This window comes from Cavia porcellus, unplaced genomic scaffold, assembly GCF_034190915.1.
Source record: "Cavia porcellus strain 051 isolate PalLab524CR breed Dunkin Hartley unplaced genomic scaffold, mCavPor4.1 scaffold_29, whole genome shotgun sequence".
Lineage (NCBI taxonomy): Eukaryota > Metazoa > Chordata > Mammalia > Rodentia > Caviidae > Cavia > Cavia porcellus.
Genome location: NW_026947512.1, coordinates 25,542,817 through 25,614,905, shown reverse-complemented (window position 1 = coordinate 25,614,905; position 72,089 = coordinate 25,542,817). Strand labels below are relative to the sequence as shown.

At 35.6% G+C, this 72,089-nt stretch overlaps 1 protein-coding gene across 1 annotated transcript; it reads right to left on the bottom strand.

Annotated features, from left to right (window-relative positions):
- Positions 1-50,415: 50,415 nt before the first annotated feature.
- Positions 50,416-67,031, bottom strand: Atp6v1g3 (ATPase H+ transporting V1 subunit G3). Its single transcript, XM_003474852.4, has 3 exons — positions 66,837-67,031; positions 54,917-55,017; positions 50,416-51,202 (listed from the first exon to the last, which is right to left on the bottom strand). Exons 1-3 carry the CDS (start codon positions 66,916-66,918, stop codon positions 51,029-51,031), a joined length of 357 nt encoding a protein of 118 aa, XP_003474900.2. The 5' UTR covers positions 66,919-67,031; the 3' UTR covers positions 50,416-51,028.
- Positions 67,032-72,089: the final 5,058 nt, after the last annotated feature.

The following is a 72,089-nucleotide window of genomic DNA, read 5'->3' as shown; positions in this document are numbered from 1 at the left end:
TTTCTGTGTCTTTGAGACATATTTCCATCAGACTTTGAGCACTTTTTACTAGCAAAATAAAACATTCCAGGCTCATCTGTCTCTTTTGTTACACCAACCCTGGAATTAGGTATTTCTATAGATAGTCATGAAGGAGCCAGGTGCTTAGAAGTCAAAATTTGGCTAATGAACATATTCTTCGCTACTAAGACACTCTATTCCCATTGCCATCTAAATACGTGCAGGTGTATACACACACGCATATGTATATGCATATATAATTATCTATATTTCTGCATCTGCTCACATATACTAGAAAAGAAATGAACTCATCAATAGTCTCAATTTCAGTGCAATACCAGTGTTCAATTCTATGTTTTTATTGCTTTTATATTTGTAACTCCTTCTCAAACCTTATCATCATTAATAGATTTACTCATTCACCAAACCTCTGGATGTAACCAGTCTCCCGCTTCTGGCACTCATCCTTGCCTGAATACCCTTCTCCTTCCACTCAGATCGAATTATCTTGTCTGGAGTCCTTGTGTGTGGCTTCACACGCTCTCACCACAGATGCTTTCACTCTGCTCCTGTGTTTACTCAGGGCTGGTGTGTGCTTTGCACGTGTTTCTCTGACTCCACGCACATGGTTGTGTTCCTTGATCTCTTGGTTGTTGGACTAAATTGTTTGGGAAGGAAAGAGAAAGGGTAGGAAAGAAGAAAGGACATCAAAGAGGGGTTGGAGGAAAAGAAAGCAAGAGAGAAATTTAGATATTAGTTTAAAACTGAAAGACATTAATTTCTAGAATTTCCATTTAACAGTAAATGATTCAAGTTTATGTGGAAGAGTTCTATAATTGTAATATATATATATGTATATATGTTTTATCATCATTGATAATCTTTCCAACCATTTTAGAATATATTTCTGAACAATTATATTAAGTAGTTAGGATCCATGCCATTTAAACAACTGTCATGAAGTCAAAATCAATTGTATGAATTGCACCGTTTACATATTATTTATTAAATTATATTTTTAGAAGACAAAATATTAGTTTTTGAAGCATCTATAAAATATTGCTACTTCTAAAGCAAAACTCATTTGACTTAGCATTTAATAAGTGACAATAAGATAAAAAATAAGATCGTGCAAAGAAAGCATATGAATTAGTTCATAAAACTTTTGTTTCAAATAAATGGATGTGCGTGCCTATTTGAAACTATCTACTGGATTGCAATACATTGCTGATAGTTCATTTCTAAAATAATTAAAAGCAACTGAGACAAAGTATAATAAAAATTTTTGTGAATATTAGATAAAAGAAACATCCCACTAGATACATAAGTAAACAAATACTACGTAGGTAGATGAATTTAATATCACAAATGTACTGAGAGCTACATTCAAGCACGGTTTGACTTCTTCTCTCAGTATTAATGAACTCACACTGAACACCGAGAAGGAGGAATTGCTGGAGAGGAATGCTCTTTTCCCCAAGATCCTGCCTTGTGGGCACACTGTGGCTTTGCCCTTGGGTTAGTGATGCTGCTTTTTGCCAGTGCAAGCTGCAGTATGAACAAGAAAGCAATTCTGGGGAGAGGGACAATATGAAAAACATCATTGGGGTGGGTGGCTTGGGGGGCACATATGCGAGGGAGTATACACGGTGCCTCCAAGGACGTGCCACGGTCACACAGCCACAATTAATAATTTATAACTCTCAAACCGTACATGCCAGGCTCTGTGCTGAATGCTTTACTCAATTTCATTTATTCTGTACACTTGTGTGAGGTTAGTACTGTAAAATGAAGAAGGGATAGCGGAGAACTGAACTTACCTAAGATACTGTGTCCTTTGGTACAGGCCATAAAATGCTAGAGCCGAGGCTGGTGCCCTGCTTCAACTGTTGGTGCTCCATAAATAATCATCTTTAATTTAAAAAGTCACTGATTTATGGGTGCCCTAAGTACTCCCTCATATCTTTGTCCTTGATAAGAAACAAGTAAACTGAACCGAAGTTCAGAAGATCTGGATTTGGATGACTTTCCCATTTCCACCAGGTGTTACAGCGTCAGGATGCTGCAGTCACACAGAATACGATACGCAGAGGACACGCTCTGCAGTCCTTTCTCTGCCACTGTTGGTGTTTGGCAGTGAGAGTTCTGGGCCTTCGTCTCCCCACCGGGAGACAGGTGGATTTAGTTTCCTCTTGTTCACATTCAAAAAGTATAATGAATGGACTATGCTAGCTGATGACAAACAAGGAATGAAGCTCACTGCCCTCACAATTCCCCTTTTTTCCATCAAGTTCTTTCCATCCTTTACACCTAAAAGAGCCCATCTGTGTATGATAATGACAGTAGTTTGATTTGTAAAGACCATTTTGTAATAATTTTAGATTCATGGCAAAATCAAGAGGAAGCGACAGAAATTTGCCATACACTGCCCCCTGTACCCTTTCTCCTTATTAAGATCCTCCAGTAGAAGGTCCATTTGTTACAAGTAATCAACTGCTTGACACGTTGTTTATTGGGCAAGCCATTGATATTGTGCATTCTATGGATCTGGAAAAATCCGGAATGGCGAGGATCCATCTTCATAGTACAGCACAGCGCGCAGTTTCACCACCTTAAATTCTGTGCTTTGCCCGTTCCCCCTCTCTCCTCTAACTCCTGACAACCACTGATATTTCCAAAGTCTTCATAGTTGGCTCTCTAGAATATTATAGAGTTGGAATCACACAGTACATACACCACATTTTCCAGTTCATTTCTTTCTTTCAGGAATGTATTTTTAAAGCTTCTCTATGTCTTTTCATTTATTATAGCTCATTTTGGGGGGTGGGTGTTATTGTGTGGATCAATCACAGTTGATTTACCTATTTGCCTTTTGAATAATACCTTAGGTATTTCCAACTTTTGGAAATTGCAAGTAATAAATATCTTTGTCGAAGATTTTCTGCAGATATACATTTTCACCTTTTTAAAATGGCTATGAACAAGACTTCAATTGTAAAGTAAGAGTATGTTCAGTTTTATAAGAAACTACCAAACTGTCTTTCAGTGCCACACTGGCGGATGGAGGAGGAGGAGGAAGAGGAGGAGGGGAAGGAGAGGAGGAGGGGGGAGGGGAGGGGGGAGGAGGAGGGGGAGATACCATTTTGCATAGCCACTAACAATGAATGGGAGATTATATTTTAACAAGGCTTTGGAAGATATACTATGAATTCTCATGGTATCTTTTCAGTCACTTCACCAAATCAAAAAGTTAGGTACGCAATTCACAGAGTATTATATGTGTCTATTCCTCACCTTTATCCATTAGAAGACTGATAATGGGTCTTTTTCCTCAGTCATCCTATAATCACATCAGCTATCCCATATGGATATGTAACACAGCACTTGCAATGTGTATTTATTTTTTATAGCCAGCAATTTCATTTTTCTTCCTTCCTTCTTTACTTCCTTAGTTTCTCCCATCTTTTCTTGCTTCTTTTTTAGAAGATAGGTAGAGGCAGTTAATGTTATTACATTTATAAATAGTTTAAAAAACATATTGGTTTTATTAAAAATGACAATGTATAACTCAGATTTTTAAATTATTTTATTTTGGGATTGCCTTCCATTTACAGAAAAATTGTAAAAGTTATATAACCTTCATTTGGTTTCTCCTATTAACAATATATATTAGTTTGGTGTACTTGTCACAATTAAAGAAGCAATATTGCTACATGCTTAAGTTAATTCAATATTTGTTTCATTTCCTTTGTTTTCACTTAATGTGGCATTTTTTAAAAAAAATTTCAGGCTCTCAGCCAGTAAGTACATCTTATATCATTTAGCTGTCTTTTTCTTTAAGCTCTTGGCTCTGATAGATTTTTTTTTTTTTTTTTAAGGCAAAGTCTTACTATATAGTTCAGCCTGGCCTTGAACTCATTTTGTAGTCCTCAAACTCATGATAATCCTTTTGCCTCAGCTGGTCAAGTACAATGCTAGGATTATAGATATGTACCATGACATCCAACTCAACAGTTTGCTTTTGAAGACTGCTATACTTCTGAGGAAGACTGGTCTTTTGCATTTTTGTACCTTAATTAGGATCAGTCTGATATGGTTAGAGTGAAGTTACAGGTTTGGGAAAGAAGGCAGCGGCCATGGAGCTCCCTCTCCATGACTCGGCTCTGCTGATGCTGGCTTTGATCACCCTGCTGTGGTGGCTTTGCCTCTGCTCCACCTGAGGGAAAGTATCTAGATAAAACATCTGAGATTCTTCAAAAAAGATTTGTTTAATCTGTTTATTATTTTTAAATTTTTTATTCAATTGCTTGCATCAGTAAGGACTCATGGGTCTTTTATACTTTGGATTTCACAAAGTTTTTAGATTATAGAAAACTCTTTTGATTTTATTTAGACCTTAGCAACTCAGCTCCTCCTTCTGAACACCAAATACCGGAAACACTTCTGTGTTCTCAAGCACTAGTGTAACTGTATCTCCAATTGCTATGGTTTCCTTACCTGTAGCTCTGGTCCAAATTTTAGCTAAATTTGCCTTAGACTTGAGATCTGCTACATGTAATTGCCTGGAAGTTAAACTCTTTTCTCATTATCTGAAATTTGTTTGCATGTTTACCTTTGTAATGATTTTGTGAAGTCATTGTAACTATGGGTATTTTTTTTTTTTCACTTCTCTCCCCTTCCATATCTAGCATCCGGCCTGGCATGAAGTACATTCTTAGCAATATAGTTGGTTGGAGGAATAAGGGGTGCGCCTTTGTTAGTTAGAAGAACTGCTTTTAGAAGCGCAATTGAGCCCTTCCTATAGAATGTGACATTGCGGATCTGCTGTTAATAGGGTATACTTTGTAAGTTTTATCTTCTTCTAATGATGTGTTTGTTCTGATCACCTACACATCCATAGGCAGGAAGCTTTTAGATCAGGAATTTGTGACATGCCTGGCCAGAGCTAAAGACAAGCTCCCTCTTCCCTCTGTGAGGAGAACTTATCCCCCCAGGCAGGGATAGAAACCAGGGTGACCTCAGCCTCGTTAGTAGCCTCCCCTACCAACTGAACTAACTAGCCCAGCCACAAAGGAGGCGGGAAAGAAATCGAACACCTCACAACCACACTTTATCTATCCTATAAAGTATACCCCGCGTTGACGCATAGAAACTGGGGCGACTATTTTGACTGCCAAGTAGTCAAGCAAATATTTGAGTCAGTCAAAAACCAGTGAGTAAGCCAACAAAACTGCCTGACTTCTCTTTTTTCTCCGACTAGACTTCCAGGGCTGATTTGATGGGTTTGTGTTTGCAGAAACAGTCACATTTTGCTTGCCAAAAGAGGATGCTTTTTTTCAACTGCTGAAACTTAATGAAATAACTGCTACATCATACAAATTCACTTCTTTAAGAATATGTGTCAGACTATCAAATCAGTCAAGAAAAATTTTCATCTTTTTTTCTCTTTGAAATTATGCACCGGCCAGTTTTGTTCCAAACAAAGTGAATTCATAGTGCCATCTAGCGTTCAAGAGGGGATTATTAGAGCGGACATGCAGACGTTTTAAACCAGGTATTGGCTAAAAAAGCAGTGTCTGGGTTGCTGGTTGATTTATGCTCATATTTCTTTTGCGGGAAGTAGGAGGGATTATTATTCATAGTCAATTCAGAATCTATATGTTGTCAAACTTTCCACTGTGAGAATTACAGCAGAATTTATGAAGAATGTCTAAAACATAACCAGACATATGTTCCTTTATTTTTAGAGTTATAAGAAGGAAACAAATTTACAAATAAAACCAACTATGAACACGATCCATTAAAAAACACAACTTGAGACAAATCAATTGTCTTTTCACCAATATAGGAGGAAGTAGAACACACAAACAGATGTTACTGTACTCCATTTACTTCAAGACTATTTGGAAATAAGACATGATGCAAAAACCTTCAGTAAGGAGAAAAGGCAAGCCACAGATAGCAGAATAACTTTGTTCCCACTTTATTTTTTAAATTAGTTTTTGTTTGTACTTTAAATAAATATTTACTACATAGGTTCTGCCTTCAGAACCTATTTTGTATAAATTACATTGATATTTTCAATTAGCAAGGAAAGAAATCAAGTTAAGACATTTTTGATTTGGAAATATGTCTGAACAAGGCATAGAATTTCATGTTTGTAATTTTTGGAATGCATACATAATAACATTTTCTAATTTTTCTGAACACTAAAAGGTTAAAAGCCTTTACATATGTTCTTTTATCTCCCAGTGACACTACCAGAGTATCACGAGTCCTGCTTTACAGTGAGTAGCAGAACTGGCATTGAAAATCTGCCTGAAACTGTCCACAACAGACACTGGATTAGTTTCTGTGTCTTAGTAGAGGTTTTTTTTTTTTTTGTTTTGTCTTTTTCCTTTTTATCGGTACCGGGGATCAAACTCACGACTGCCTGCTTGCAAGGCGGGCACTTATGCCGCTGAGCTAAATCCCCAGACCCCTTAGTAGGGTTTTGAGAGTTTGAATGTGAGACAGTGAGAGACAGGGACAGGAAGTAAGTGAAAGTGGGGAAAAAATGAAGGCAACTGAACAGAGAGCCAGATCTGCTCAGACTGAGTCTCGGAGAGGCAGCCTGGTTAAGCGTTTTAAGGAAGTTTTTTCAAAGGAGCTCTATAACCCATAAAGTTATATACTTCTCTAAAGGATGCAGAAATAACTATCACAATTGGTAATGCAACTTTAAGAAATATCCCTAAGCAGAATATTAATATTTGTTATCAAATCCTAAGTAAAAATTGCTGAAGAGCTGATAAAAATTCAAAATGGAGATTCTTTACCACATTGAGTATTTTCTTATTATTTACAGCTAGTCACAATTCGATTTCTCTTCTTCGCTTATGCATTCTGATTTATTTTAGATGATTCACTTTTTTGGTTTTAATTTAACAGACACAAAGCTGTATTTTATAAATCATTGCAAACATACCACTGATTTTTAAATGGGTAAAATTTTAGTTTAAGAAGAACTTTGTTTTAATTATTGTAGGTCAGTTGTTCAGTAAGTTACTTTCTTATTACAAATGTTTTAATAGCTGTTTCTACTTACTCTTTATTGCTTATCCCAGGAAAAACTCTTTTGCCATTGTAGTATTATGTCACTTTGGACAGAAAAAACATGCTTCGATCTTAAAATATTTATGATTTAGTCTACTTGCATTATCAACTTATCATGACTTATTGGTGAGCAATCACAGTGCCTCTTGGCTAAAACCGAGATGCCAAAAGTGGTAAGGTTCATGCTGACAGCTACTGTTAGCTACTTCATACTCCTTGCCCTTGGCAAAGAACTTAGCCAGAGAACAATAAAACATATTGTTGTAAAACAGTAAAATATACCCAGTTTGCCAGTTTGCATATTTCTATGCAGCTCCCCGTCACACAGGTAGCTATGGGCAGAGCTTGCAGCCTTGCCAGACTTGCAGGCTTTGAACAAAAGTGTTTTCTTCCAAGCCATTCCACAAGGTGGGTTCCTGTGGGTATTTTGAAGAAGACTGGGAAAGTAGTTGTTTTGTTTTCTATTAATAACAAATCAAGTGTTAATTTACCCTACCTAAAGCCTAAGCAAAGGAAAAGAGCCTTTGGGGATCATCTTTGAAGCAAGCTGGTAGCCAGAAGAAAACATTTGCACAGTGGTCAGAAGAACATATTTGTTTGGCTGGGTTGACATTTTATCATGCAACCTTCATTTGACTTAGCTGTTACATCTAGTGGCGCAAAGTTAAGTCTGTCCACGCCCCGGTGGCCTCCTTCCTGGAGTCTCGGTTGATCCCCCAGCACAGCATAAACTTCCATTTACAGTAAATGCCCAGAATACCTTGGCTGTGCTGGCAGAAAAAGCTAGGTGGTGCCAAGTGAGCTGCAACCACAAAAAATTAGACAAAAAACTTACAGTTCTGAACAGGCTCATAAAGTACAGTAATCATTTTTTTGTGTTCCTGGAACAAAAACATGAGTTACTTTAATGTTTTTTGTTTTGTTTTTATGACTTCTGTTTTGTCTAGACTTTCATGGGCCATTTACCAAAAAAGTCTTCCTTGGTGCTGAACATTTTAAAACTGTATTATGTTTATATCATTCTGGCTTCTGTGAGTAGATTTTGGAAATCCATTCTTCTCCGCATTAGCTACAGTTAGGATGGGGTCTTGCAAACAGGATCTGCTAGACAGTGGTTTGTGGAATGAAGAAATTTATAAAACACACTAGCAATATAATTAACTAGTGAAGATAGTGAAGATAGCAATATAATTAACTAAAGATAGTGAAGGTGTGAAGGATGTTATCCTTCTGAAACCACTGAGTACTTTTAGAAGTGGTACAGCATAATCCAATACGGAATTTGTGTAAGCATCAATATGAGCACTTAAACATGTTTCATGCCTGTATGGGTCAGGTCATCTGTTTTTCCTTAATTACACTTCAGTTCGTCTATAAACCATCAGAAATGACCAATTCTATTTTTACAAAAGTTATTTTTATTGTTTCCTTTATTAAGGAAGGAAAATTGAATTTAAAAGTAGACAATTTTGAAAGGAAATGAAAATTAACCTCGGTTCAGGTCTAACCATGATTAATTTAATTTTATGTGTGCTTGTATTGCCTATAAAAATTAACCATGCAATGACTAAACCAAATTGAAATGAGTTAATGCACAGAATGCTTTAAATCTCAGATGCTGTAGGTGTAAGAAACACTTGAGGGCACAAAACAGGAGAGAGGCCCAGTGTTTTATCCTTTTTCTCTGTTTTTCTTCTGTTTACAGTGAGGAATTTATGGAGGAAGCATTAATCCAGCAGTTATTCTCTTCCTGTCAAAATTCATGATAAGCTAAGCCCCTACCTGTGAGCCAGATGGAGTGTGGACCGGGAAGAACCAGGAAGGAAACTAAAGCCCTGCCTGTGCGTCAGCCGGTGTGTGGGCTGGGGAGAGACCAACACCCTGACCCTGCCGGGGAGCAACCAGTTGATGCAGAGGAACTGTATGGCTGAATTGACTTTGCAAGGCTAAAGCCAGTAGTCTGAGCAACTATTTAGAGGACAATATGCAATATAGTAACCATTGTAGATTTCATTTCCTTTAAAATTAAATAAAAAATAAAGACGTGATCAGATAGACAAAAGACAAAAAAAAGATTCATGACAACATAAAATCCTGCTTGAATGAATTGTGTGTAAGAAGATAATTCCTAGAGCATGTTTGGAAGGATGAGTTCTCTTCTTAGTTTCTAAAATTTGCATAAATATGTGTAGTAGTAAGTAGAAAGATAAAAGACAAAAGCTATGGAAATAGTATAAAGAATACTGCCAGTTACAGACTGAAACACTGATGCTGCTCCATAGTTGTCACAGTCAGGTGGACAAAGAAAGTAGTTAGGATGAAACAGTGCTGTCCAGCATATAGCACAGACCAGCAGGCTCATGTGTGCACAGCCACCTGCAGTAAAAGAGGAACTAGGTAAGACCAAGACCAACACGTTTTTCTAAACTACATCTGGGTAAGGGTTTTACCTCATTGAGGAAACGCTGGCATCCCACAATGGTTTTACGATGTAGTTATATCTGAACAGTTACTCAAAACACAGTTATGGTTCAGCTGGCATTTGTTATGGATTAGAGTTTGTGTCTTCTACAGTTCATAGGTTGAAATCCTAACTCTAGACGGGATGGCATCTGAAGGTGAGGCCTTTGGGAGATACTTGGAGTTTGATTAGGCCATGATTCTGAGACCCTCATGATTAAGCATTATGTCCTGAAGGATATTACACTAAGTGAATAAAGCAAAATAGAAAAGCCAGATACTGTGTGATTTCACTCACATGTGGAACCTCTGAAACATGATCAGAGATACACAGAGGATATATCTGTGCTATGTGCTAGAAGAGAGGTAGGGATGAGAAAAGCTGAGATGTTGGGCAAAGTGTACAGAAATGGTTCAGTTAGACTGGAGGACTAAGTATTAGCAATCTATTGCACTTCTATTGACCACAGTCATAATGTGTGGTACACCACTGCTGAAAAAATAGATCGCAAATACTCTCATCAACCTCAAAGAGTTGGGAAGGTGATGACTATGTTTTTTAGCTGGACAAAACCTCTATGCACTGTATACAGATATCAACATATCACACCGCATCCCCAAATATATACAATTATTTTTCTATCTAAAACAAATGAAGAAGAAATTAGAAGAAACTCACACAGAGGAGAAAACAGGGCTCTCTCTGCTATCTATGTCCGTGTACAGGTTCAGTGTTTTTTTCCTTTTGAGACGGGTCTCACTGTGTAGCCCAGGATGGCTTTCAGCTTCAAACTTGCAGCAGTGCTCCTGCCTCTGCCTCAGTCCTGCTCCCTCTCCACCAGTGCTGCCGTGACAGGCATGCTCCACCATACCCAGCAACAAGGTTAGAAGAAAAGACCCATCTGCCAGCCAGGAAGCCAGTCCTCACCAGACACCAGACTTTCAAGTGCTTTCTGCTTAAACTACTGAGTTTATGGTACTTTAATATAATTATCTTCATTGAGTAGGACCACCACTAACATATACTCAGTCCATGCCATTAACAGCCATTCTATGATATGAACGAGGTTGTTCTATATTAAACTGCTATAAAAATTTCAAATTTAATAAGCAACAACTAACATGTAGGTATACTGTTAAGAAAAGAGGTTGATTCCATAGGATCCCAGCTCACAGTGGGAAACCCCCAGTACCCGTGGGTGGTTCCTCTGGGGTGTGTTCTTGACTGTCTCCCTCACCCACGTCAGACGCAGCCCTGACTTCCTCTTTTCCTCTCTTCTTTATCCTTGCATTGTTTCATCTTTTATTTGTTACAATTTGATGAACATTATTACCATTTGAAACCTCTGCTGCTGTCTGACATCAGTGCTACACCTAATTCCCCTTCTCACATGCCTCACAGTATATCATGCTTTTTGCTTTCTGGGGAAGAGTCTTTTCTTTGTGTTAGTGGCCCTGTCAGGCATTTTCTTCTCAATATTTCTTCTACAGACCTTTAACCCTTCAGTGAAGAGGAAGGAATAGAAACATGAGTGTTAACACACGAGTTCAAATGTTAACTTTTCCTTTTCCGAGCTGTGAGACGGTCCCACAGGTTTTTTATCTGTGAGTGGGGATGTTACTGCCTACCCTATGGCCAAGTTTTGAAATTCAACTGGAAAGTAGGTTATATGACATTGTTACACTGGTACCAAATAGAAAGTTCTGAGAACCAGAGTTAGTTCCTCTTTTTGTCAAAGTGCCCCACCCACAATAATTTGTTGATTCTCTGGCCAAGCTACTTAGATAAGTCACATATATTATTAATTATCAAAACCTAGTAAGTGATAAGAAAGGAAAATAAAACAAGACTAAGATTTGTTAACCTTATTAGACAAATAAAGAAAAGCTTATTGTAGCCCAAGTTTCTGATAAAAGAGTTAATGCATTGTTAATCCTGGTACATGAAAGATTTACCTTGGCTGTAAAAAAGAGTTTGGGCCAAATACAGAGATTCAAGAGAACATTAGTGAGTTATTAACGCTGTAGAGGAGGATCGTAGTCTCTTCCCCAAACTCTTTTTGAGTTGGATAGGAGGTATGAAGAGGATATTTTGAAAATATGTTATCATCACCTTTCTACAGATTGTATTAGACATATTACTATCTTTTTCTTTTTTCATATCTCTGCCTAAAATATTGTTGATTTTCAAAGAGTAGGTGTTGATAGACATTACTACCTTTTACAAAGGCATATTTATCTACTGTATAATCTCCCTACTGTAAGAAGTGGTAAGAGTACATAAGAGTTTATGGTAATCATAATTCCCCATTACTTTGCTTTGAAGCCTTATAATGTTTGCATTCATTAGTTGGAATGGTTTTATCCTGGTATGTTTGGTTTTATTTTCTGTCATAACTTGAACAGCTATTTTGAAGAAAATAAGACATTATAATAACCAGTGCTAATTTAATATCATCTTACTCTGATGTAATACTATGCTTTTGTTCTTCTGTTTCCATTGGTTCTATCATATTGTATCTTACTGGATTTTATTATGTGTGATAGTATAAACAAATTTTCTATGGAAAATGAGGTAATATAGTAGCCATTGTTTATTCTCTGTTATTTGGTTCTGAATGCCCTGTAATACTTTCATTCTCTTGAATGGTTTTATACTATTTTGTTGTGGCTGATACTATTGTGTATGAAGTTATGCTCAACTATTTCAAAGAAAGAGACATTATGGTAGTTACTGTTAATTATGGGTTGTCTTATGGTGAAATACTGTGTTGCTTACATTGTTCTGATCTGATCTGCTTTGTTATATCCTCTTTTGTCTTAATCTCTTTAAAATAAAAAAAAACAAAGGCATATTTATCAATAGTCTTCTTTAGAAGTCCCCTTTGTATGTGGTAGTATTAATTTATTTTTCACCAATAATCTTTCATCAATAATCCTCACAATCACCATCTAGCAATCTATCCATTCAAAGAAAGAAACGTGTACTAGAAGGCATTTAGACTAGAGATTTACACCTGGAGGTTGAGTTTTAAAAACAAACACCACAGCCAGAAACAGATGAGACCATAGTCAAAGACCACATGATACTATGTAAAATCTGTGATGTAGTAAGTGCAACACACATCACTAACACTAGACAAGGTGACTGGGAAGACATAAGAGAAACCATGATTTTGTGGATTTCTGAGAATTGGAAGTGTCTTATGGTTTATGCCAACCTGGTCTGATTTTCCAAGGTTACAAAAAGAGTCTCAGGCTGGATCTGGAAGAATCTACCTACAGAGAGTGTAGCACTTCACTTCCTATGGGGTTATGGGTAAACCCCAGCCCACAGTGGTGGGGATAAATGTAGGCTCTTAATCACCACGTAGAGTTCCCTGTGCCCATGGTTTTAAGAATCACTGATATCACAGGGATGTAAAAATTGGCATTGGGCAGAATCCAAGTTTAGGGAAAGCAAATGACCCCATGCTTTCATCAAAAAGGCTTGACAAACTGGGAGATGAACCAGGCCCACTTTGGGATCACGAATAAGGGCTGGTGCAGGAGGACTCCTTCTGGCTGCTGAGGGGCTAACAGGAGTGTGCTCAGTTTTGATGATTTTCCTCTCTGTGTATTGCCAGTGTCTTGACACTATGTACTAGAATTCAGGTGCTAGGGATCAGGGTTGCAGACATAAAAGGCAGTTGTAGTTCATGGCTGGATTTGGGACAAAAATAAATTTGATCTCTGCCCACGTTTTTACCAACACCTCACTCTTCCTTCCTTGCCTACTGTTTTTTCTTGTCTACCAGCCACACCCATTCTATTTCTGTCACTGAGTGGAAGCCTTCCTTACCTTAACCCCATAATCCTGCACTTGCTCCTCCACCTCTTACTTGCTCAGTCTCTCAGGCTGTTGGGGCCAACTCTTCCTGAAGAGACTGCTTTCTGCCTAAAGGAGCACCTCCCCACCTCTCACTAACCTTTTTCTCTTCAATATTGTCCATGGTTTCTTATCATTAGCTGAAATCACCGTGCATATTCATTCAGGTGCCCCAACTAGAACACAAGAGTCAGGATACTGGGATGGATGCATTTACATCCATGCCCCAAGCAATGGGAGTGGTTCTTCACCAGCTCAGGCAGAGTAGGGGCTCAAAAAATTTTTTTTGAGTACCGGGAATCAAACTCACGACTGCCTGCTTGCAAGGCAGGTGCTTATGCTGCTGAGCTAAATCCTCAGCCCCCGGGGGCTCAAAATTTTTATAAGAGAATAAATGAAGGTGAACCTCGCCTTGTCACTGTGGCTATAGTGGGGGCAAGGAATATGAAGACTCACAGACAATGTAGGTAATCTTTGGACAAAAATATTACTGATATTAGAGAAAAACAAAGAAATGCACTATCTTTCTCTAAGGGATTTTAGAGAATAAAAGAAATTCTCAGTTACTAACATGTAAATGAGTAAAAATATCCCCAGTTATATGAACAGCAGGAAAAAGATCCTAAGTGTGTAGAGGGTAGGCATAAGTGACATTTAAAATTCACCTGCATGAATTTTGGCATGCATTTTTAAATTATAGATGAGACATTCAAGTACTCAGAACATATTAGACAGTTCAGGTTCATCCACCCTCTGACCAGGCTGGGTTAAATGCTCTTCATCTGTTTTATGACCCCAGAAATATTTTATGGCGATACCTTCTACATGAATTCACAATGCTTACTTTTCAAGCTCTGTGTTCCCTGTATACTCAGCTCGGTTTCTCACAGGTTTTGGTTTCCTAGAGTCAAATACAGAGCCTAAACCAAGTAGATAACCAGCAAGGGTTTTGACTGTTTCTTTTTGCAGTAGAAAGAGGATGCTCTATGGATGAGAATGTGGCAGTTGTAAATAATAACACTGATGTGGTTCCTGTTCTCATAAACTCATGGCATTTGTATAAGCACAGGCTAAATCGGTCAACATCTGCAATAGTACAATGTGGATAAAGATACAATTCATCTGCAATAGTTGTATGCCAAGAAATAGTGTGGTAAAGAAGGGGGAAGCAGGTCAGAAGAAGGATCTTTGATTAGAGAAGTGAGTGTCATGCTGGGTGCTATATTTCTAACTGATTTTGACCAACAATAAGAATATTTGCTAGAATATTTGCCTCTTATAACTAACTGTAGGGTATCTTTGTATTGGAAAACATTTCTCCTTAATTTTACATTATAACCTTTTCAAATATTAAAATAAATTAAAATTTCCAGTGAAAGATATGATCTACAGAGAAAATTTTCTCAAACAAAAACTCAAGATCACAGAGAAATCTGAGATTCCTTTATACCCTCTTTAACACTCACATATCCTTTGACTTTTTTTTTTTTTTTTGTCTTTTTCATTTTTATCGGTACCGGGGATCGAACTCACGACTGCCTGCTTGCAAGGTAGGTGCTTATGCTGCTGAGCTAAGTCCCCAGCCCCCAACACTCACATATCTTTTGAGTATTTGCCATGGTACGTACTCTTTCTACTATTAGCCTGAGTTTAACACAGCACTGTGGTTATATGCACAGTTTGGATTCAATTGCCCGTAAATCTGTTCAGTTAGATATTGATAATCTACTGTGTCCCTACATAGTTCTATACGTTGAGAATAACTGTAATATAACAGGGGAAATGAAGGCGGCAATGCAAATAAGTGGAAAAATAACCAAGGAAGTTTCAAATAAGTAAGTGAGAAAAATGCAACAAAATAGTGTAGAGAATATACTGGACGGATGGTCAAAGAAGGTCACCCTGGCCTGTTGATGTAGGAAAGGAAGAGCTTCTGTGGTTGAGTAATGGAAAATAGGAGATAATTCAATATATATATATGACATAAAAACACAGCTATCTATATTAGTAAATTCACCATTAGAAAAGATCAGCATAGATCTCTAAAAATGAATCTTAGGCATCATTGATGAAAAAGTGTGGGATTTCTCCAAAGATAATTAGCTATCAAGTTGGCATAGAACTCTGCATGAGATCATGTCCTATAAGTGCTACAGTAATCATTAATATCTAATTTCACATTTACTAGAATTTCCATTAATGGTGTTTAGGTCATTTTTTCATAGTCAATGTTCCCCTTTCTTAGGGAAATGTCCTTGGATCTGAACTACTTCTGCTGTTGTATACTAAAGGAAAGAATAAGGAATAAAAAGCAATTTGCCTCTGGCTGAATAATATAATTGTTGTCTTATATAAAAGAGTCATATGTCTTTGTATAAATAGAAATTACTGAACCAGTGATAAAGTATATAAAAAGCCAAAGTTTAGCTACTCATGTGGGACTGTTGGGGAAAAGAACAAGAAATCAACAAGAAGCAAGCCCCCTCTGCAAACCAGTACGGGCTGACCCCAGCTGGGGGAGAGCCAGACACTCGCCTTTTCCCATGAGTCAGTGCCACTCAAAGACTACGGGGGATAAGAACAGGAAGCAAGCCCCCCAGGACCGTGTGCAGGCCACTGCAGCCAGTGGACAGCCAAGGCCAGTGGTCTGATCATCTATTCAAAGGATCACAGTGTGCAGTGTGGCATCTATGGGGGAATATCCTTCTGAAGATGGTAGTTATTGTTAACTCCTTGTTATCGTGTTTTGAAGTCCTATATCATTTTCATTGTTTTGTTGGTTTGGGCTTTGTTCTGTTTTGTTTTGTTTGATTTTGTTACATCCAATGGCATGGGCAACTATTTCAAAGATAGCAAAATATACTATGGTAGCCATTTTGGATTTACTGTTGTCTTGTTTTGAAGTCTTTTATTGCATTCATTGTTTTGTTTTTATAGGTTCTATTCTGCTCTATTTTGTTTGATTTCTACTATGTATGAACATATCTACAGCTGTTTTGAAGAGAAGAAACATTATGGTAACCATTGTTGATTTTGTATTGTTTTGAAGTTTTGTGTCACTTACACTAGATTGTTGTATGATTGGCTTTGTTCTGTTTTATTTTGCTTGTTTTTATTCTCTTTAAAATAAGTTTTTAAAAGCCAAAGTCTACTAACCAACAGTTTGAACAAGTAGACATTTTTAACTAAGGAAATGTAAGACTAATTTCACATACAAAGTGACAATAAATTAAAATAGATTAATCCTACAAGAATAATCAGCCTCTACTATTAACTTGATTCTTATAATTTTAAAATCAAATTCATAAAACTGTTCTTTCTATAGTAGTAGAATCAAACAATTATAAGGCATATCATAAAGTTCCTTATTAAAATTGAATTAGAACATAAAATGGTTGCAGTTTCTGCATAGTCTGTCTTCTAGAACATTGTATTTGAGAGAATAAAATATTTGAGAAGGACAACAAAGCCCAAAGATACAAGAACTCTAGGTAGGTAAGAATCTTACCTTCTATTTCATATGAAAACCATATGCCCCATGATATGCACATGTCAGAAATATTTGGTAATATGTCAAGAAATCAGTGCTTATTGTTCTTATACACAAGGCACTGCACTATACACAGGAGCTAAAATTAAGTGTCAAGGATCTTATCTCATAAGAGAAGAGAACATGTACACACATACACACACACACCCACACACACACACACACCCTGCAAAATAAAAATACAGAGGGCCAAAAGCTACCAGTAACAACTTCAGCAGGTAAATAGACATAACCCTTTCTCATTCAGATGTGGATTCATATTGTTAAGGTGCTATTCTGTAAGAAGCATTCCTTTCCTGTGCATGGCACTCTTAAAAGTGTAGTGGGCAGATAAGAAACCCAATATTAAAACCTAAACACTAAATTTACTGGAAAAGAAAATACATTGAAATCTCAAAGACACAGATGTAGGCAGAGACTTCATGAAAAAACATAAACCAGACTGCAAGGGAAATACTGCAAAGAATCAACAAACAGGATGTCACCTTATTAAAAATCTTTTGCTTAACAAAAACAATCACCATCAGAGTGAAAAGACAACCTACACAATGGGAAAAAATTAAGGTCAGTGCCGTACAGACAAAGGACTTACATCTAGAACACAAAAAGAATTAAAAAAATCCGATCACCTAAATTCAAAGATCCAATCCAAAAATGGGCATCTGAGATGAATATATACTTCTCAGATGAAGAAATACAAACAGCAATACACACACACACACACACACACACATATATGTTTAACATCACTAGTTGTTTGAGAAATGCAAAGTAAAACGACACTGAGATTTCATCTCACTCCTGAAAGAATGGCTATCATAAAAAAATCAACTAATACCAAATGCTGAGAGTGCAGAGTGGAAAAAGAAATCCTTCTCTACTATAGATGGGAGTGTGAAAATCAGTGTGGAGATTCCTTTAAAAACTAGGATTAGAGGTGCCAGTCTACACAGTTATTCCTCTTCTGGGTATTTTCACAAAAGAATTAAAAACATTGTACCACAGCAATATATGTGTACTCATGATTGTAACAGCACAATTTGTAATTGATATGTCTTGGAAACAGCCAAATGTTCATCAACTGAAGAGTGGATAAAAAAGAGGTGATTTTTTAAAAAAATGGAGTACTACTCACTCACAAAGAAGGACAAAGTTGAGGCTTTTATAGGTAAATCAATGCAGCTTGAGACCATACTCATAAGAGAAATAAATCAGACCATATGTGTAAATATTGTATTCTCTCACTAATGTGAGAAACTTAAAAATAAATAAGATTCAAGATGTACTATACATATTGTGAATTGGGAAGAAACTATTAAAAAGAAAAGAAAAACTATGTTGGGGGAAAGAAAAAAGGGAAAAGAAAAAATGTATTCATGAGATAAAGTAGTTATACAACTTGTTTCTCTAAGCTCATTGAAAAGAAAGGTTTGTGCTAATTTAGTTTGGACTGGGTATTATGCCTATATCTTTTATGCTGAATAACTACTATGAAATCGACAATATTCAAAGTATTAATTATTGTAACAGTCATACCAACCTGTTTTGAAACTTTATTTCATTGTTATTTTTATCTTTATATCTTTAAAAATTTGTAGTGGGCAAGACCCATCTATATCATGGTGTTTTTTAAACAGGGAACTTAATATAAATATAGCAAAAAAGTTTAGTTTCAGCTCTCATAAAATTAAATTTATCTAGTTTACAAACAACAGACAAAACTCAATACGTTTATATGATCTTGTTATCCTCTCACTTAAAAACTGATGAAGCCCATAGTAAGATGTGGCTAAGGCACATTTATTTCATCCTGTATCTCTGCTGGGCCTGTGATTCTGGTGACTATTCCTGAGTAAATCTCCTCCTATACTGTGTGCACCACATCACAGCATAACCGTGTAGGTCATAAATGATGGAGTTAGATGGCTTATGCTTGAATTGGCTCTAGTCTCACTTTGTAGTGGTGAGGTCACGGGCAAACTAACAAAGTCATTCAGTGTTTAGTTTACTTTCTACAAAAATAAAGATGACTGCAATTCTGGAGTGGGCTGAATAGTGGTCTCCATAGATAGCTTCTTGTCCGAATCTCAAATTTATGAATACGATTTTGCTTAAAGACATAACTAACTTAAGCATCTTGATAAATTCATCTTAGATTGTCCAGGTGGGATCCACATGTAGTGAAAAATGTCCCTGTAAAAGGCAGAAGAAAAGACATGGATAGAAGAGAGCAAGTGATATGAAGACGAGGATGGAGGTGGCAGTCGTGGCCATGGATCACGGAAGGCAGGCAAAACCTACAGTCCCTAGAAGTGGGAAAAAGCAAGAAAGACTGTGCTCTAGAGCATCCAGCTTTGTGGGAGCACAGCCCTGGTGGAATTCTAAGTTCTGATTTCTGGCCTTTTGACTTGTGAGACAATAACTTTCTGCTGATTTTATTTTTCATTTATTTATTTTTATTTAAAAGAAGGGTAAAACTAAACAGAACAAAGCAGATCATAAGGAAACAATGTAAGTGACACATATTTCAAAGCAAGACAACAAGAAATCGACAGAGGCTACCATGTCTCTTGTTTTCTTCTAAATGGTTGTCTGTATCTTCACACATAATGAACTCATATAAAATAAAATTATGTAAAACTGATCAGAACAGAGTGATGAAGGCATTACAGGCCTCCAAAACCAGACAATATGAAAATTAACAATGGCTAACAGAATGTCTCTTGTTCTCTTCAAAATAGCTGTCCATAACTTCATGTATGTTGAAATTAAACAATACAAAACAGACTAAAACCACTCTGAACAGAGAATAGAAGCATCACTGGATTTCACAGCAATATGCATGATGAAATGAACAGCTACTTTGAAGAATAACAGACATAATGGTATCCATTGCTGATTCTGTATCATCTGCTGATCTTAGACACTCATTTTGTGGTAATTTGTATGTGATTCCTAGGAAACTAATTACGAGTACTCACACAAGAGCTTTTTTTTTCTTGCTTTCCACATAGAATTGTTTTTTCTAAATTTTATTTTAAAAATAGTAAAACAAAAAAATCAGAATAAAACCAATGAAAACAAAAGAGTGATAGTGACACCGGACTTCAAAACAGGACAATAGGAAATCAGCAATGGCTACCAAAATGCCTTTTGCCATCTTCAAAACTGCTGCCTATACTATCAGACACCATAAAATCAAACAAAACAGAACAGAATAAAACCAATCAAAATAGAACATTGAACAAACCCACCCCAAACAGAAAAAAATACAACAGTGAGAACAATATTGGATTTCAAAAACAAGGCAGAAGGAAATCCCCCATATTTGCTATATTGCACATCGTCATCTTCTTAACAGAGGCTCAGACTATGGGCTCTAAGTCTGCAAAATCAACAAAACAACACAAGCATTAAACTGTTTTTGTACTTTAGTCGTTAACAACTGGGGGAAGAGTTGTCTTCCAGCCCATGTGCAGTGTGCCCACAGGAAGGGAGAAATGACTTCTTGTTTCTCCTCCCAGAACCTGCATGCCTTCCACTAGCTCATAGGAAGGGTGAATTGGGCTTCTTATTTCTCCTCCACATAAGAGTTTTGTTGTGAAGCTGTAAATCAATTGTATAACAGATGATGTAGAGCAAGTCCTCCATAAAGTCGCTGCTGGAACCACTTCTTTTACACTGACAAGCACTGCTTTGTACCCCATACTCTTTCCTCTTAATACTGCTTGACTTTTAATCTTGAGTGAATGAGGGATTAAAATATTTGTTACTGATTCACATAGGAAACCTTTGGAGACTACTTTCTGCAGGCATTAGATCCAGAAATTCCCAAAATTTTAGCCCTTTTTTCCTTTTGGTGGTCTTAGTCCTTTTAAGTTATATAAAGTAGTTAAACAGCACTTGGCATGTGATATGTGCAAAATAAAATAAAAGCTGTTAGTATTATTTTCAGTTTTATGTCCAACTGATTTGAACCTGTTTATCACATATTTCCACTTATTTTGAGATAGTTTCATCTTCAGTATAATAAAAGAAAACTATTAATATTTATATTCCTCAAAGTCCTCTCACCTTCTCTGTGAATTATATGATGTTTCTCTTGTTTAATTAGGCTCTCAGTTTTACTTACCTTTACTTTATTTCTGTCATAGCTAATAATATATTAATATCATTAATATTATTGAAAGTTTGAAATTGAAATTGATATTTCCTTAATATCTTTTCTTTTTTCTCTCAGTAATCAATTTAGCTAGATTTCCAATGTTTCATACTGAGATTATTAGTGTAAATATTTATTTCAACACAAGCACATTCTCCTCCATTTTTTTAGAACTCAGACTGCTGAAGAAAAATATCTTCTTTAATACTTCTTAAATTTACAATACTTCTCTTGTATTATACTTCAACTTAACCAGCAATAGGAAAATAGAAAATAATAAATCAGACTTACATAGTAGAATTTTCATGGTGATCAACAATGCATGCATACTAGATAAAAAGTGGGAAACAATAGAGTGTAGGTAACATCTCAATTTAAAAAAATCTGAACACTCATTTAAGAACATTTAATGGAATGTATCAAAGAGAAAATAACAATTATCTGGTGAGTGGTTTTCTTTTCTTTTTGTATGTTATCTTTTCCTAACTATTCTACAATGGATATGTATTTTTAAAAAAATAATTAGAAGAGTATATGTTACAGATTTAAAACAATTATCTAGTGATTTCTCATGTGCTGTGATAAAATTTGAACTTCCTTGTCCGTCCTTAAGTACCTTCTGTACTCTGGCTCCATTGACCTTCTCTCCTACTCTATTGCAGCAGGGATCTCCATGCTTTAGTCATATCTGCACTGACCCAAGGTATCTTGTGACTATTTCTTGCCCTGGTGCACTCAGCCTATTCCAGTCATAGGTGCTCCTTGCCTCTGAATTCCACCCATCCCTCAGGGCCCAGATCCGCCAGAGTACTTCATCCATTCTTGATGAGACAGCTCTATTCATTCTTGATCTTTTTCTTATTGAACATCTTGGTGCCATCTTTACTATTAAATAATTTAGCTCTGAATTCTGTATCACCTCAATACTAAAATATACTGTTTTAAAAAATCATAACATTTAAAAATAAAGCAAACTTCCTGGAACTGGGAATTATATACCCTAGTTAATTCCCTGAGGAGAATTCTAAGTACCTCAGAGATGTTTCACATAAAAAAAAAATTTAGGTCATAAATAAGAAAAAAACAACTCAAACAAGGTTTTCTTTAAAGGGGACATTTTTAGAGCTCATCTAAATGCAAATCCAGAGGAAGGATGAGCCTCTATGGTTCTGACCTGTCTCTCCAAGGAGTTGTAGGCTTTGCTCTCTGTGGGTTGGGTCATTCTCTAGGCGGGGCTTGCTTTCTGGTAGATGTAGTAATTTAAATTATGTTTAAGGGCTTTCAATCCAGGGAACTCAGAGGCTGGCTGGGGTGAATTCCTGTGCAACATCCCAAGCCCTGGGAGAGTTTAAGATCATTGCTCCCAGTGGTCAAGTACCCGCCCAGCTTCCAGCCACACTGGGCTGGGCTCAGCAGGTTTCAGGCCTGTCTGAGCCATGCCCAGTGACCTTCTTTCAATCTGGGGAACTCAGCTGCTGGCTGGGGTGAGTTCTTGTGCACCATCCTCAGCCCTGGGAGAGTTTAAGATCATCACTCCCAGTGTTCAAGGATCTGCCTAGCTTCCAGCCACAATAGACCAGTCTTGGGAGGTTTTGCAGCCCAACAAGACCATCTCCAGTGACCTTCTTCAACTGGGGGAGTTAAGGGCACATGAAGTGAGTTCTAGCACATTGGTTCTAGCCCAGGGAGAGGTTTAGGCCATCATCCACAGTGGTTAGGTGCCTGCCCAACTTCCTTGGAACACTGGAGGTGGCACAGCAGGGCCTGAAGGCCTGACTGGACCATGCTCAACAACCTCTATTCAGTCCCAGGAGCCGAGGGCTTAGGAGACAATTTCCAACACGCCCATGGGAAGCCTTCAAAAAATACTTGAAACATGGAAATATAAGAAAATGACAAAACAAAAGACCAAAATGCAATCTCAAATCTCCAGTCTGTCTGAAGAAAGCCTAGGAGCCAGGTACACAGAAGAAAATATATGCCATACACCTGAAATACCTGACAAAATAGCAACTGAAATAAAGAAGCACTCTGGGAAGCTTTAAAGGAATTCAAACTAGAAATAATCTCCCAGGTAAAAGAAGAAATGATAAAACTAATGAAACAGATGCTGAACACATCTAAGAAAGACACAATCAAAAAATTAGAGGAACAAAACAAAAAATAGAATCACTGGATGAACAATATAAGAAACAAACAGAATACATGAAACAAATTTGAAGAGATATACAGGAAATCAAAAATTCCATTGAAAGTTGTTAAAACTGACTCAGCTAAAGTGAAGATAGAATTTCAGACCTCAAAGACAAAATGGCAGCTAGTGAACAGGAAAGGAAAGATCTTTTAAAAATAACAAGGAATCAGAAAATAACAATTCAACAGTTGCAAGATGATGCAAAGAAAAACAATGTAAGATTGATAGGGATAAATGAAAAAGAAGGGGACAACACAAATGATATCAAGAAGCTATTTACAGAAGTAATAGCTGAAAATTTCCCAAACATGAGAATGGAAACTGACATTTGAGTTAGTGAGGCATACAGAACTCCAAATAGCCATAACAAAAATAAAACTACACCCAACCATATAATAATCACCATCCCAGAAATCCAACATAAGACTAGAATATTAAAAGCTGTTAGAGAGAAAAGACCGATCACTATAAAGGAAAACCCATCAGAATCACAGCAGACTTCTCAACACAAACAATGAAGTCAAGAAGAGCATGGAGTGAAGTATTTCAGATCCTAAAGGAAAATGCTTTTCAATCTAGACTGATGTACCCAGCAAAATTGTCCTTCAAAATGAATGGAGAAATAAGATACTTCCATGATAAAGAACAGCTGAAGAACTTCATGATCACCAAGTCAACCCTGCAAAGAATACTGAAAGACAGTCTAGACACACATAGGAAAAAAAAAAAAACACTAAGCAAGGCAAACAATTAAACAGAACAGAAAGATAACGATGCAACAGCAGAAAGATAATATGTCAACAATAAACCAATATATAGCAGTTATAACCATTAATGTAAATGGTCTCAATTCACCGATTAACTGAAACATACTGGGAGAATGGATCAAGAAACAACATCCAACTATATGCTGTTTGCAAGAAACCCATCTAACCCAAAAGGAAACTCACAAACTGAAAGTCAAAGGATGAAAAGCAGTACTTCATGCAACAAGAACCAGAAGAAAAAGTGGGGGTAGCTATTCTGTTTGCACACAATGTAAACTTCAAACCAAGAATGAGAATGAGCTGAAAAGATAAAGAAGGTCATTACATACTGATTAGGAGAAAACTTAAAGAGGAAGTGATAACTATCTTAAATATATATGCACCAAATTCCAGAGCACCCACTTATACAAAGCAAGTATTAATAGAAGTGAAGAATCAAATAAGCAATAACACAATTATAACAGGAGACCTTACACACCATTGACACCAACGGACAGATCAACCAGACAGAAAATCAGCAAAGAAATAACACCAGTGAACAAATGGACTTGATAGACATATACAGAGTGTCCCATCAAACGGTATCGGAATATACATTTTTCTCAGCAGTAAATGGGACATTCTCTAAAATAGACCATATACTATCCCACAGAACATATTTAAATAAATGCAAAAGAGTTGAAATTATCCCATACATGTTCTCAGATCAAAGCACCATGAAACTAGAAATTAATGATAAAAGAAACTGCAAAACCCCACAAACATATGGAAATTGAACAATATACTCTTGAGCAATCAATGGGTCACGGAAATCAAAGAAGAAATTAAACAATACCTATAAGCACATGAAAATACAAATACAACTTACTGGAATCTGTGGGATGCAATGAAAGCAGTCTCATAGGTTTGATAACACAGAAGAAATGGACAGATTTCTAGAAGCATATGAAGTACCAAAGCTGAGTCAAGAAGATGTAAAACTGCTGAATAACCTAATTTCTATTAATGAAACTGAAAGTGTAATTAAGTCCTTATCTACAAAGAAGAGCCCAGGCCCAAAATGGATTCACTGCGGAATTCTACAAGAAATACAAAGAAAACTTAATGCCCACACTCCTCAAACTCTTCAATGAAATTGAAAAGGAAGCAATTCTTCCTAAGTCATTCCTGGAAGTAAATAAAACTCTAGTACCAAAACCTGAGAAAGACTCAACTAAAAAAGAGAACTAAAGGCCAATCTCCCTAATGAACAGGGAAACAAAAATGCTCAATAAAATATTGGCAAACAGGAAGCAGCAAATCATCAAGAAGATTATACACCACGACCAAGTGGGATTCATCTCAGACATTCAGGGATGGTTTAATATACATAAACCATATCAATAAAGCCAAAAATAAGAATCACATGATCATTTCTATAGATGCAGAAAAAGTTTTTATAAGGTCCAACATTCATCCATGATAAGAACCTTACAGAAAATTGGAATAGATGGGCTTTACCTCAATATGATAAAGGCCATCTATGAAAAATTAACAGCCAGCATCATATTAAATGGCCAAAAGCTGAACATATTTACCTTAAAATCAGGTACCAGGCAAGGATGTCCCTTATTACAGCTCCTATTCAACATAGTACTGAAAATACTAGCCAGAACAATTAGACAAGAGAGAAATAAAAGGGATAAAGATAGGAAAAGAGGAAGGAAAATTATCACTATTTTCAGATGACATGATACTCTACATAGAAGACTCCCAAAACTCCATTGAAAGTCTCCTACATATAATAAATAAATTCAGCAATCTAGCTGGGTACAAAATCAATACTCAAAAATCAAAAGCATTCCTATACACTAACCACAAAATCACTGAAAGGGAAATAAGAGAAGCCACACCCTTCAACTAGCATCCAAGAAGATGAAGTACTTAGGAATAATAGATCTCATAAAAAAAGTAAAAGATCTATCTAGTGAAAATTATAACACCCTGAAAAAAGAAATCAAAGAGGATCTCAGAAAATGAAAAGACATCCCTTGTTCATGGATAGGAAAAATAAATATTGTGAAAATGGCCCCAAAACTGTCATACAGATTCAATAAAATCCCAATGAAAATACCAACATACCTCATAGATTTTTTTATTAAAGTAGCCAATTTTTTTATTTAAAAAAAAGATTAAGATAAAAGAGGGCATGACAAAACAGGTCAGAACAGAACAATGTAAGCAACATAGTGTTTTACCACAAGACAATCCAACATAACAATAGCTACCATAGTGTCTCTTTCCTTGAAATATTTGCGTATACCTTCATATACTATAGTATCAAAAATAAAAAGACAGTGTAAAACCATTCAAGAAAATGAAAGTATTACAGGGTATTCAGAACCAACTAACAGAAAACGAACAAAGGTTACTATATTATCTTCTTGTCTATAAAATACTTTATTTTGAAGCTTTATAATGTTTTCAGTCACTAAGTGGAATGGTTTTATTCTGTGTGGTTTGATTTTATTGTCTGTGATGGTATGAACAGTTATTTTGAAGAAAACAAGACATATTAACTAGTGATGATTTGATATTATCTTGTTTTGAAGTCCCACCAAGCTTTTGTTCTTCTGTCTCCATCGGTTTTATCACATTGTATCTTACTGGATTTTATTGACCCCCAAAATCGAAAGATCCAATTCAAAAATAGGCATCTGGGATGAATACACCATTCTCAGATGAAGAAATACAAGTGACAAATAAATACAGGAAAAAATGTTCATCATCTTTATTCATTAGAGAAATACAAATTAAAATCATACTGAAATTCCATCTCACTCTAGAAAGAATGGCCAGGATCAAGAAAACCACTAACAACAAATGCTGGAGAGGCTGTGGGGAAAAAGGAACTCTCCTGCACTGTTGGTGGGAGTATAGACTGGTGCAACCACTGTGGAAGTCAGTTTGGAGATTTCTCAAAAAGCTGGCATTGGAAGTCCCATTTGTTCCAGCTATTCCACTTGTAGGCATATTCCCAGAAGAACTGAAAACATCATACCACAGTGATATATGTGCACCCACGTTTAGAGCAGCACAGTTTGTAATAATCAGATCTTGGAAACAACCTAAGTGTCCATCAACTAAAAAATGGATAAAAAATTTGTGGTATTTTTATACAATGAAGTACTACTCAGCTATAAAGAATGATCACATTGAGATATTTATAAATAAATGGACACAACTTGAGACCATATTCATAAGTGAAATAAATCAAACTCCCATGTATAAATACCATATAGTCTCCCTAGTGTAAGTAATGGTAAGGGTACATAAAAATTTATGGTAATCATGATCCCCCATTACATTGCTTTGAAGCCTTATAATATTTCCATTCATTAGTTGGAATGGTTTTATCCTGTAATATCATCTTATTTTGAAGTCCTACCATACTTTTGTACTTCTGTTTCCATTGGTTCTATCATGTCGTATCTTACTGGATTTTATTATGTGTGGTAGAATAAACAATTTTTTTATGGACAATGAGAAAAAATAGTAGCCGTTGTTTATTTTCTGTTATTTGGTTCTGAATGCTCTGTAATACTTTCATTCTCTTGAACGGTTTTATATTATTTTGTGTTGTTTGATATTATTGTGTATGAAGGTATGCTCAACTATTTCAGGGAAAGAGTCATTATGGTATCTACTGTTGTATCAGGTTGTCTTGTGGTGAAATCCTGCGTTGCTTAATTTTGTTCTGTTCTGACCTGCTTTGTTATGTCCTCTTCTAACTTAGTTTCTTTAAAATAAAAAAAAAATCATGTTTAAGACAATATACTATTAAAAGCTTTAACTTTTACTCTGATGGGACAGGACAACCTCACATCAACATTACTTCAATAGAATTGAAGTCCTTGGTTGATTGAAATAGGTCAGTTGTATGTGCTGGAGTTGGATGTGAACCACGCTTCCCCTAGCGAGGTACATCTACATAAAATCAGAGATAGGAAGGCAGATGGCCTGTTAAATACAAAGGCACTAAGTAACTAGTTCAATAAGAATTTTGAAAATAATGGCTGAAAATATTTAGTATGATCAGTCAATTTTTACATACGATCATATTTAACCAAAATATGCATTTACATCACTAAAAGAAAGCTTAGAAGACTGAAAATTTTCATGTAACAAGTGAAGTACATAGTTAATATATTTTTAGAATATTTATTTCAACAGAAGTTTCAGAATGAGGCTGACTAGAGCAAAACACCTACTTAGTAAACTAACTACTATACTTCAGACAAAAGCTCTCCTGTCACATCACCCCTTCAATTTTATGACTTGTAAGCTTTGTTGACTACAATTTGACATTTACTGAGAAGGGCACAAGACTATTCAAAATAATCTCCCTCAAACATAAGCATTTGTTTAAAAATATTGTATATTTTAAAAGTATTATTAAAACACATGCAAAATTATTGTCTAAAGTATGATACAAATTAAAAGAAAACTTTCCATTTTATGCCATTCTAATAATTTCAAACGTCTATGCCAAATGTTTTACATAAGCTTTAGTAAATGCTGGCAAATTCAAAGAAAAAGTTCATAATGTTAAAAACTATAAATGTTTCAAGTTTAATTTTTGTTTCTTAACATGTAGTTGATTTAACATCTTTGCTTATTAAAACTTACTATATTAAAGCAGATTAATGTTGCATTTTTGAGATGCATCTCCATCTATGTAAATGACTATAATGCCAAGAGATCTTTTGGGATGACATATAAAACTCAAAAACTTTTACTCAGAATTGAGCTTATTAGCAAGTTGTCTTCAAAAATAATAAAAAAGCTTTTTTAACTGGAAAAAAAGAATTGCTATTTTATCCTTAATCTTTTATGTTGTTATCTTCTTTCTGTTTTACTTTCCCAAGAGAACAGTTTTGGAAACTTCATGTTTGATGATTAATAATTCTTGGTTCAGATGTTCCTTATTTTCTATGCCAGTCAATCTTGAGGCCAGATGACAGCAACAGGAGAAGAGCCTGTGGAGGATACAGAACCCCTTAGAGGGTGTATAATGAGACAGGAGCCCCCAGGAGAGATGAATGCACTAGTTCCTAAGGAATGGTCAAATAATTGCTCCAATGGTTCTTATCCTGTGTTGTGGATAACAAGTTTCTTGGCCAACGAGTTTCTCTTTTAGACTCCAAGGTCTTCAAGAGTAATTAAACACAACTAATGTACAACAATTATCATCTGCAATTTAGGACTATGAGGGGAAATTTTTGCAGTAGGATTGCATATCTGAGAATGCAGACATACTTCAATGGATTAAAGTTGTTGCTTTGTTGCATGCCAGAGAGCAAAATAACCTGAAAAACAAAAAACAAAAAACACAACAAACTCCACCCCCCAAAAAAAAACATGAAGTAGGAAGTCTTAAGACAGAAAGGAGAAAGTAGCAAGATGAAGGGAGAGAAACGTGTAGGCAGTGAATAACTAATCACAGCAGCTTTCCAGTTAAGAATATAGAAGGGCTGTATCTTCAGTAGGGTAAAGCCAAGAAAGTCTCCTCTAGCTGTGAATGTGGTTGTTAATTTTCATTTGGGCTTCTGTACTGTCAAGTGATTAAGTGAAGACCGCAAGAACATAAAGGAGATTATAGAGTCCGTGGTCAATGTGATACTGTTTGTGAGCTGTATGGTGAACAAGGACAAATTTCCCCAAGGCTTTATTATAACAACAGGAATGTAGAAGCAGCCGTGCCATGTTGAGGCCTTTGAACGAAAATGTCTGATAGAAAATGCTGGTGTGAGTCCTGTCAACACACCTGAACACACGCAAGCTGCTGGGCCTGGGAGGAAGCAATGTCAACGCAGGAAGAGGAGGCTTTTTGAAATGGGGCAGGAGATCAAGAATATAAAATTCTGATTGTGGTGGAAAAACAAATGAAAATGGAGACAATAGCTGAAGGTAAATAGGAGGTTAGACCAAAAGAGCAGTAGGGAGAGGATGGCTCATGAAGACAGAGTACTGAGAGGGAGAGAGCGCTTTGTCTGAGTCCCATGTGGAAAGCGAAGATGAGAGAAAGCATCACAGGATCCAACAGAAGGCAAGCAAAGGGAAATAGGAGCGACAGTGTCTGCAGATGGGACCCCGCCTGCGACGGGCAAAGGGAGGGCTACATAGCTCAGGGAAGGGTGAAGCTTCCTTCCTGTGAAGGGGGAAGGACATGAGCCTGCGAAGAACTGAATCTAAGATTTTTTTACAAAGATGGAGTCAGTGCAGTTTACAGTAGAAATTATTCTAACACTTAAACACATAGCAACTAGAGATGCAGCCTCTGAAACTTGGAAAGTGAAAAAACATGGTCTTAATTTAACAGGAATCAAAAGCCGGTTACAAGGAGTAATATCTATTTTTGGCTTGGATCATGAATTTGTGATTTCGAAGTGGCCAAAAATAAAAGGCAGGATTACTCATCAGAATGAGAGTTTTTCACAGTGTTCACATGACTGACATTTAGGAGGTGACAGAGTGGAGGTCTGGCCTCCTAGCCTATGTCAAATGCTGAATTTTCCCAGCTTTCAGGAATCTGCAGGATGCTTTGTTGGTCTACTTTATGAGAGAAAAAGGGAAACTACAAAATGAAGCAATTTAGGTAATTTCTTCAGAATTATGCATACTTGTGTTTGAGTCCCTGTTGTACAAATTACTGGCTTTGTTACTTTGAGCAAATAATCTTTTTGAGCTTTAGTTTGTAATCTCTAAACTGAGGAGCATGACACCTTCTTTATTTGATTGTTGTGAAAATTGAAAAGTTAATGTTTATAAAGAGTTTGATGCTGTGCCTAGTAGATGGCAAGTGATCTGAAGTATAGAAAGGTGCTTGCTGACACTGCTTTATGAATATACTTGAAAATGTGGAGTCAGCCTAGGAACGGGAATGCCAAGAACTTGCTTTGGGTTGTTGTACCAAACTACGAGGCTAACCCTGAGACCTGGACTAAAAATGTGCTGAGAACAGTGGTTTAAAGAAGACAGAATGTTACACCCTGAAAAGAAATGTGTTAAGTAGCTTCTCAAAATGTCTGGGAAGGAATTTCAACTAGATCCCAGGGAAAGGTAAGAGAAACAGTCCTAAAAATAAACAAGAAAGACCTGTGGATTCAAATATTTCTAGGGTTGATTACAACTTGTTTATAGCATATGTTAAGATTCCGGTGGATATTTTCTACTTATTATTCAAATTACTTCATGTTTGTGGTTAAAACTAGTCAAATATATATTTGTGTGTATGTTAGTATGTGCATGTGCAGAATGCACAATAATTGTTTCAAAATTTTTTGATCAGTCTGAATATTTTTTGAAAAACCTGATCAGAAGACAATCATTATTTAAAATGGAAACGGCTATTAAAAGGTTGATACATATTTTAATATCTATTTCCGTTTATTAGAAAATTAATAATATTCATTTTGTTTGAACACTAGAAGACCTTTTTTATTGAATAGAGCAATATAATTAATCAGAACAAAGCAAAACAGTGATAACATCATTGCCTTCAAAGAGATGGTAGAAGGAAATCCCCCCTATTTGCTACATAGCATATGGGGGTTTGGGTGGGTGGGTGGATGGGATGTTTGATTCTAAGCCCGCGTGCTGGTAGGCTCACAGCTGACTACCAGGGAAGTGAGCAAGGTGATTTGTTGTCCAGTGCCCTAAGTTCCAACATGGCATGGATCTCAGGAGACACCGGCTGGTTCTCCTCCTGGGGCTGCTGTTTGCTTGAGCCATGGCTGCTTACCGGGGAGGTGGGCTCTAGAAAACTTTTAACACTAGAAGACTTTTGATTTCTTTCTACTTTCTTGACAAGTACAATTTTCAAATTCTTAACCTAAGCATCCCTAATTTATCTTTCTCATTAAATCTATGTTGTAAGACATAAAAAACAAGATAAATGGTGACATCCTGGCATTCAAGATCATATAAGTCACATTTGGAAATGCCACACTAAAATTGTGATTCATTGGATGTGCACAGCACCATTTAGGTTGTTAGTTTAATCAGAATTTACTAAAGATAGAAGGGAATGCTTAGGTTGAGTTATAGTGTATACACACTTACAAAAAACCTCCCCCACAACTTTACAGAAGAACATTTTGAATCACACATTTTGTGTTAAAGTGAAGCATAATGGGAAACTTGATATGAGTCAGTTTCTGAAAAAATGTTAACAATAAGTTTTACAATTCAAGGCTTAGACCTTGTTCTTTCCCCAGAGGAAAAAGGAGACCATTTAATTGATATGAGAGTGATTCATGAAGAAAGATGATAAAAAGAGCTCAAGACTCTTTGAAAGGAATGTCTCAAAAAACTTGAAAGTGGGAAATCTATGGAATATGAGTGATAGTTCTTTTTTAGCCTTTATCATTTTTCCTTTGTTTTCGTTGTACTCTTAAAATTTTTATTGAGTATAATTTGCAAATAAAATCAGGTTAATGTGTAGCATCACATTTTGAAAATGATAACTACCATCAAGTCAATTAACGTATGCACCACTACACATACTTACAGCAATTCTTATTTTCCCCTCTTGGAAACATTTTATAATAATGCAAGATAAACAATACTCTTAAGTAAAAAGAAAAATGTGCTCAGCATCTGAATCAGTCACTTTGCCATTGCTGAACAAAATACCTGCCAGCTGCAACTTAAAGGAGGAGAAGATTTGGGATCATTTTTGGTAACATACTCATTTTTAACAACTATGCCTGAGGTCAGTGAGCTCCAAGATGGCAGAGGGGCCTGGCAGAGAAAAAGGTGTTCAACCTATCACAGCCAGGAAGTGGGGTGAGGTAGGGCATGGGAAGCCAAGAAAAAAATATACCTTTTCCAGGCCACACCTTCAGTGACCCATCTCCAACGATTCCCACTTCCTAACAGCAAATCAGCTACTGATCTGGTCAGTGGATGAACTCACAGATGACTGTAGTATCTCTATGATCTCCATCACCTTGCACACTCATGAGAATTTTGGGGAACAGTTTAGACTCAAATCACAAGAGAATCTCGTAACAGTGAACATATTAGAAGACTTCTTGACATTTCTATGCATGAATGCCTTTTCTGCAAATAAAACAGTTGGCAATGCCATATTCTTTTGTAACTTATCCTTTCCGTTAACTGTGGTGGATGCCCTTTTACCTCATGTAATTCATGTAAACATATCATAATGATATAATTGATAATTTTTTTGCATTCCCTCTGTTGCTGTCCCTCACATCTCTACCCTTTTCATCTTTGTTCCCTTTTTCTTGTCTACCAACACTCTCTCTTGTATTGTTAGGTCATGTGTTTCAGATTCTACATATTTAGGAAAATATGTGATATTGCCTTTAAAAGTCTGGCTTATTTTACTGAGTGTGATGATCTCTTGGACCATCTAGTTTCCTACAGATGATATAATTTTGTTCTACCCTCCATTAGGTATATCATATTTTCATTACTTATCTGCCAATGGGCACCTATACTGGTTTCATACCTTAGCTATTGTGAATTGTGCAACAATGTACATGGGTATGCAGGTGTCCCTGTAGTATTCTGAAATTTAATTCTTTTATGTGTGTACTAAGAAGCGATATACTGGTCATAAGGTAGTTGTATTTTTAAGTTCTGTGATGAATCTCCACAGTGGCTGTACTAATTTACAATTCCACCAACAGAATAGAAGAGTTGCTGCCTCCACCCCATCACATCCTTGCCAGTTTTTGGATTCATTATGACAGCCTTTCTAACTGAGATGAGATGAAATCTCAGTATAGTTATGATTTGTTTTCCCTAGTGGTTAAAGATGTTGCAAATTTCTCATATGTCTGTTGGTCATTTGAAATTCTTTCAAGAAAGTCTCTTCAATTCATTTGCCCATTTATTTATCATTCTATTTGAAGTTTTTGGTGTAGAGATTTTTTTGAGTTCTTTACACATATTAGACATTCTGTGTCAGAAAAGCAGCTGGCAAAGATTTTCTTCTGTTTTCTAGATTACCTCTTCACTCTTTTGTTTCGTTTCTTTTGTATACATTTCTTAATGTGATGTAGTCCCACTTGTTGATTTTCAGTGTTATTCCCTGTGTTGTTAGAGCCCTATTTCAGATGGCTTTAAGCATTTAAGATCAAAGTTTCAGATCTCATATATAGGTCTTGGATCTATTTTTAATTTTTTAAAATAAGGTGATAGGATTCTAAGTTTCAATCTTCTCCGTGTAGTTATCCAGTTTTCCTAGCACTGTTAAAGAAACTGATTCATATATGTTTGACTCCTAAGTCAAGAATCAGATAGTTGTAGCTTTATGAGTTTGTTTTTGTGTCTTTCTTCTATTTCATTGTTTGGTGTATTTTTTTTTTTTTTGTAGCAGTACCATGTTGTTTTTGTCATTATGGCTTTGTAGTATAATTTGAAAATGAGTGTTGTGATTCTTCCAGTTTTGCATTTTTTATTTAGGATTAATTTGATTACTTCAGGTCTTTTGTTTGTATTTTCATATGAGTGTTAGGGATTTTTTTTGTTTATGTGAATACTATCATTGCAATTTTGATGTAGAGATCATTTTTTGGTAACATACTCATTTTAAACAACTATACCTGAGGTTGCAATTTTTTTGCAATAAATTAATGTGTATGCAATTTTTTGCATAAAATTAATATATGTTACTAGAAAAATTGAAGGAATAACAATGTGAAGAGAAAAAAACCCTTCATTATGTTCCACTGTGGAGTTGTGTAGCATTCCACAAATGGAACACTAGACAAAGCCTAGGACTACATCGTACAAGATGTGTAAAGTCGTATTTCTTGTTTCAGGAAGTGGTGACACTTGCTATTCAGTGTGATATTTAAGAGAACACATCACATATTAAGCAGTGTCACATTTTTAACATCTAAAAGGGTGTTCTTAGGGCTCTCAGAACACTGTATTTGCTTTTGTTGTTTCACTAACTTACAATTTATGTCATTATAATGTGAGTCAATATTATGTCCGTAGGAAGGAATTCTTTTCTTTCCCAGGCTCTGCAGGATGACCAGGGACCTCCAGATAATGACATACTACACGCTGACCTAACTCCTCAAAATCCCCTGGCATTACATCATATTTTCATGCAGTTGGCAAGCATTTTGTAGACAAATTTAAAACAACAAAAGAAGACTTGATTACCACGTCTTTCCATGGATTGATGCCTGATACTTATCAGTGTTTTCATCGGCTCTGTCTATGGCTCCCATGAACTGGTTATATTCTTTGATCATATCTGACCATCAAACTTAGATTTTTTTCAGTTTCTGGGAATAACCTTTGATAAAACACAAGAGATGAATAGCATCACCAGAAGAGGTGATATCAATGACACTGTGATCATTTTATATGCAGAAAATATTGCCTGTGCCATCAGTTTGGTTATTGAATGTGTCTCCTCTTTTTTTCTGGGGAGCTACCCTTGGTTCCAGGAAAGCTTTGTTAATGTGATCCTTTCTCACTGTATCTGTTGTTTGATAACTCACTAAACTGAGCTTATCAACAAGTTCAATACTGGTGAAAAAATTGTCAAGTGCAAAAATGGTATCATCCTGGTTGGTGTGCTTCTGAAATTGTCTCCAAAATTTGAAGGCCAATGATGCTATATTCCTCATGTTTAGTATTTGGCGTTTTACCCTGGTATGACTGAAACCAGCAAATGTAACCCAGATCTGTGGCAGCACACCAAAGGGTATAGCCAAGAGGAATGGGCTTTCTCCAAGAAGAATGCATCCATGATGACCAAAATAAGAAACCATGGATTCATCAGAGCAGAAATATGTTTCATTTGGAAAATATTCCATACATCTGTCATTGAGTTTGCTTATGAGAGGTCACAATTTGGAAAACTTGTCCATTGGATCCAAATTTGCATTGTCAGAAACATGTAAATTAGTAAATTAGAAAATACAGTTTTGAAAAGTTCTTGTCTCATGTCAGAACTAACCAGTACATTATGTGCATCTGTTCTTTGTTTCCAAAACATACTCCTTCCTAGGAACTAAAATATAATCACAGCAGAATAATTTCCAGAAAACATTTGAATTTAGATCTAGTTTTAAACCAAAATGTACATTCTTATCTTGAGTGTATAAGTTGAAATACTTGAGAGTGAGTTCAATGACCCCATAATCAAGAAAAAGTTCAAGAATTTCTATAGGAGTTCTCATTTCAATGAAGAAATTGTTTCATGGTTCTGTAACCCTGTCAGTTTTAGGGGATGTGCAGTTTGGTTAGCTTTTTCCCATTTGTGAACTTTTGTTTGCTTGTTTGTTTATTTGAGGTGGGGTTTCACTGTGCAGTTCAGGCTGGCCTTGAATTCATTTTGCAGCCCAGGCTGGCCTTGAACTCACAGAGATCCTCCTACTTCAACCTTCTGAGTGCTGGCATTGTGGGTGGGTACCACCATGCTCCACTGGGGACAATTTTTGTCACCTTTATCCTCCTTGATGGCAGAGGTTACTGTGCAATAGACACAGAGGGAACTTTGTAGGAGGGTCATCTTAAGGTGCATATGAGGGGTCATCTGACTCAGGCTCAGAACTGGAGCCATCTTGAATAAGACATGCAGTGACACGAAATAAAACTTGCCAAATTATCTATTGTTCCACCTTCTCAGCCTGACTCATCATCAGAGACCAGAGCTGTAGCATTTTCAGCTGGTTGAATAGCAGCACCAGAAGAGGCAATCTGATGACACTGTGATCATTCCATCTGCAGACATCAATTTGGTTATTGAATATGCCTCCTTCTTTTTTTCTGTGGAGCCATCTCTGGTTCCAAAAGAGCTTTGTTAGTGTGATCCTTTCTCACTGCATCTGTTGCTTGATATCTCACTAAACTGAACTTACCAAGAAGTTAACATTGGTGAAAAAATTATCAAACGCAAAATGGTATGTCCAGGATGTGCCTCTCTAATTGCCTCCAACAAACTGAAGGCCAGAGATGCATTGATGCCAGCACATGGCATCTGTTTCTAAAAGGTCAGTTATTTCATGTAAACTTAAGAGTTTGAGGCATCTTGGGACTAATAACAGAACATGGTTTCCTTAGTCTTAGTGGTAGTGCTTTTGCCAGTGTTCCAAATGTGGAACATGCATAATGTCATACACATAACTAAAGCAACAACAATAATTTTGGTATTTTCTTTCTATAGTACAATAGCATAACTAGTAGAGAAGCAATAAAAAATTAGTAGTATAGGATGGAATGCCGTAAAGTTACATGTACCTGTCTTTGTAAACTCCCCCAAACATGTTTCTGAACACCCATGTCAGTTTTTGACAAGCTGCCACCATGCCAGTATCTGCAGCAGTGACTAAGTCTGGCATCCTATGATAACATGTGCCCTCAGGAGGTAGATGGGTGTGAAAACTTGGACCTTGGTGGTGACCTTGAACAGCAGGATATAAATAACTCCCACAAGCTTAGCATTCCAGTGAGGAAGCATTAAACATCATGAACAGGAGAGATTTTTCTATCTTATTGCCTCTTCTTTTATTTCTTTCTTTAGTGTTCTGACACTCCTTGGAGAGGTCTTTCACCTTCTTGGTTAGGTTGATCTTTAGAATTTATTTTATTGAAACCATTGTGCATGGAATAAATTACTTTCTCTGTTAGTCTATTATGGGTATGTAGAAAAGCTTTAGTGTGGATTTTGTTAATTAAATTCTTTACTGTTGATTCAGAATCTTGTGAGTCACTGTTAACAGAAGCTGATGCTATGAAATAATGATTCAGAAATTCAAAGTCTTGCTCATTCTTGTTGGTACTAGAGAACAGTGGTAGGAAATGTATGTTATAGAATATGGAAATACAAATATTTTGGAAAGGAGAAAAGTTAATGACTATAAAGATTAAAATGAACATAAATAGCTGCAGAGGAGACTCAGAGGTGCACTGGCTAAAAAGCAATGTAACATTGTATCTGAAGTCATAAAATAAGATGAATACTTTAAGACAAATTTAAAGTGACATATAAAGATAAGGAGTTCAAATAAGGATAAAGGCACAGTTTCTATATATCCTGGAGTATTGTGGTTGTCAGTTAGGATGACTAAGACTGACCAGTCAACAAAGAGAATTTATGAATAATGGGGAAGTTCTTTAGATTCTTGTTTAAAACGAAGAAAAACTTAGTGTTGCAGATCAGGAGGTACAGAAGCTTTTGCAACCAGGGCATCTTAACATTTTGTGTAACAGGTAAAGTTAAGTCCTGGTGGATAAAAAAAAAAAAAATGTGGGTTCATGCTACATCAAATTCCAGAGAAGCAACGTGCTAATGATAGACACAGGTCAGGAAGTAAGTTTTGATGGAACTGATGGAGGAAGATGCTTTCTGGTTCAAATTTTTCATTTTGGATTCTATGCACTTTTGCACACCAATGGGGAAATTAGTTGCATTTTTTCCAGTGACAGATTAGTGGGGAAAGGTGAAATGACTGGCAGAATCGATTAAAACAATGATATTTCTAAAAGGAAATGTAGACAACATAAAAAGTTGAATGTCAATGACATGACAAAATACTGAGTTTTCAGTTGTCTGTTGGACTTAGCTTACAAGCTTCCTATCAATAAGAGCTAACACGCAGACAAGGCTGTCCCTCGACATTTATTCTGGTTTATGATTTGATTTTTCTTCCTTACTTTTAGCAGCAAATTCTTCCTTAACCTCGAGAGCAGCTTATTTGCTCCTTTCCTCTCCTGCTGATGGGTCTTTATGGCTCCACTCTGATACCCGCAGCACCTCTGACTTCACCATAGGGTGCTGCTGTGTTTCAGTTCCTTGCTGGTTTCACATTTGACAGAGAACTCCATGTTCAAGACAGGTTTTTGGTGGTTGTTGCTTGTCTTTCCTTGTTATATTTTTAATCCTTGATCTTAGACTGGGATCTAGCTATAGTTGGTAGTTTAAGCTTTGTTAATTGAATGAATGATCATATGAGATACCATGATCTTTCCAAAGATATTTTGAAAAACAGTTAGTCTGGTTGATGTTAGACTACCAAGAAAAAATTATAGAGGTTGACTCTGATGCTAAAACTGCAGGCATTTTATGTGTTCCAGATCAGGGGTATAGACTCTGGAGCTTTTGTACACAGGCATTTTACTATCCTGTGTCTTAGGTAAGCCTTGGTAGGCAAAGTTAGTCCTGGGGGATACAGGTGTATTCTCAGTCTTAGTCCTGGATCAACTGTATGCATATTACTAAGAATTTTCATTAGCTTTGAAATTAGGTGACAGTTCAACTCCTAGGCAGTTATTCTATTTTGTTGTTGTTGTGGTTGTTAAAACTTTGGGACTGTTTGAACTCACAGTGCTGTACTAACCCCCCATGGACTATCTACTTTGTCCTGGTTGTCACTTCACGTATCTGCATGTCTCAATGAGGTGCTTTTTTGTTCAGCCCTGATCAATGCCTCAGGAACAGGAATACTGCCCACAAATACTGGCAGCCAGGCCTCCGTTAAGTAGATTAGATTTTAAAATCCAATTACTTCTCATGTACGGCTTTACTGCTGTCCCTACTTTGGCCCAAGCTACCACTCTCAGCCCTCTTACAGACTCCTCAGCTCTCCCTGTCACTGTCTTCTCCCTGCTTTAATTAGTGGCCGACATAAAGTCAGAGTGACTACCAGAATTTGAAGTTAGATCACTACTTTCCCACCCAAATTTGACAATGACTCGCTGATAGCACTTGTTGAAGAGACTACACTTTTTCCATTGTATAGTTTCAGCACTTTTGTTGAAGGTTATTTGACCATATATTCATGAGATTTTTAAAGCTAGTCTCATATTATTTTGATTACTCCTCGAGTTTTATTTTTAATTTCTCAATACTGTTTTGCCTATTTATGGGTCCTTGTGATTCCATATAAATTTTAAGATTAGTTTTTGTATTTCTTAGAGAAATAACATTGGAATTTTGATTGAGATTTTACTGAATCTGTAGATCTCTATGGGTAACGTATACACTTTAATAATATTCGTGTCCACAGATGAGAGATATATATTCTATTTATCTGTTCCTCCTTCAATTGTTTTTAGCAATGTTATATAGTTCATAGTATATACCTCCTTCATCTTCTTGGTTACATTTATTCCCAAATATTTTATTCTTTTTGATATTTTATAAATGGACCTGTTTTGTAATTCCTTTTTGGATTTTTTCCATTATCAGTGTATAGAAACACAATTAACATTTGCATGTTGATTTAAAGTCTTGCAACTTTGCTAAACTTTAGTTCCAATAGTCTTTTTGTGGATCTTTAGGATCTTCTATATAAAAGATCATATCATCTGCAAACAAAGACAATTTTATTTCTTCCTGTTTTATTTGGATGCATTGTTTTCCCTTTTTTGTACCTAATTGCTCTTGATAGGACTACCATGTTGACTAAAAGTGGTGAGATGAGCACCCTTACTTTGCACCTGACCTTAAAGGGTTAGGGTTGGGGCCTTTGTTTTTCACCATTGAGTACAATCTTTGTGGTGAATTTCTTGAAGCTGCTGAGGGTGGAAAGTAGGGCAATGATACAGAAAACTATGAGATGTCACACCTGGTGCTTCAAGACGTATGCTGTGAAGAACCAGGGATTAACTCTTTAATTTGCAACAGAAGCCAAAAAAAAAAAAAAAAAAAAAAAAAAAGCCTTTTAAGCAGTCCTTACACCTGTTGCTGTAAAAAGATGAGGTTTTTGCATCATCTTGTATTTATGAAGTATGATAATTAAAATAATTTTGCAAAGTTTTGATTGTAGTACCATTTCTCTAGAAGGGCAAAAATTTTAAAAGGAAGTCTTTATTTGCCATTTTAAGATACCAGAAATACTTGAAGGCAGGATGCTGGGGGAGTAGGATAGTAGTTTGAGTTAAAAAGTCAAATTAGTTATGTGACTACTGGCATTCCTTGAAATGACACATATGGTGACTCAAATCAGAGAATATTGTTGAAGACAGAGAAATAAAATTTAGACATCTAAGACTTCTTCCAGATCACAATGATTGACCAGGTACCAAACCTCACTTTTTCTATAATGCAATTTGAGTTTGTGACTATTTTACAGTTTATTTGAACATGAAATTCACTTTTCTGCATTTCCATGTTTTCCATTAAAATACCTGAAAGGTGGTTTTGTATCTTAATTTTTAACTTTATTTGTCTTTGCAGGAAAGCAGTGACCTGAAAAGCTTTGCAGACTGTTTGTAAAATGCATTGACTATGTATATAAAAAGCAATGCATCATAATACTTTATTAACTTTGCTGTTTTTGGATTTTCGTTCTTCTATTGCCTGTTCAAGCAATCAAATTGTGTGTATCCATAAGCAGTGCTCATTGATTTGGTCATTTGTTCATCTGACAAATATTTGAATGACTACTACGACAGGCATTTTTTCTGAGAAATCAAGGAACTTAAGGGGGTAAACTTTATTGCATGTTTACTATGTGTGAGATCCTTTGCTGATTGTATTACATTTATTATTTAATCTTCATGATAATTCTATGAGGTAAGTACTATTTTCTACATTTTTTAAGGAAAACAGCAGAGATTATGTTAAAGTAGAAAATGTTAAGTGTTTCTAAGCTCTGGTTCTTCATGATGGATATATTTGGTTGCTTTTCCATACCTGTCTACACCTTCACTGTCCATAATTCTCAAATTTCTGTGGGTATTTTTGATCACATGACCTAGCTGTGGTAATCAATGTATTCCATTTCTCCAACTGTTGCTATCTGGCAAATCAGTCATAAAAGTCAGTCCAGAGTGACGCTCTGGAAATTTGTAGCATGTGGAGTAAAAGTTTCTTTTTTTCTGGGCATAAACCAAAATAGCAGCCAGCCTAAAGACAAAACTCACCACAGCAGTAACGGTAAGGGGAAATAAACTGAATCTTAGTGACAAGACTGGAAATGAAGTCTTGATGTCATCATGAGATAAAGTCCGTTACGATTAATTTCCACTCCTGGAAATTTTAGTTATATTTTTCAAAAAAGTTCGCTTTGTTGTTTGAAGTAATTTTAATAGGGTTTAATGTTATCTGAATCATTATAACTGATGCCGCTCAAATTCAGTATTTTCTTGTCTTGTCTTAGCCATAAAACCGAAAAAAACTTTCTTAGTTATAAATGAGCATGATGTGGTTCAGGACCTCATGCACTTTTGGTTTATTGAAGAAAAGTGCCAATGAAATAAGAAAAAGGAAATTTGCTAAAGAGCAGAACCAGGAAAGGGCAAGGTAACCTATATGGCAGCATATGTGCAAAGTATATCCAAATGGGGGTAAAATGGGCTTGCTCATCAGAATGTAAACAAGAATACACACACAAATTAAGCACCTTTTCAGTATTTATCATCTTCTTTCTCTTTTCCAACCTTGTCTTCCTATTTTATTAAAAATTTTAACACACAACATTTGAATTAAGTAAAAAATTGAGGGAAACTAAATCTTATCAGCTTTTCAAGGTTTAAAGCAGTCTTGTTCCACTGACTTAAAATTTTTAAAAACAACTGTTTTTTTAACTTCTGATAGTCAGATAAATTTTGGAATTCTGATTTTGGAAGTATGTAGGGAATGAAGTATTTTTAGTAACAAGAAGAGTGATGTTTTGAGTAGCTTCTCACTGTACCTAATACCACATTCTTCGGATTTTGTTCTATCTAAATCCACAATCTCTAACACCTTCAACTTGCTTCTCATATTCTTTTCCTTTATATCTGTCAAACAGAAGAAATACAACGTCAAAAGTTGTTCAACTTTTTAATAGCAGTCATCATCATGTGTCACATCAAAGTTCATTTATGTTTCAGACACTACCCAAGCATTTTAAATTTGTTAAATTATCATAACATTCTTCCATATTGCATTAGTATTAACACCATGCTATTAAAAAAAAAAACAAAATGTCAAGCTCTCATGAATTCTGAGTGTTGGATTTGGGAGCTGAACTCAGAATCCAGCTCTTGGTTGTACAATCCCAGCAGTATCATGTTTTACTTTTATTTAGATACCATGTATTTAGGTTAAGGAGAATTATTCTTATCAACTTAAACTCAACAAAACTTGATGTCTTTATCTGTAATCTGTCTTCACAAGAGTTTGCTGCTGATCTATCGTATCTTTTAAATGTTTATTCTAATATAAATCACTTATCTTTTTAAGCTGATAACTCAGTGTAATGATATATATATATATATATATACATACATATATATATATATATATATATATATATATATATATATATACATATATACATTTGCTGTACTTATTTCCTGAGTTAAGATTACTCAGTCTATGGAAAACTTACACGAGGCAACTACCTCCGCTCTTCCTTCAGAACAGGGCTGTTAGTTTCCTTCTGTTACCCTTCTCTAGTGTTTCATGTTCTTAACCTGGACCTGCTATATTCATGCTAGAATTTGTTCTAAGATTTTCATTTCTCTCCCTCTCACTTCTGGTGTTCAGAAATTCTGCTTCTACTGTTCTGGTCAGATATAGAAAAAGGAAAGAATTCATTGCTATGAGGCTGGATTTGTTGAGATTCTTCCTGGCATTTGATGTTTGAGCTTGATTTTTCTAGACATTTTTTATTAGTATGTATTTTTCATACATGATGAACAGATTCATCATAGGGAATTTATAACTATATAATATGTCTTAATTCTTTTTTCCTCACCCTATTTCCTCCCTTCAACCCATCTTCCCTTCACCATTTACAAAGCTTTATTTCTATTTTTCCTTCCATTTCCTTTCTCACTTTTCCCTTCCTTGCCATCCACCGTTCTCTCCTCCCCTGTTCCCCTTCCCACTTGAACATGCTCCTCCTACTTTCCACTATCTATCCTCCCCTACGCTCTCTATTTACCCTTTGGATTATCTTTCTCACAAGATATAATGTAATATTTAAATTTGTGTGTTCAGTTTGAACTAAATTTTTCACTTGCAGGTAGCCACTTGTATTCTACAATTTTAACAATCATTTCTCAAACCATAGATTCCTGCATCAGACTCATTAGAGAACTTCTTATAAAAGCTAATTCATGAATCAGAGTTAAAATCTTTATAAGTGATGTCCCCAAACCCACATTGTTAAGACAGTAAATAAAAAGTACAATGTCATTATTCCTTCTTGGAATTTAAGAATTTGTGGATTGTCCTGAGAACTTGTATAGTATAAGAAATTTAAGGTTGTGGTCTTTTTATTGAAAATTCTCCCTCTGCCTTAATGAAGGTTGGCTGACGGTAGTTGGGTTTATCTCCACTGATGGATACAGGAATATTAGCTCTGGAGACAGAAGCCAGTGCTGTATTTAGTTATGTATGTATTTTTTATATTGAGGATTTTTGGTGACGATACATACAGGGAAGAAAAGGAAGAGCATTTAAGAAAGGAAACTCCAGAGGAATGAGGCGGCTGATTTCTGTGCTATTGGAGGTGACAGCACATGACTTCTTGAAGCAGCAGCTGGACAGAGCTGGGAGGCAGGTGCCATAAATAATTGGAAACAAGGAGTTAGATCTTTTGAAAAAGAAAAGGGGAGCAAGAGTTGGAGGAAGAAGGGTGAAAGAGAGGACAGGAAAAGGAAGTAAAAGAAATATTAAGATGTGTTATGTATGTGTACCGATTCCCCAGGATGAATGTAATCATTATGTACTGAAAACAGGTAAAACATGAATTGAAAACAAAATTAAAAGAGCGAGATTCAAATAAAATGCTGCAGGCAATGGTGTGAACAACCCCTTTGACCTTATTGTCATTCAGGAAAAGTATAAACTCTATAGTACAGTTGGAGGGGCAAGTCATCCTGAGAAAGCTGCAGATGATGTAAGATTTGTCCCCGGGTCAGAACAGAGACCATTTCTGTATGTGAGACAGTGGCTGAATATCCTGAGAAATGACAATTGCGTCGAGACTGCAAAGATATTTCACACATGTGCCAACCATCCCAGATTTCCAAGCTATCTATATTGGTTAGTATTGCCCTTTTTTGTTGGTGGTGGTGGGGAGAAGGTGATAATTGCCTGAAGTGGAAAATAGAAGGAGACTGGATAGAAAGAAGTGAATAGAGACAGCAAGCCACAATCAAGATACTGCGGAGAAGAAGGGGTAGAATCAGACAAAGCTAAATTCCAGACAATTTTCTCATGTTAACTTAGAGACATTTCAGTTTATCTGTGGTATTTGTATAGAATGTGACCGTGAGTGTGCATGAAGGAACTACCCCGTAAGAAACGGTTATGCCGATAAAAATGAAAAAGACAAAAGAAAGAAAGAAAGAAAGAAAGAAAGAAAGAAAGAAAGAAAGAAAGAAATGGTTATGCCGTGGTGCTGTCTGCTGGTGAGCAATCTAAGCCGCATGCTCAGTTCACTTCTGCAGAATCACCTGCTTCTGCTTCACCCATTTCTGTTCAAGCGTGATTCTTCTGAGTCCCCACAGTCTTTTCTCCTCCACGCCACTCTCTCAATGTTTGAAATCTCAAGCATTCATTATGTTTTTCTCCTTTTCACATTAGCCAGTGCTCAGGTCAGTGTTACCTCTTAGGAGCTCTCCATCTGTCCCCTTTTCTCCATTGCTGCTGCAGATAAGCACCTACTTGTCACCCACTTGGGTCACTCCAAAAGCCTTCTAGCTAATGCTACTGTTTCTGGTCTAATTCTCTGGATGCTGCCTGATCACTGCATGTGTGATTTTCATTATGTTATTGTACTGCTTAAAGCTACTCAGTGGATCTTTCTCCATTTCAAATACAGAACAAATGTCTTAGTTGGCTTAAAAGACCCTTAGAATCTCTCCAGCCGTACTTCATCCTTCTCACTAAATGGAAGTCTCTGTTTTCCACATCTGAATCATTATTTTGTGAATCTCTGGGCATTTGCCCATGTTCTTTCTTCTGGCATAACATCTCTCCTTCTTCCTAGTTCACCAAACTGACTCCTACTAAACCTTGGAATATCAGTCTTCTTTGTTTTTCTAGCAAATCAACTGAGGGTTCTAAGAAATACATCAATTTCTAATGCTGTGAGAGTCCTGTTAGTATGTGCATCAGAAGTTTTTCATATCATCACAATATTGCTTATTATTAACATTAAATGTGTTAATTAATCAATATACTAAGAATCAAGTTAGGTCTTAGGAGATAAAGATGAGCAGAAGACAGCTTTTGCCTTTATAGAAATCACAGGCTTATTAGAAACATGATGAATAGGACTAAAAGTCACTCATCATGCTAAGCACTATGAAGTTGCAAAATCACCCAGGAGGCAAAGGGCATCCTTTCTATGTGAATTAGATGAAATTTCACAAATTAAGACAAAACCTGAAGGCTGAGTAAATCTTGTTAGATGGGGAAGAAGAAAAAAATCAGCATGAAGGAGAATAGTATATTATTATAACTGGCTCTAATATTATCTTTTCCTTAACTAATGTTGATGCTAACACTCCTATATGGGCTTTTTTTTAACCACCTGAAAGGACTTGAGCTAATGAGAATGTCCTCAGACAGTTTGTTTTAGACACAACTCATTTCATGGCTAGGGTGGGAGTAGTTCTCTTTTAGTTTATATTCAGTCACATAAAAGTTTGCAAGTCTTTTCGAAAGCAGTGGTGTGTGTAGTTTTCAATCAACAAAATCACAGCTCTTCTAAACCTTGTTGATACTGGCATTATCATCATGCAAAGCTTCTTGCTTCTTGGGCAGACATAAATGCACATAACATTCGGAGCTGGCAGTTTTATTTGGGGTGTTTGGACGTATTTACATTTGTGCTTAGGAAAGCATCTTTCTGATCTGTGACAACAAACTGTGAATTCTATTAGGAAACAGGTCTTCAGAATATTGGCAGGGTTCTCATGTTCACTGGAATCTATTTAAATACCTTTTGGGTCTGTCTGTGAAACACATATGTTCTTATTAATTGATTACACATTAATAAAAATGATTACACGTTGACAGTTGCAATGCTTTTCAATGGAAGTGCAAGGTGTGATAAAATAGACTCAGTTAAACTTCTGTTAATTTCTGCTTATTTGATATTGAAGAAATAGCTTAAAGTTTACTTTAAATTGAGACAATTTCATGATGGTTTAAAGTGGCTTCAAAATTAAATTACATTAATTTTCTGTCATTCCTCACCTTATAACCCACTGTGACAATTCTTTCATCACTTTCTGAAAAAAAGGACTCATTAAACCAGCCACTCCTTGCAATTGGCCCGTTTTAGGCCAAACAGAGTGAAAACAGGAAAATGAGAAACTTTGAATCATGTAGAACTGACAATGGTTATTGTTCCTTGGGTTGAAAAATGGAACTGTCAAGTTGTAATGATCTCTGTGCTTATATTTCTTTCTTCTTAGTACTTAAAAGAAACAATAGAAAATAGAACATAATTTATTTTCTTTAAATTTAAGGTCACTAGTCCATAGTCTTTTAAAGAAGACTTATTCCAGTTTGACTTTAGAACTAAAAGAGCTGATCTCAAATCTTTGATTGAGGATTCAGTGGTGGAAGTAGAAATCTACTTTCTTCCTGCTTGGGGCAGCTCATTATCACCAGAGAAAAAAGCACCTGTCTTAATCTCATTTTAAACGCATGACAGAATATCCCATTTGCATATTCTGAACTTCTGGGCAATCCTGTTCCTCTTACTTCCTAAAATGACTATCTTGCCCCTCCTCTTGTCTTGGTGAGTTTCTTAAAACTTTTGTTCATTCTCAGATGATTATTCCTCTCATACTTAATTTGAAAACATAAATACTCAGACATGACTATTTCCTCTAATAGTAAGTCTACTGATCCAATTTTATGTCAGTGTAGGCATCTTTTTGCTAACATAAATGTCCCTGATTGTATTCAGGGTGACCTCTTTTGCCTGTGATCCTGTGCCACTTGTTCTCTCAAGGACTTTGCTTCTGCAGTTTTGTATTCTTCAAAACAATCTTTCTCCTTCAAGGGATATTTTGATCTTATATGAATATTCTATAACATTTCCCATTCCAAAAAAGAATAGGCCCAATATACATCTTCTCCAAGCTTCTGGACCATTTCTTTGATAATTTTTACAGTTTTAGTTATTACTCGCTCCTACCCTGCTCTTCTTAAGCATGTGTGACTCTAACAGTTAAAGCTCCATCCTGTTCCTTCATCTCTTAAGAGCAGTCAAGACAGTTGACTAGCTTCTTCTTTTAAAAGCTGTATCTACTTTTAAGAGATATACCAGATATAATTTCATACCACACCATCCTAAAACTCAGTGGCTCAAAAGATTGATTTATTATTTCTCACGAGTTAATGGATCTGCTGTGTAGGTAACCTGCTTCCATCTTTTCTTATCCATGTTATTTGATTGGCTGTAGGTACTGTAGCTTTGTGGTCTAGGTTGGGCTCTTTTGTGAAATGTGGCTAGTTTTAGGATGACCTCAGCTGAAACATTATAGACTAGCAATTTGACATGCTCTGCCCAATACTATCCTATTATCTTTGCCCATTGAGAAATTAATGGTGGTGATGCATTGATGGCAATTTTTGGTTTTGTGTGTGTATGTGTGTGTGTGTGTGCATGTATGCAAATAGAGAAATAATATGTAATCTTTTTTCTTTTACAATTCTGTAAATTGTATGGTTTGTTTTCAGGAAATAAGAACTTAATGGAATTGATTTCCACTTTTCAGTTTCTGATTGTACGAAAGATCAAAACAAAAGTGGAGAAGAATTAAAAACCTTGCAGGATAAATGCGTGTATAAATAAACTCAACTTTTTGGTGTGACTGAGAAAGCTCTCATGTATAAGTGAGTTATCTCTGGAAGACATGAAACCTTTTCGTATGTAAATATATTAAAACTTTGCAGCTTTACCATCTATGAGATGTGAGAGGTCAGGGAAAATGACTCATTCAGTTACTCCAAAATGTGAAACTACATTTGAGTGTAAAAATGTGAGCTACATAGAGTCTAGTGTACTAGGGATCACCAACTCTCATTTCATAAGGCTTTAGAATAGATACAAAGTCACTGAAAAATTTAAAAATACAACAGTAGTGAACAAAGAAGTTGTAAATAGTGACTACTGCTCTTTGATATTGGTTCAATTTAATATGTAGAATTAAATCTTAAAATATCTGTAGGGATTGTTTAACTCAACACTATTTTGCAGATGAAAACACTAAGAAGAATTAGAGATTCAGGGAAGCCAGCTGATTTACTAGGGGTACCCAGGAGTACAGACTCATCCCTTCTGTGTGTGGCTCCACTTTTTTTCTGAGAAAATGTTTAATGTGTTTCCAAACTGTTTAGAGCTTAAACACAATCCCATATCCTATGCATAGTCAGGAATTTATTTACTTTGGGTATTCCAGACAATTTATTTCAACTTTCACATCCAGAAATCATACATTTTAGTTTTCACAAAATAAGACACAAAACTAAATCTTATGATATAAGGGAAATCACAGGACTTGCTTTTCAGAATTATCTTTTCATGCAGTATCTTTTTAAATGAGCACTTTTACTGTATATATCTCAGCTCTGTAGGAGAGAACAATTGAATTCTCTAACTCTGTGTTGAAGAGGAAATCTTCCATGATTGTTCATTTTGGGGAGACAACTTTGATGCGTGCTCTCTTCCTCGGAAAAAAAATGACAGTTTTTCTAAGAATATTTGATCCTTTTCTGCTAATTAATTGAGAAATCAGTTTTTGTTTGTTTGTTTGTTTGTTTTACTAATGGAGAAATCTACCACCAAGAAGTATGAAACTAACTTGATTTTCCTTGTATCAGAAGTTTTGAAACTAGGAAAACAAATGTAAATTTATCTAATGTGAACATTAACTACCTTGAGACATTAAGTTTTGTGATAAGATGATGATTAAAACTTATTAAAAACTTTTATTTGCACTGGAATTTAAATTTCTCTGCATATTTTACTGAAAAATCAGACTTCTTGCATTCATGATTCTTAGCACACACTACCTACAAAAGCTTTCAAAGACGACCCTTTGTTTAGAAGTGAACGTTGGGGTCACCACCTGTTTAAAGTTTGTACTGCCCCTGTCCTTAAGTGGCTCTAGGCAAGTTCCTCAGGTTTTGTTGCATTTGTGTAAAGGGACACTACTGCTGCTTCCACAACAGGTCTGAGATGATTCATGTATTTAACTAATGAAGTACTAAGTTAGCGTAGTCATTTCTGAGAGACTGAACTAATGGGGGACAAATTCATACCTTGGAACTTACTTCTTTACAAACAACAAAAATAAACCATGACATCTATGCCATCAGCTAAACTTTTATTTGTTTATTTAAAATATACTTGAAAAATACAATCTCTCGTCAATTGAAATAATACATAGGACAGTTGTAGGGGCCTTTTCTCTTAAGATGGTTATATAACCCATTAGTTTTCTGTCTCTTCTCTCTTTATGCACACTTTTAGGATTATTTATTAAATGAGCCAGCATATTCAGTTTCCTCATTGATTAAAGATAAACAAAATCCTTGACATGTTCATTTGAGACGTGTCATAATTACATTCACTTTTAAAATGATCTTTAAGCAACCTCACCAAAGAGCACATTTTCTAAATTGAAGAAGAAATGAGGGAAAAATATCTAAAAAAGCTATCATGATTATTTTCCTTTCATGTGTTAAAAAAGCACATTATTCTGCAATCTTGTCTTTCTCCAAGTTAGACTGTGAAGGTATAACTATTATTAGGAAAGCAACAGTTCTATTTATGTTTAATTCAATGCCTACATGTGAATTATGTCATAGTAAAGTTTGTATATATCCAAAAAATAAGATTAACATTTAATTTCTTTGATATAAACGTAAAGCTATGAGCAAGCAGGAGGAACCCACACACCATTTACTACACACTATGATGTACATTTAATTGGTGACTCTGTAATTAATGTGAATTTCTGGTTTCATATCACATACCATGCCCAAAAGCTGTTTAAGCACACTTTCCATATACTTGTTGTAGCGTCTGTTCAGCTCTTGTATCTTCTTTAGTGTTTCTTCTTCTAATTCATCTAAGATATTACTCTGAGAGCCCATTATCTACCAAAACAAAGGATGGAATTCATTATACCATACATTTATATTACCGGTTTTTGTTTTATAAGCTTCAGCCCACTGATTGATGGTCACACCCACAAAATACAGTGTAAGATACCTTTATATGAACAGTAAAGTGTGTTGTGTGTATATATATATGAGTGTGTGTATGCAGTATATATATACAAGTATGTGTACATGTTTTAATTACATACACAATCTTGAGAATTTTAGGGTAAGTTGACTTTCTTTCAAATTGAGATGTACCTGTTTCTTTAGTTGCATTATAACTTTAGTCAGTTAAATACATCTTTCTGATTGTTCTTTAATTGTCAGTAATTCTTAATTATTTTCATAATCTCCAAAATCCTCTTAGTCTTTGTCAATTATAATTTGACTAAAATAAAGTCTCACTTCCAATTAACAGTTTAGAGGAATCTACCAGTGGAATACTTTAACAGTTATCTTTTGTTAAAATAATCAGCTCCTTCGTAATCTCAGCCTTTCTTAAATAAGATTTTGTTAAGGCAATGCAGTTGTTTTTTTTTATTTTTATTTTTAATGTGCTCTTAAGGATAAGATGTACTTATATAATTCAAAAACACCACTGATGACTGGCTTTTACTAAGGAATTGCTTGACTATTTTAGCTTCTAGAATTCACATAATTCTTCTGGGTCTTAAACTTGCACCCAGATACAATTAAGGGTACTGAGGTTAAATTTTTCATGATTATAGTCCAAACAGTGGGGGTATCTGGATTCAGGCAAAGTAATATTGATAAGATATTGCTTCTAAGATGCCAAATAACTTTTAAAAAATAATATTTTGGCAATAAGGACATAAGTAGCAGACATACACCTTATAAAAATGCTTAAACATAGAACCACCTATCAAAATAAAACATTCTACCAAATTAAATATTTTCCTTCTAAATTCCATTGTATGTGTGATTTTATCTAACTGAAAAAAAATCCCTTTAAGTCATAAAAAATTAAAATACAACTTATTGGGAAATGATCACTGATTTTGAATACATATTTATTATACAGAATACAATAACCAGTGTTCCAGATGTTACCGAAAACTCACTACGTTCACAGCTACGTTCACAGGCAGAAACCTGTTAGCTGAACATTTGGGAAGCAGTATACATTAGAAATTGGTAATTCTGCAAGACATCCTTGTATATTTGGTCAAAAGATGTCGGTTATGAACTTTATGTCAATTCGTGTAGCGTTCAATCTACCGACATGGTGATGGTAACATCTTTGACTCAGTAACTGTCCTTGTAAGTTAATTAAATGTTTCTGTTTAAGAGCTTCAAGTCTCCAAGTGGTGAACAGGCTTTTCCACTCAAACTTTTATTGCCCCAAGAAGATAAGATCCTATTGAGATATAAATTCAGAAAGAAAAAATATACAAAAATTCTCAGTATGCCCAAGGAAACTATGGTTAAGCCTTTCACTTACATTGATAGTCCATGTAACTTTTATTTGTATTAACAATAGATTTAATATTACATGGTCCAGATTTTTAAACAACGTAATACCTTACACTTGCACTTATTACATTGGGTAGCAACAATAAGGAGGGGCTATATAAATCTTTGCTGAAATAATATTAGTGGATATATAACTTACACTAGAATTCCTGCTTGTGTTGTTAAGTCAGGAGACTTGCAAATTCATACATACTAAGAAGAGCTAAAAAGCAGCTATATAAAAAGAAACATCAGGGTGCAGTACCCACAGCAGGGAGAAAGCTGGCTTCTTGGGTCCCCTCCCAGACCTCCTAATTGCCCTGGGTTAATGATGACTAGATTTACTGGGAATAGCAATATGCCTGACATATGGAGGTCATGCCAGGGAATGAGGATCTGCACTAATGGTGTTACAATATGCTTGAAGTAGCAGAGGCTTCAGCATGATGACTCTCCTATGTGAGCTTTTGATCAACTAGCTGTAAAATTGGCTTGGACCTCTAATTATGGGGGTGATGAGGAATTTTAATTGTTTTTCAAGGCATAAAACAAATCTTGAACCAGAATTCTATCTGATAGGATTCTTCTGGAGAAATTGCATTTCAGAGGCTTTGTTGAACTATTCTTTGAAATTATGGTCAGTTTTATTCTTATGTTTAAAGTAAAATTAAGTAGAAATATTCTACACGATAGTCAAAGGGGTCATGAGTGCTGATGATTATTCTCTCAAGTTCTACTGTGATAGTTTGGACAGAATTCAATAGGAAAGATAAGGCTACAGAGGAAGTGGTTGGTTATTCATTATTTCAACAGATATTTATTGCATGACTATTATGGAGAAGGCACCATTTTAAAATCTAGCAAAACTATGGAGAACAAAACAATGAATCACTGTTTTGCTGCTTATAGTCCAAAAGGAAAGATAGGCAATAAATAAAAATGTTAAATACACATTATATTATATAGCGAAAAATGCTATAAAGAAAAAGAATGGGCTTATAATGGGGTAGTACTTTATTTGGAAAGGAAGACAGTTTTAGATAAGGTAATGAGAAGATGCTAACAACCATAGAGGAAAAAAGACAAATGTGTCAAAAAAAGGAAAAGGAATTACAAGGATAAGAATGGTGTGTACAAAGGCTCCAAAGTAGTGGCATGTTCCATCTGTCTGAGGAAGAAGAGAAAAACCAGTATGGCCAGGGTAGAACAAATATAAACATGCTATGGGCCAATCACAGCGGGCTGTATACACATGTATCGAGTAGGAGTTTAGGTTTTTCCAAATATTGATATTGATAAGATGAATTTATTTTTGCTGAGTGGTTCACTTTTCTTGAGGAAGGGATTTTTACTGAAAGAAACAACTCACTGGAAAAGCTTATTCTACAGTGGGTTCACTATAGTAAATCAAATCTATTTGGACTTATCAATCTAAGATCAGTAAAATAAAAATTGCAAATGAAAAGATTTTCAAAACTTGTAGTTAATTTTGAAATATCAATCTTCTGAACAAAGCTTTCTTTATATTCTTACTGAGGCAAAAAGGGATTTTCATGTAAGTTTAATGATGGCTCATGGAGGTACTTTCTGTTAATCCATGTTTTATGGAAAGAAAGACATTAACTGAAATTTTATGCACTTATTTTTATTGTGAGTTGTAGATATTTAAAAAATGATAGTAAAAGCTAAAGTTTTACATTTTAGTGACAGATTTATTGAATGAAGCCATCAGATTGCAAAGGAAATACTAGAGGACTTTCAGCAATTTACAACAGTATCTATTTGATAATTCGTACATCTAGCCTGCACCAAGGAAACTGCCTAACCAACACCTTCTGTAACTTAACATGAACATTTTTTGCTTCTTCTAGTAAACAGTTAAAAAAATATATTTTCCAAAGCTTTTTCTTATGAAAACGTGTCTGTCAGTCTTTAATTTCTAGAAGGCATGATGCTTTACCCAATCCCTTCAACTCAGATATTTGAGAATACGATTTTAGTTATGCTATCTATTAGTAATCAGTATTGACTGATTCTTTATAGGACAAATTAAAGGTGCTTTGGAAGGAAAATTTACTGGTAATTCTGTTAGTTTTAAGATTTAGTTTGATGTTCTATTTTGATTGAACTATATCTGCTTAATCTGAGTTTATTTCTCCCAGTTTCACTTTATATCAGGTGAATATTAATGTCTTATAATCTATATTGCATAAAAATCACTTCTGACTTTCTCACCTTAGATTGTTGCAGACGAAACTCCTTCTCCCTCTCCATTCTGTACTGGTCAATTTCTGCCATTGCCTCTTCCTTAGCTTGTTTCAATCGTTTCCCTTTTCCTAAAAATTAACAGTGACATAGAAGGAACGATACTTCTTTTTAATATATATGGAACATCAAACTTGACTTTTTAAAACGTGGGTGACTTACCTGGTTTTTGAGTAATTTTTTTTTCTAGAATATCAGCTTGATTGAAAAGCACAGTAAATAATTAAATTTTCTTTTTTTTCTGTCTGATTCTCTCAAATATGGAAATGACAACCTTCTTTCATACTTACATGTTTAAATAAAATATCTGCCCATTTATTCACAGCAGTAACAGCCGAAGAACAGATTTTAGCTGTCATTTACTCAAAAAGATATTATTTGGTCAGATTTTCTGTCCTGACTTGCTGCCAGAAATCCTTCAGTCCACACCAACTGGATCCTATTTACCACTGGCAGGTCTCCAGCACCACTGCAAACATGCAGCTCAGACTCTTATCAAACCAACTTACTATTTTTTCAAACATTTTATTGGGATTATTTTTCCTACCATTTGTTACTCTAGAAGTCTGATTAAGGCCACAATACATCAAAGTAGGATTTTTTTTTTTGGTTGTGGCTTTCTTGGGAGGGGACTGGCAAGTAGCTGTAAAACCAATTGTTTTTAATGGTTAGGAGATTTAGTTAAGTAGCTATTTTTCTTTTATTAAGAGCAAAGGTGTAAGCCTTAAGCCAGCAGACAAGGTAGATAAAAGTTTTACACCAATATAATACTGTAGGGATCATTAACCAAGCACATGAACTTTCTGATAACCAGAAAAAATAAGCTTTGGGAGTTACAGACTAATAATCACTGCCACACCCTCACCACGCTCCATTTTCAGGGACTTAGGTGTAATTCTTTGTGATAAGTAAAACTTTAAAAAACCGAGTTGCATTAGAATTCATTTCTTCTTGAATATTATCTTTGAATTTTAGTGAAATGCCTCTTTTTTTGTCCGTTTAATATAGTTTATTTTCTGTGATGGTGTCTCAAATTATCATTTGTAACTTTGGTCATCTATGTTCCATTGTATGGAATTTGTATTAGAGAAGTGTTTTCTGATTAAGTTGCATGAAAAAAATCTTCATATAAATTTTATCATCTATGTATATATTGAATCATCCAGTGATCTCTTTTTATGTCTGTGCATGATTTAAATGCGTATTCTTTCTAAAATTTTTTTCCCAGTTAGGTCTGAGTTGCTTTGCTAGTTCCTGAATAGGTATTTGGGATAAAAGCAGATTCACTGAGTTACAAATTGATATGTGTTTCTTTTAAACGTCCATCACTCTTTGGTGGACCTGAATAAAACTTGTCAGGAATAATTAGCTCTGTACGTGCTCTCTTCAAAACCCAAGGCCTAGTAAAATGCAGAGTTCTTTTGATGCTGGAGACTTAGGGAAACATTCACAGTGATGCTTACTTTTCCCTACTTGGTGCTCATTACCATTTTGTGTATTCTGCTTCCTTCATTCTCATTGGTTCTAACCATTTTGAGGCAACCCAACATGCCCTATTTAGAGATTTTCTATGAACGGAACAGCTAAATGATATGTTTATTGGGGAAACTATTCCACCATCTTATCTCACTTCTTTTTCACTGCTTGTCATTAATATCAAGACAGAGATATAAATTGCTAATATGTCAGTATTTTTTTGGTAACAGTGAGTTGTGGTGTACATAATGATTTTATAAAATTAATGGCACAAAACATCATTATTTTCCATCTTAAATGCATACCACATAAAAATATTGCCTTCAATGTCACAGCTCTATAACACATTAAAAAAATAATAGCAAAAGCTCCTTGTGCCCTACCCCTGAGCAGAATCCAGCACTCTACTATGAGGCTGTATATTAGTTCCATCACATGGTGACAGTCTGAGAGTGTGTCTGTGATTCCCCTGTCATGGCACCAGTCACCTGCTGGTTTTCATTCAATTAAATAGGAGAGCCATGGGGAAATCCCTGCTGGCGCAGCAATTTTCTGGATAGACTCAGCAGCTGCCGCTGTGTGAGATCCCACATATGCTACACCTGATTTAATCCACTGGAAGAAATGGGAGCCTAAAGGCTACTGTTCTGTTCGAGGTGAAGCAAAATGCATGTGTCACATCCACTCATATTAACCTCTAGCTTGTTTCTCTCTCTGTATAGGAAGAGTGCCAAATTTTGAAATTACACCTATTTCCTGCTAACCATCAAAATCATGTTTGCTGTGAACAGAAAGGAGTTCACATTTTATTCTCTTTATACCCTGTATTATATAGAGGGTGACCATATGGAACATTTCAGATTTTATATATCACAATTGAATCTATGTTTCCCAAATACCTACAAAGATACACAAGGTCATCAGGCTAAGTTCTGGTTTTGAAAATATGTTCATCTAATGTTTTGTAACTTTAATGCTAAAAATATGCAGCAGAGTGGTTCAGGAGAGGATAGACTTTATTTTCTTCTTTCATCATTATTAATCACCTATTATATAAGCACAGAACTAGAAAAATAGAGAAGTGCATATCCTATGGTCCTTGGTTCAAGTTGGCATAGGTTTTGTGTATTTTGAAAAGATGTGCCTGGTACCCTAGGTTGCAAGAGGAAATATATAAAATAAATGAAACCACAGAATATGCAAAATCAACTGTGAAAGCAATGAAACAAAAATCTTGATTGATTGTTCTGTAAGAGTTGAAAATTGCAGTGTCTGTGGGGATTTCAAGTTTTGAAATTCTGGAAAGTCTGTGCTTCTCTCTCACTGTAATTACCATGCTGTGTGTTATGTTAACAGGGTAATCCACAAGTATAAGCACATCTGCCCAGATTATATCAGCAAGCTCCAATAGGGCTGACCAGGGAGATCAGAAAAACTCCTGGAAAGGAAACCACTGAGTTGAGTTGACTTACTAGACAAGACAGCAATGGGATGGACAGATCATGTGAAGAACTGAAAAAGGCCAAGAAAATCCTAAGACAATTTTGGGGACTCTGTAAGCAGTTACACTGTAATAAACCCACTTCTGGTTTTAGACATGCAACATGCATGCAGATAGGTTTACATTTAAACCGTTATATTCTACAATAAAGTTTAGAGGAAAGAAGAGAAAGGAAAAAAGATGTTTGTAATAATTTTTAGGTGAATCATAATGAAATAATTAAAAAAATAAATTTGAGGCAAGTTAAACTGCATTCTCTGTATGAGACAGAGGATAACGCTCAGAGATATTATCTGTCTAGGACAGGCAGAGTGAACTGTTCCCTGAGAAACAAATAGGTCCTGTTTTTTGGGTTGCTGAATTTGTTTGGGAATATTTTTCTGATGATGAAGATAGGTTGCATTTATCATCTCAGAAGAGAATCAGAATCCTATTCCAGGAAACTGTAGAAGGAGACATTAGAAGCCTTGTAACAAAGTTACTTAGAATTTCTGAGCCTGAGTTTTCTCATCAAGGAAAGAGCCAATACAGAGCAAAGTGATTACATATACTGTAGTTACACGTAGTACTTGACAAATAAAAGTTATTTTTAATCATTATTAGAGAAACAGGTCCAATTCTTGCTGAGACAATGACAGGAAAAAAGGCATAAGTTTGAGCTCTGATCCTCAGGCTGTCGTTCAGGGAGTTCCTGTGGGCTTCCCTGAAAATAACCAATAAATGAAATCATCGGGCAGCTGGGTAGACAAACCTGGAATCCACAGGGAAGTGTGGAATGGGGACAAATTTGCCTATCAGTCTCCTGGATTTGAGTAGGTTCCAGTCATGATCAAGAGTGTTTGGATAGAAAGCAAGGAAGAGTGTGCAGAATAAGAGAGTGCTAAAGTCTCAATCTGGGAAAATGTCAAATTCAAGCAAAGGACAGGAACCTGAGAGTAAGGACAACAAAAAGAATGTCTCAAAAGCTATGGCCAACAGTGTTAAAGTCTACGGAGAACTCAGATGAAACACTGAGTCAGTTAACATTTAATGGATGTCTAGTGTGTACTGCACACTTTTCTAGATCTATGGATAGAGCAGAGAAGACCATCTACTTCTTCTTGTCATATATTCTGCTTTCTGAATGTAGTTTAGAAGAGAGAAAACAGACGATAAGTACATAATATGATGGGGATGTTGAGTGTCATGAAAAAGAATAAAGAAACAGAAGTGGTAAGGAGAAAATGGTGGTAGGGTGTAATTTAGCTAGGTAGGGCCTTGGCATGAAAAGCTGTGGGAGTAGAAACTGAAAGGAATAAGGCAAATGGTAACACAAGCACCTTTGGGCAAGCCTGTTCTAGGCTGAGACAGCGGCATGTGCAGAATCCCTGAGGTGAGAGGGTAACAATAGGTTTCAGAACAGCAAAAACACCTTTTATCTAGCTGTGCATGGCTGGGCATTGCAACACTCTTGCAGTCCCAACACTCTGGGAGGCTGAAACCCGGAAATGAAAAGTTCAAACCTACCTGGGCAATTTGTCAATTTAGTGACATCCTGCCTCAAAAATGAAAACAATATTTTTAGATGGCTGGGGATGTAGCTTGGGGCAAAGACCCTGGATTCAATCTTCACTGTGAAAGAAAAATAACCACCTATGAGACAGAAATGAGTCAAAAATGACCCCAACATTTTGTTTGATGTCTATTAAACATCTAGCAGTGATGCTGAGAAGGCTGATATTTATGATTATCTGAATTTGAAGAGAAGCAAATGATCCAGGGATCTGGAAATACCAAGTGTGGGATGGTCTGTTGTCACAGAGCTGAGTCATAAACCAAGGAATTACAGGAGATAAACCTAGGAAGTATCTGCAGAGACAATGGAGAATAGGTCCAAATGGGACTTGATGTTAGAGACTGAGGAGATAGAGGAAACCAGGAGTGACACTGGTGTCCTGAGGTCAAATGGAAGAAGAATTTCAAAGTTGAAAGAGGGAGCCAACGATGAATGATACTGAATTTACATTAGGTTTAGAAATACTGTGGATCTTGGCAAGTGGAGCTTTGATGAATCTGTAAAAATAAAAGTTCACAGAAAAAATGATGGGGAAAATGTGGACATAGAATGTGGACAACTTCTTCAGAAAGCGTTTATCAATAAAGTGGGACAAATATGTAAGATAAAGGCTCCAGGTGGTCAAGTGAACTTGACAGTTACAGGATGCTATGGATTCAATTGTTGAATTCTATGTTGAGTCTAACCTGAGAATGTGACCTTATGAGGATTTTTGCAAGATGTGCTCAACATAATTGGAGGTCACAATGGATTAAAATTTAACCACTAGGGTCCTGGTAAGGAGAGGGTGAGTTGGACACTTGAGACAAGAAGATGCACAGAGAAGGACATTTGATTATGGAGACAGAGATTGGAATGAGTGCCGAGGTTTCTGACACACCAGCTGGTAGGGGACAGGCATAGTAGGGTGGTTTCTCCCTTGGTGGCCCCAAGAAATTCAAGCTTGCTGGCACCGAGTTTCGGATTTATTGATCCAGAACAGTGAAACAACAAATTTCTGTTGTTTAAAGTCACCTGATTTGTGGTAATTAATTACAGCACCCCCCAGAAACCAATGCAGATCATCAAGGAGTGAAGACTAATATGCCATTTAAACATGAGAAGAAAAGCCTGATATCTCAACAGGCTGGAAAAAATCCATACTGAAATGGATGTGTCATCTGGCAAAAATATGCAGAAACAACAGAACAGAGGCCACCTTTATTTGCCAGGAAGATAAAGGGATACTTTTGAGAAATGCTTGGAGATTCAGAGCTGTTGCTAATAACTTGTTTTTTCTGAACTCAGGAAAAAAAAATGTTTTTGGCTTTTAGGGGTTGTTAGTATTGTCATAAAACTAATCATACTTAAAGAATGCCAGTTTAAATTATGATAAATGTTGGAAAAAGGTAAAGAAAAAAATAAAAAGACTCCGGCCCTCTCTGTGCTTGGTTGCTATCAAGCTTTTTTGTCTTCACAGTTCCACTTTCCCTGATGTTTTCCTTTATTTTTTCCTATACTTGTAATTTCTTTATTAAAATATATAAAAAGCAGTTTTTGTGTAGGATTAAATGTAACCTATTTATATAATGTTCTGTATTTTCTACTACTTAAAGAAATGAAAATCCAGTGTATTTACAAACACCTTATTAGTCTGTGGAATGTAAAGAAAAAGGAAATATTTACAGGCCTACAAAACACAGAAGACAGGGCCATGAAATTCTAATATAGCAACTTTCATTTTATTAGTTTGTTAAAAGCCATGTATTCATGAACCAAAATATCCACTTATAGAATGAAGAATTTATTAAAACAATGTGTTTCTTTAAATAATTCAGACTACCTACAGACTTAGAAACATATAGGAAAAATTACTGATGGCTAATGTCTAATACACCCACAGAAACTAATCTGCATTACTGTACTCACTGACATATTAGCCAATTAGAAAGTAGAAATATAGTTTGGAGTATCTGCTTTGTACCTAAGTGAAATACAATAAAAGACCTCATAGTGGATTGTGCTTAAGAAATCACAAGCCTATTTGGCTGGCCTTTAAAAAATAGAATTCTTTTTATTATGTATTAAAAGGAAATTATTAGGGGGCTGGGGATTTAGCTCATCCGCATAAGTACCTGCCTTGCAAGCAGGCAGTCGTGAGTTCAATCCCCGGTACCGGTAAAAAGATTAAAAAAAAAAAAAAGGAAATTAATAGCTAACATTTGTTGGGTATCTTCTATGTATCAAGTGGTATTTAAGTCTTTTATGAATGTTAATGCAGTTATTCATGATGACTCCATCAAGTGAGTATTATTGGTGTCTCCATTCTGAGTAAAAAAAAATACAAAATGACAAACAAACAAACAAACAAGCCAGGCACTGTGAGGTAGGATTAACCTGATGGGGCCACTCCGCAGTGAGAAGCAGAAGTTGGATTTACACGCAGGCAGGACTGTTTCAGGAAGCCCGAACTGACCACATTGTCTTAAAAAATTACGGACTGTATCCTTCACTTGTACTATGATTTGCCTGTAGCTTTTAGGATATTTTACACATATTCCTCTTCATTATGTTTTTCTCACACCCAGATTTGAGGATTTACATCTGTGTATCATCTCTTTCACCCTGTATCATGTAATTCAGTGTATAGTTTTTGGTTAAGCATAAACTGTTTTCAATAACTTCCAAGTAGAAGGCTTGGATGTTTATTTGTAGGAGAGGGTGTGATGTATGCTAGGAAGTGACTCAGGAACACGAGTTCTTTACGTGCTGTTGAGTCTCAAGCACTTGCAAATTTTAGGCTAGCATAGCTAGTCTCTATAGCTAGCAAAGCTCTAGAGTTTTCCAAGTATGCAGTGGGTGTAAATTTCATAAAACATCAAAAATAAAAATAAAATTGTCACAAATATGGAAACACACAAATCTTTTTCTCCTATCATTAATGTTGGATTTCTAAAATATGTTATCTTTTTTTTTCTTTTTTGCTATTGGGGATCAAATCATGACCTTGTACTTGTTAGGTGGGTGCTTATGCTGCTGAGCTAAATCCCCAGCTCTAAAATAATTCTGATTAAAGGTTCATTTTAATACACCAAACTTGGATCTCTACGGCAGGTCTATGTTATCCTATCATAAAAATGTCGATCTCTTGGCACCACACACTTTTTTTTAAGTTTTCTTTAATGCACAACATCTTGGGGCAAAAATATTAAGTCTAATAAGATAATTTAAATAGTGCAAGCCCACTACAATTTCAGGTAAATGTAGTAAGAGTCTTTTGCACATAAAATGCATATGAGATTTCAAACTAATAAACATGATTTAATCGGTATTCACCGAATAGAGGCAAATATCTGAGCCTTTCTTGTCAGTTTTTCAGAAGCAGTAACGATCTGTAGTGTAAGAAATGTGGACTAAGAACTGCGGCAGGAGTAAAAAGGAATGAAACTAGGTCGTTCTGATCTGTTTCATTCTTCTATTGTTACTTACAACCAGGTGCACAGTACATATCATAAAGAAAACCAACTCTCCAATACGTATTTTGGACTCTTACTATCTTGCATGTATTTTTCCTATCTTTCAAACATTTTGGTTATTAGATACAGATATAAAATAACTTCTACTTTTATCATTTTGAGAAGAAAAGAAGAGTGGCGCCCACTGGTGCTATGTAACTTTGACTGGGAAACACAGGTTTTAAACTGAAAATTTGACTGCGCAAGCCTCTCCATCCAAGCCACCCCACCTCTGTCCTTGTCATGTCAGTAACTAGTGAGTGCCTTGAAGGTAGAGCCCTGAGAATTCCATTCCTGCAGGCAACACTGTAGTTTCTAAAGCAACAGGTCTGTAGCCCTTCATGTGTCCCTAAGGCAGAACATTTGTACTATGTGCTTCTCTCTGTCATACCTTTACTGCAGTCTGAGGCAGCCTTCTTAATGGAATATATTAATATTTTGCAGCATAACATAGAAATATTGCCACCTTATTCATCTTGGACTTTTCTAAAACAGTTAGCAGTGTGCATTACTATGGGTTTCTCTCATCTTTCTCCTTAACTCCTTCCTTTTTCTCCTGTTTTTAACATATATGCTCACAATCCTACTCAAACAGACTCTTGAATGTCTGATGTTCAAATAAATGGATTAAGAGAAAGTGATACGGACCTTCTACATTAACTGTTGGGACTAACTGATCCCTATTCTGAACCTCTATGTAGCCTCATTATGCCAGGTTTTCAAGTGAATCTTTTTATGGGAAAAAAGAAAATAAAAATATATGGGTCTGTTAAAATGAGCACTGCTTTTGCCTTTCATGTCATTATTCCTTTCTCTTGTTTTAGTGGACATTTCTGTATTCAACTCACATGTGAGGCCTTTATGAAGAATCCAGGGCTGCTCATCAGGCTTACACCAGTGCAGCATGCAGCTGACAAGCAACAAATACATTCTTAAGGAATTAGATGAATGAGATAAAACTCCTGAAAAATAAGGGAAGCTATAGCATATTGAATATATACAGAAATATATCTATTTCATCATAGAATGTTTAAGAAGTCTGTAAAGTGTTAGCTGCTGGTAGCTTTGTAAAAAAATAATCCATACCAGGGGGAAAAGTGGCATAAAAGCCTGTGATTTCTGAAGCAAAGAGGACACACTGACATTCACTATAAAACTGGGTGTAGGGGTTAGTTGTTGAAAGTCAAAATATTTTCTAAACTATTTTAAAGCCTGGGTTATTATAGTTGAATATTTTGCTTGAATATTCATGAACAAAACAGTGTACTAAGCAAAAAGTAAACATGTGCTTTAAGCTATTGGTATATGAGATTAACATCTTGTATATAATAATCCAATATGGAGCCCCTTCCTCCTAGTCAATGGCAGTCCTGGATCATGGGTCATAGGGGAGAGAAACAAGAAGTAATCCTCTTCCTGTCAGCCAGTGGCAGCCATGCAAACCACCAGAGGAAGAGAAACAAAAAACTAACTTCTTCCTAGGGCTGAGAAGTGCATGGGCTAGGACACAAGGAGAGCAGAAAAGCCCCAACTCCCTCATAAACAATCAGATGATCTGGGGAAACACAGGCTGGGATAATAGCTACTGAGGCAGGAAAAAAACAACTTAATGCTTGTGGTGTTTGGTATTTGATCTACTTTGCAGGCCTAAGGCCAGTGGTCTGACCTTCTATTTGGAGGATAACAATTTGTAGTACAGCAACTATGGGGGATTTCCTTCTGAAGGTGGGAGCCAGTGCTGATTTCCTATTATCTTGCTTTGAAGTCCCATATCACTTTCATTGTTTTATTTTGATTGGTTCTATTCTGCTCTATTTTGTTTGATTTTACTATGTCTGATGGCATGGGCAGCTATTTTGAAGATAACAAAAGACATTATTGTAGTCATTGTTGATTTCTTATTATCTTGTTTTTGAAGTCCTGTTTTGTTCTGATTGACTTTCTTCTGTTTTATTTTGTTTGGTTTTATTCTTTTAAAACTAAAAAAAAAAAAAAAAAAAAAAAAACCCAAGTAATCTAATATGCATTTTAAAATTCTGAGTTCTGAGGAAAGTTTGCCCACAGACCAGAGTAAATAAAGAGCAGTTTGGCTTTTCCCTTCCCTCTGAAGTTGAAGCCATATTGCCTTTACTGTTCCCTATTGTCAAACAGTTTGCATGATTCACACTACTTTCTTTCTCTAAGGACTTTGAAAAAGGAAAAAAATGACAAGTCATTCGAATCATAATTATATTGATTATATGAGTGCTCAATATCATCCTTTAGTTTCTTCCTTACAGCATGGTTATCATGTCAAAATATTTTGGTCTCGCGATGAAAGTTTTAAGTGTGGTTCAAATTTTAATAAAAACTCTAGGAATTTCTATATGGTTTCAGTCACCAGGTCCTGCTCTGTGCTGTTTTCTACGTGATGACTGTATTCATACCCTTCTGCAACTGCTTTCATGGTTTGCTGTAGAATAAGTTGTAAAATCAGTTGCTGTAGAATAAGTTGTGTTCATTATCTTTCCCTTCCCTTACTCTGCCACCTCCACCTGGAGTCTTTACCTTTTGTGTTATTGGTGCCCACATTCCTCGGTGTTCAGGAAATCAAATTTTATTAAGAAAGGGAAAAGATTTTACATGGCGGTAAAAAACCCCGGTAGACTGGATAATGCACACCTCGTTACTCATTCCTGCTTTGCAAGTAGGTCCTTCTGTCATTCTGTTTGATACACTTGAATACACTTTTTAAGGACCTACTCTAATTTTATCATTATATTCATCCAAAGAATTACACAAGCAAGATTTTTAAGATTATCTGGCTTGACTTTGAATCTAATTGCAGAGAAGACAGTCATAAAGGAGGAGAATGACACTAGAAATTACTGTAAATCAAATAAGGATGTGATGTGAAATAGATAGCAGTTAAAAATATATAGATCTTGGCTAGAGAAGCTGAATTCAAGATGTACATTTGCAACATTTTATTCTTTCATTATAAAAATTATGTAAATTTTTTATAGTGCACTAGGTAAGATCTTGACTGAGGAATCTGACCTCTTCTAAATTCTGTCTCTGCCATTTACTCTCTGTGTGACCCTGGGCAATCTACAATTTCTCTAAGCATCATTTTCTCGCTTTGCCATAAAGGTTCCTGTGAGGAGTAAACAGGATAACTATTAAGCATGGCACCTGGTGCCATGTTTTCTATTTTTTAAAATACCTTGACTAAATCATGAATTCTTAGTTTCTGCATACATAAAATAGGAATCACATTAATACCTTATTTACATAGCTGTTATGAGTACCAAAGAAAGTACGAAGGATATTGAGGTTTATCTAGGATACATATATATGCAAGTACATGCATGCATGATTAAAAATATAGAAAATAAGAATAAAATGGTAATACTTTAAGATATTGGGAATTAAAAACTATCAAAAGAGGGATGAGAATGAGATATTAAATGTTATCACAATTTTATGGAAATGGAAACTCAAGTTTTTGAAGGATAAGTAATTTGGTTAGGCTTACTCTCTAGTGAGCAGATTCAACCTGGAAGTGGTCTACCTTCTATACATTTCACAACAGTGACAAACCAAGGTGTGATCGAGCCTGGGCATAAGCCCATGCTTCCCTAACCTTAGTATCCAGGATATTTTCACTTAGTAAATGATCTCTCAAAAGGATCAGAATGAGAAAGGATCTTCATTAGTAAGCACGTGGCTGGGTAGTTTTAACAAACTCCTGGGGCTCATAGAATACATAATAAAACTGACCTTAACCGTATGTCTGCCTGACCAAGAAGCCCATGCTCATCTCCCCATGTCTCCTAGCCTCCCTCATCCATTTTGGATAAAACCCTCATAGACAAGACTCACTTTTTTTGGCTTCTTCTAGCTTGTCTTTGGCCCTTTTCTCTGCCTGCAGGAGCTGGTGAATTCCTTGAGACTGGCTGGTCATGGCGCCTTGTTCCGGGTGAAGCAGTTTCTGTGAAACCTGGGAAATGGCAGGTCCATTTGTTCTTTCAGAGAACAAGGCACAGTTCAGATTGTTGTGGCAACAGTGAACACCTCGCTGTCTCTTCTAGATTGGTCTGATTGAGCCAGGTAATTGGGTGGCAAGGAGAGGCCAAGGTGAAATCCAGAAAAACAAGTTAAGTCAATACAAGGAAGCTGAGAACTCACTATTTCTGCCAATTTTTTTTTTTTACCTCTTTTTTTTGTGAAAAAATAGAGACTTTAGGAGGCTGCTGAGTCTGCTTATAAAAACATAAGTCAGATTTCTTCTGGGATATTAGTTTCTCAAAATCTTGAAAAAATTTGACTTGTTTACTGAAATTATCTCAGTTATGAATTTTTTAAAGTCTTTGTTCATATAGTATAAGTTTCAGGTTTTATCTGTTTCAAATGATTCAATTCTCTACTTGGGGCAAAGGTATTAACCCTACACTAGGAAAGAGATTCCCTGTCCTTGGGCATAGAAGATGGATCAGAAATCTATTCTAGTCCTTTCCTAAGCTTCAGGTGATAGAAATGTAAAGGGTTTTTTTGTGTGTGTGTGTTGCTCTCTCGTAATTCCTTCTTGAAGTTCCAGAGTGACCTAAACAATGATAAGGGAAATTATAGCAGTTGGTTTTGATATTAAATTAAAATAAGCTAAGTAATTTTTTATTACCCCATGTTATGTTAGGTATTATCCTAATAGAGCAGTAATTCCACACACTTGATACTGTTCAGTAGTGACTGGAAAAAAATAAAAATGGTGGTCATTATGGCGAATCATAAAGTGACATTTGTATGTATCTAATTTTTATTTGAAGTGAAAAACTAATCTTTTGGTGTAAACAGTGAACTGCTTTCAAAAACTACATCTTCTATTGGCTCTTCTATCAATGCCACTTTTATTATTGTAAATAGGTCTTTAGATTTAAAGCAACTATGAAATAACTGAGAGCTAACACTTGTACAGTTTTAATACTTATTTTCCCCTATTCATCTTTAGTTGTCTCATCCATACCTACACAGTACAATATCTGTGGGTCACCTGTAACAAATCTTTCCAAAAGAAAAGCCTTTGCTTCAAAAGATCACTCCTTTCTTTTGACACTAATATTAATCAGCTTGTAAAATAGTTTTTATTGCATGATTTCAATAATTACTGGGATTCAGATAAATGCACTTGTGAGTAATCATGGTTCTTGGTAAATATCCATTTTTACTCAATTTTAGCCTACCAAAGAAATCAGCACTTTTTGCTAATTTAGAGATTGGAGATCTTTGACATATGTAGAGACTGTTACATCTACTTGTACCAACAGTTTATTAGCGATTTCCTGTGTGAAATTTTCTGAATAAGATCTAATATAGATTTAAGAAAGGGTAATCCTAATCCTAATCCTAATCCTGCTCCACTAGCATTAGGATTAGGGTAAGAGAATGATTTTTAACATTGTTTGGAAATGCAGTGTGTCCTAAGGGATGGAGGATAAAATTTTGCTATAATTGTAACAAAGTATTCACCTAGGTTTTTATCATTGAAGTCTTCTGTAGTCTACAATAAACTCCTTATTGGTCCAGTCTTAATTCTTTCCTGTATGCTTCATTCTATTTGAAGTGCATTTACATTAATAACAAAATTTGTGTTAATGTATTTTAATAATCTAAAAAAATATTATACTTTCATATATTTATTTAGAATGGAAAAATGTAATTATGTGAAGTATAAAAAACATTTAGCATAACTTTCTGCCAGTGCCTCAAGGAAATATACATCAGTGATTTGCTTTGGGACTAATAATAGTTTAGGTAAATTAAAACAGTCAGGACACAGCAATGGTCTAATTAAATTTTGGCCTGACAAAGTAATCAAACTTCAATATAATTCTGTATTTAAACCTTGATAGTAGTAAATATAACTTTTGAACAACCTAGATATTCACTTAGAAAAAAGGAATGCAACAATAATGATATTGTTAGGCCCTCTCAAATTATCTGTGATTTCTAGTAAACCTATATCAATGGTAGAAATTTTTAATCATGTCTTCTTTAAGATCTCTCAAATAAGTTTTAATTTTATGACAAAAATTTTCTTTCTCTTCATCTACTTAATAGAAGGGGTTTATGGCTAAAAAATATAAATAACACATTGCCTGATCTCTTTGGTCAAAAAATGGGAGATGGAATATCTGGAAGAAGGCTCAAGAGAGAGAAAGGCTTCAGGCATAACTCACAACTAGAGCGAGTGGGTCTCACCCTCTCCTTACCCTCAAAGGCTTTGACTTTCTGTGAAAAGAAGGGCTGGAATAATCCATCCAGGAACAGAGAAAGATGGCAAGGAAATTTTTCATTTCAACCTTGGCTCATGGTAGAAGACAAAAAACTTAAGGCCTAAACTCAAGTAGGTTTGAAATTTTATCTCTGAATGTTCTGAGGACATAAACCACATTGAATATGAGTTCATGATCTAAATTGCAAAATGAATGAGAAAGTAAACTTGAGAAGAGGTGAGTAGAATGGTGATAGGTAGAAGCAAAAGCTTGGTGATGGAATTTGAATGCTATTGTCTTTGAAATGGATTATTATCAACCAGATGCCATAACTGAGCTCTCTTTTTAAAAAAATAGGTGATTCTTGATGTGACTTTGTATTTATGAAATCTAGTATATTAAGGATAAACATACTTTTAAAATATGTTATATACTCATAATCTGGATTTTGAACACCTTTTAAATGTTTTGTGTTAGGAAATCAATGAACATTGAGCATTTTAATTCACTAACAAAACACCAACTATGTGCCAGAAACTGACTATGGTGCATTGAAATTTAAATGTATATTTTCATGTTTAACTCGTTTGATTCTCACGAAAAAATCTTATTTGATGTTCTGGATATATGTGTTATTATCATGTCCCATACTGATTTAATTGATAAAGTAATGATAGCCCCCCCCCCAAATATGCAAGATTAGTGGTTAGGAAACTACAACATAGGAAACCTGAGGGACAAACCCAAGGTCAGAGAGCGTCACAGTGGAAGAACTGAGCTGATTTCACAATCACTGATCTTCCTGCTAAACATTACTCACCACTTACTTCCATAATTCTTATCCCTTAATGAGAAGAAAGGTAACCAACGATTACCAATCAGCATTTCACTGCGTATAAAACTAATAGTGTGGATCAATTAAAATTATATGCTTTGTGTTAGTTTGCTATCATTGTGACAGGTATCTGAGATAACTTATTGAGGAAAAAAGATATTTTGGCTCACAGTTTTAGAGGGTTCAATTCATGGCTTGTTGGTACCACTGCTCTGGGTCTGAGATGATTCATTATGTTAGAAACATACAGTGAAGTGAAACTCTCATGTCCAGGAAGCAGGGGAGGGAAGAAGTGTGTTAAGACAGTAGAATCCCACAGTCTCTGTGAGGCCATCTCCCACATGACCTGGTGCAAAACTCCACCTCTAAAAGGTTTCTCCACCTCCCAATAAAACCAACCTGGGAACTAAGTCTTTTAACACACAAGCCGTGGGGGCCATCCCACAGCTAACCTGTAGCAGTGCTTGAATAACTGATAACAAGAATATCATGAGACTTTGTCTTAGCCTAGGTCTCCTTAATTCATGAAGATTCCCCCCGCTCAAGGGTTATTATTCTAAGCACCTAGAATTCTTCCTATTCTATTTGTGTTTGCATGTCTTGATTTTCTTTATGTATTCTGTTGTATCTAGAAATTAAACCAAGAAAGATTTTCTTTAATTAGAATGATGTCATTTTTATTTCTATGCCAATAGAATGTTTATGTTGATGAATTTTTTGTGTTATTACAGAAGAGGCACAAATTATTGATCATGGGCTTATGATTTATTGTGGATGATTTCCACTATCTTTATTATATGATGTTATTTCATTATTTTAAATGACAAACAGCTATACATCTTTTAAAACCACATGGAGTGGAAGGTTTTTTTTCAGTCAGGATTGAAAATGGAAATATTAGTCACGGTAACTTTGTAAAAAAGGAAGTGCAAGTGTAGTGTAGTATATTTTTAAGTCCTTGCTCTTTGATTCCCTTTTCTAAATTCTTCCATATTTCCTTTTGAATGGTGAAAAAATAATAAATTTACCAAAAATAATACAAATTTTAAAACAAATCTGTGTATTTGGGACTCACAATGATTAAATATTAAAGAATTACAATAAAATAACTCTTTTGCTAATCCTTAACTTGGAAATTTAGCCTTGAATGTTTTGAATAGTTGTAATTATAAATTTAGCAAATGTTCAGTATAGTTTTTTGAAGTTTCATTTCCACCCAGACTTCCTCTTATCTATTCCATCGTTGCCCATATATAGTTCAGTTCATCATATGATCCTTTTTTTTCTTTTTGCCTATATTGATTTTGTCACCGAGTCTGAGTAACAGTGAAAATTAGATTGATTCCTGGTTTTCTGAAGATCTAGAGCTTCCAGATATCTTACAACTGCAAACGTAAATCCAAGACAAAACCCAAAGATGTGATCTGGATGTTTCTACAAATCAGAGTATCCTCCATTTGTTCTTTATAGCTTATATATATTAATGTTGATGGATTTTATGTGTTAGTATATAAAAAACACAAATGATTTGACCAATATGTCAACTACTAGTGACTTCATAATTTGTTTTCTCTGTCACTAGTTATGTAAACTCCAGTCTCTTCTATCTCTCATTTCTGATTTTCTTCTTTCTCTTACTCGTTCACTGCAGTATTCATTATTTCTTTAATATATAACACATTCTTTTGTCTTTACTCAGATTCTGCCTAGAATACCTTCTAAGTTCTTATCTGTCCCCAAATAAGTCAAAGTCCATTTCCAGTGTCTACTTTAAAGGATAGAACTTTCCCTATCCTCTCAGTCATAACATCTTTTGCATCTTGCAGGTCTTAAAGCACTAATACATAATTGTAATGGAGTATTGAACGTCACATCCATTTTCATTCACAAAATATGAACTCATTGAGGTTAAAAATGGTGTTTTACCTTGGGTGCTCTATGGAACAAGTCTTTACCCAGTGCACAAAGTGGACACATAATCTTTTAAAAAATTGCATTGATACCTTAACATGAGGGAACACAAAGAACTCA

Bases quoted from the DNA above. Each gene is read 5' to 3' on its own strand.
- Atp6v1g3 (XM_003474852.4), bottom strand. From the start codon at position 66,918: ATGACCAGCCAGTCTCAAGGAATTCACCAGCTCCTGCAGGCAGAGAAA. The intron at 55,018-66,836 runs GTGAGTCTTGTC...GTTAATTTTTAG, and splicing joins GCTAGAAGAAGCCAAAAAAA to GAAAAGGGAAACGATTGAAA. The intron at 51,203-54,916 runs GTGAGAAAGTCA...TTGTTTTGGTAG, and splicing joins TTCGTCTGCAACAATCTAAG to ATAATGGGCTCTCAGAGTAA.